Source organism: Sesamum indicum, linkage group LG11, assembly GCF_026168435.1.
Source record: "Sesamum indicum cultivar Baizhima isolate 11 linkage group LG11, ASM2616843v1, whole genome shotgun sequence".
NCBI classification, from domain to species: Eukaryota; Viridiplantae; Streptophyta; class Magnoliopsida; order Lamiales; family Pedaliaceae; genus Sesamum; species Sesamum indicum.
The window spans coordinates 3,189,267-3,260,567 of NC_142667.1; the positions used below are offsets into that span (position 1 = coordinate 3,189,267).

The 71,301-nt window shown below is 34.4% G+C and overlaps 5 protein-coding genes and 1 long non-coding RNA gene across 11 annotated transcripts; 4 read left to right on the plus strand and 2 right to left on the minus strand.

The window, feature by feature from the left end:
• Positions 1 to 1,986: 1,986 nt before the first annotated feature.
• Positions 1,987 to 6,536, plus strand: LOC105173283 (uncharacterized). Of its 6 annotated transcripts, XR_016062700.1 has the most exons (7): positions 1,987 to 3,381; positions 3,528 to 3,599; positions 3,683 to 3,780; positions 4,391 to 4,481; positions 4,559 to 4,714; positions 5,404 to 5,481; positions 5,784 to 6,536. XR_016062700.1 is itself a non-coding variant. In XM_011094978.3 (3 exons), the coding sequence occupies exons 1-3, from the start codon at positions 2,341 to 2,343 to the stop codon at positions 3,686 to 3,688; spliced, it is 1,119 nt and encodes a 372-aa protein (XP_011093280.2). In that variant the 5' UTR covers positions 1,987 to 2,340; the 3' UTR covers positions 3,689 to 3,964. The 6 variants fall into 6 exon arrangements, 1 of the variants encoding a protein (XP_011093280.2); XR_016062698.1 differs by having other exon boundaries at positions 5,404 to 6,536; XR_016062699.1 differs by lacking the exon at positions 4,391 to 4,481 and having other exon boundaries at positions 5,404 to 6,536.
• A 4,976-nt stretch (positions 6,537 to 11,512) lies between these two features.
• Positions 11,513 to 13,125, plus strand: LOC105173286 (StAR lipid transfer-like protein). The gene is made up of 2 exons (XM_011094979.3): positions 11,513 to 11,783; positions 12,779 to 13,125. Exons 1-2 carry the CDS (start codon positions 11,550 to 11,552, stop codon positions 12,851 to 12,853), a joined length of 309 nt encoding a protein of 102 aa, XP_011093281.1. The 5' UTR covers positions 11,513 to 11,549; the 3' UTR covers positions 12,854 to 13,125.
• A 602-nt stretch (positions 13,126 to 13,727) lies between these two features.
• Positions 13,728 to 18,637, minus strand: SD3 (import inner membrane translocase subunit). Its single transcript, XM_011094980.3, has 7 exons — positions 18,205 to 18,637; positions 17,305 to 17,323; positions 16,591 to 16,754; positions 15,344 to 15,522; positions 15,202 to 15,250; positions 14,413 to 14,532; positions 13,728 to 14,277 (listed from the first exon to the last, which is right to left on the minus strand). The coding sequence occupies exons 1-7, from the start codon at positions 18,376 to 18,378 to the stop codon at positions 14,119 to 14,121; spliced, it is 864 nt and encodes a 287-aa protein (XP_011093282.1). The 5' UTR covers positions 18,379 to 18,637; the 3' UTR covers positions 13,728 to 14,118.
• A 9,944-nt stretch (positions 18,638 to 28,581) lies between these two features.
• On the plus strand, positions 28,582 to 30,297 carry LOC148785012 (uncharacterized). Its single transcript, XR_016062915.1, has 3 exons — positions 28,582 to 28,716; positions 29,229 to 29,295; positions 30,059 to 30,297. It is a non-coding gene; the product is annotated as an uncharacterized LOC148785012 (long non-coding RNA).
• Positions 30,298 to 52,431: 22,134 nt separating this feature from the next.
• LOC105173323 (transcription factor DUO1) lies at positions 52,432 to 54,780 on the plus strand. The gene is made up of 3 exons (XM_011095023.3): positions 52,432 to 53,408; positions 53,848 to 54,097; positions 54,166 to 54,780. The coding sequence occupies exons 1-3, from the start codon at positions 53,176 to 53,178 to the stop codon at positions 54,631 to 54,633; spliced, it is 951 nt and encodes a 316-aa protein (XP_011093325.1). The 5' UTR covers positions 52,432 to 53,175; the 3' UTR covers positions 54,634 to 54,780.
• A 132-nt stretch (positions 54,781 to 54,912) lies between these two features.
• LOC105173288 (Phosphoglycerate mutase family protein) lies at positions 54,913 to 58,007 on the minus strand. The gene is made up of 4 exons (XM_011094982.3): positions 57,553 to 58,007; positions 55,857 to 56,015; positions 55,639 to 55,747; positions 54,913 to 55,400 (listed from the first exon to the last, which is right to left on the minus strand). The coding sequence occupies exons 1-4, from the start codon at positions 57,904 to 57,906 to the stop codon at positions 55,192 to 55,194; spliced, it is 831 nt and encodes a 276-aa protein (XP_011093284.1). The 5' UTR covers positions 57,907 to 58,007; the 3' UTR covers positions 54,913 to 55,191.
• Between the last annotated feature and the right edge of the window lie 13,294 nt (positions 58,008 to 71,301).

Here is a 71,301-nt window from a genome sequence, read left to right on the forward strand (position 1 = left end):
AATATTTATCGCAAACATCTAATTGTTGTTAGGGTTTTTGTCTTTTTTCTTCTTCTTCTTCTCCTTCTCCTTATTTATTTACTTTCTTCCATGACTTTGTAACAAATCCTACCCACCACATTTATGACTACAATTTTCATTTGAATATTTGACAATACAATAATTTGTTAAATTTAAATCAATTTAATTTAATTAATTTAGATATTAAATTTTTCTCGGGATAAAATTAAAATTATTTATTATCGAAGTTTGCATTATATTTGTCGATTTATTTCTTCTCATGTATATAGAGTAACAACAAATATGTTGTATTTTTGGTAAATTACGAAACGTGCATTATAATAATTTCGCCGTCAAAATTTTATAAAATGGAATAATTTTGAGAGATTACGGTATGTTTGCGTTAATATATCATGCTATAAGATAATTAGATTATGAAGTGAACGGCATTTAATGTTCGACATAAATAGTAAAACTCGAACGAATAAAATCATAATCCACCAAATCTTTCCGCAACCGAAATATGAACCTACACGTGGTGAACAGAATAAAAAAAATATTTAAGTGGACATCCGCACACGATTATACATAGCGACAAATATATCTTTTTAGATGATCTCCTTACATACGAAACTACAGTTGCTTGCGTCCAAAAACCGTTAGATGGTTGATTATATAACGACTTGATAGTTTCGTTATTGGTCGTGCAACCATGCACGTAGAATATGCGCTCAACGTACATCGAAAATTCTAATTTTACAGTATAATAGCTAATTTTGTATAATTATACTAAAATAAGAAAATATAACTCAACAAGAAACATAAAATTTAGAAGGTAAAATAACCAAAAAAAATGTGCAAAAAAATTCATTAATTTACCAAGCAATATTTAATAAATGATTTATTAATCACTTAAAATTTACATAAGTAGTATTTGTTCTCATAATCTTTTTACTATTGTTATTATTTATTTATTTATTTATTTTTATTATTATTATTATTACTATTATTACTATTATTATTATTATTATTATTATACGATTTAAACTCTTTGTTATCTATTATATACCAATTATTTTAATTTTCATCAAACCTAAGAAATGAATGAAAAATAATATCTTATTTTTTCCTACATATTTTTTTTAAAAAAAGTCCAATTACAAAATACTGGTTATTATATTTAAAATATATTATAAAAAAATATAATATATAAACTAATAAATCACATTTCAAAAAAAAATAAAAATAAAAACAAAACATAAATTTAAGGTATTATCCACACAATAAATGAATTAGCGTATCGATATTAAATTGCCAAAGAATTATTTTTTGTTAAAAAGAAGTAATTACAAATAATTTTCATCTAATTATAGATATGATCGACGTATTTAAAAATTAATGCGGCGGAAGCATCAGTTGTCGCCGTATTTAGTGTAGAGTGTCTTTAATTTTTATATTAACTAATCGTTATGGCATTTCGTCCCTGTGTGCATATAATAAATAATTTTTTTATATTTTAAAATATATTATACATAATAATAAAATATATAAACGAACATATCATATTTTAATAAATAAATAAATAATTTAACATAAATATATTATTGACACAAAAAAAATTAATTTCGCGTGTGTCACGAACTGTCGTTTGTGAATTAAAAAGATTTTTCTTTCATTATATTAGTATAGATATATAGATGAGAAGAAGAATTTAAGTAGCGATGGTTGAAAAATATATAAGGGATATTTTTGGTAAATTCTAAAAATTGGTGCGGCTGTGTAAGTAATCGTCATTTTTGAATAAAAATGATATTTTATTTTTTATATAGCATAGATATAAATTTTTAAGAAAATAATATAATATTACCCTAATTAGGGTACAATACTGAATACACACACCAAATCCCTCTTCTACGACTCAGTTTGTATACACACACACAAGTTTGCGTGCGTGTGTGTGTGTTTGTTTATATATTAGCAGTATTTTATTGGACTTCTTCTTCTCCACCTCACTTCCATTTCACCCTTTCTCTGCGCAGCAACCACATTGTATCTCTCTCTCTCTCTCTAAACTTCTTCACCTCTCTCTCTCTACAATCCGAAGTTCTTCTTTTCTGAAGCTTCGTTCAGTTTATATCCCATCAAAAGCCCTAGCCCAATATATACAGACAATCATTTACATGCACTTATTCGGATTTGGGATTGTGTGTTCTTGCGGATGGAACTTTGGCGCCGATCGGCCATCAAAAGGTGTTTATTCTGTGTTTTGATTTGTGAGAAGAACTGGTGATAGTTTTCGTTGAAATCAACCGTGCCGTTTTGAAGAGCATTGGCGCTGTTATGGCTTCTACTGTTCCTGCGAAATCTCAGCCGCTACACAATTTTACTCTGCCGCATCTCAAATGGAATAAGGACGGGCACTCGGGCGCCGCCCACCAACGCCGCCGCTCCATCAAATCGCCGTCCCGGAGACCTAGTATGTCATCCGCATCTCCTATCCGCCAGCCGCCGTTTCGTGATTCCGTTTCAGCGACGCCGCCTCGACGTCAGTCTCCGTTGCGCGACTCCGTGGTGGTGGTGGCGTCGCCGCGTGAGTCTCTGGCTAACGGGGAGCATCTGGGTAAACAGTCTCCGACACCTGGAGAATCATCCAAACTGTATCCAGCTCGCGAGTGGGTGAAACACTCGCCGATCGGTGGAGAGCCGGCGCGGCATTTGCCCAAGCGTGATTTGGCTTCCGAATCGGAGGCTTCGGGCAGAAGTAAAGGGGCTTTGGTTGAGTCCCGGAGAAATAATTCAAAGAGTTTGACGTCGAATAGTATAAAGAATGGGGTTTATTCAACAAATCCTGAACGAGCTACTCAGAAATTTGAGACGAAATCGAAGGGAAAAGAAGTCGATGTGGCTGGAACTAAGAGATCGAAAATCTTAATTAAAATTCCTTGCAAGAACAACAAAACGGAGGAGGAAAGTCCGCAAGAAGAGCCGCTGAAGATTCTGAATGCTGATGAAGATGATGAGAATAATGAAGTGCAAGAAGGGGCGAAGACTAGTAATAGTGTTGATGAAGAAACCAAGACATGGAATTTGAGACCTCGAAAGCCCATACGCAGGTCGCTAAATGTGACTGGAGGTACAGTGAAAAACAATGGTTTGGCGATGCCCGAAAAGAATAAAGCTCAGTCACCCATGAGTCTGAACAATAGATCAGGGGAAAATGAAGGGAACGGCGGGGGTGGTGAGAAGAAGGAGAAGAGGAAGCTGAGCATTTCTGTGGCGCTGTCGAAAGAGGAGATAGAGGAGGACATTTTCGCACTGACTGGATCAAAGCCAGCGAGGAGGCCTAAGAAGAGAGCAAAGAACATACAGAAACAAGTAGATGTAAGACAAGATCTGATATCTGATCTTCTTGGATTATTTCGGCATGGTTCTTATTTCGTGTTTCTAAAATACAATTGATTGATTCATCTGAATTTTTGTGAATTTATTTAATAAACGATTGACTTATCTAATTTTCTTGATTGCAGTCTGTGTTTCCTGGATTATGGCTAGTGTCAATAACAGCAGATTCATACAAGGTGTCTGAAAATTCTCTAAAGGTATTGTGAACACAGTTAGGTTTGATTTCAGTATCGTCGTCTTAGTTTGCTGATTACTGATAAAGTGTCTGTGCTATGTACAGGGTTAGATGCAATCAACTGACAGAAGATCATGGCTTTCAAGTGTGCTCAATGGAAGTTTAATGTTCTTGGCTTCCAAATTTTGTGATGGCACTTGCAGGTATAATCTGCAGGAACTTGTATTTGAAAGGAAGAATAAGTGGTCTTATAGGGTTTAGTTCCCAGTTCTTCTTTTCTTTCTTTTTGATCTCCTAACATAGGGAGATTCATGATAGTTCCTTTATTTATCAGTAGTGGCAGTTGTAAATATGGATTTCTTGATCTTTAAGATTTTCATTCCAGTACCCACTTCTTGTTGTTTTCTATGTTTTTTTCGATTTGCTGATTAATTTTTTTCTTCGTCTGCAATTATGATTTTCTGGGATTTTGCTCTACTGCTGAGAAATTGAGATTGGCTTTTCTGTTAATGATATACACATCCTGATACAACTCAAATATGCTTATACATGATCTCTTCATCATTTATATTTTCCGACATATGGCCCAATAAATTCTGAAGTACACTTACGAGTTTATGATGACATTTGACGTGAAGAACCCCCAGATTTGTGTGGTGATCTTTTGTATTTTCAGATTGTGCGTCTGTGCAGCATTGTGCTGTGGGTTTAAAGGTCCTAGAATCACAATATAATATATTTTTGAATTTCTATTCAGAATTTTTATATCTAATAACGGAAAAATAGGGTCTATAACATGCAATGAAACTCCAGGGCAAAGGTTTCGGACCCTCTGACTGGCAAACTGCTGCGACATATGTAGAGGAGAAGGAGCTTAATAGAACTGCTATTAGATATTCACAATGTAATACTGCTGGTCACAGTCAACTTGTTTCCATGATGAATCTCCTCAGAGAGCTGATCTTTCATTTGTTGATCCAGGACTTGTGGCCACAAAATAGTTGAATGCCGCACAAGGATGTTTCGTTGAGCCAGTTCTCTTTTAATTTCTCCTCTTTCTTCAATGGCTATGTTTTACACATTTGGGGCAGCAAAGGGACTGAAATACAAGTCAAAATCCTGTACTTCCATCCCTTGGTAGTTGTCTCAACCTTTTTTCTTAAACTATGCTTTAGTTCTCGTCAGTAAAACTCACACATTAGAGTTGGTCGTAGTTCGTTTCTCTGTTGTTCCCGAATCATCTTCACAATCAAGTTGGGATCAATCTTTTTATAATTCAGCTCCACAAGTTGATCTACACATCTTCTGATGTCCTTGGGATAGGCATTTTTATGTTGCATTTGTTCCTCTGCTATTGTCGCAGTGCATTCTTTTGCCTGCTTTATCCCTTTGCATTAATGAACTGAAAGCACTGTCATGCCTTTTCTTACTTACATATATGTATTGATGCTGGGGGCAGGTGTAGGGTGTGGAGTTTGAACTTTGAAGAGGACATTAGGATTTGGAAAGAATGTGTGGAGAAATGTAATGTATTACTTTATCTATTGAAGGGAACTATGGAAACACATATTGGTTGGCTTGACTTTAGATGAAGGAGATGAGACTTTCAAAGTTCACCTTCCAAACTTTTCGTTGAATACTACTCCATTGATTTGGTTGATTGTTATTCAAGATTGGGTCCTACATATTATCTAACTTATGGGTCATTTCATTGTTAAACTCAAGTGGCTTGTTATCTGCCCACAACTTATTATGATTACGACATTCATGTTGCTCTTTTTATGGTTTTTTAACTTGAATTATCTCATGTTCCAATCTTTGTATAGTTCAAGTTTCTTCATCTCCCTCATTGTGGAACTGATCCGAGTCAAAGAACCTTACGATCAGTCAGCAGGAAGAAAAGGGTTCGTATTGCACGATTCTACATACATCTGTAGCATATTGTACAATGCGATTTGCCATTTCTCACGAGCATAATTTTATACCGCCAATAAGAGCACAATACAAACTTATGAGAATTTTTTCTTTTTGTATAGTATAATGTTTTTCAAAAGGTGTTTGTGTAAGTTTTACTTTTGAATAGAAGATGAAGTTGTAATTACAACTACAATTTTAGAAAGTATAATTGTATTTCAACATAAGAGAATCTCAATATAATTTAGGCCTTATTTGTATTGTCTCCCTTGGTGCTGAAACCGTGTTTCAGTGGTTGACTGCCGCAACAGCTCACACAGGCGGGATTGTTGAAGAGGCACCAAGAGACTTGCGCGAAAAGTCCGGGGGATGGCTTCCTTTTTTTAAACGAATAACTTCAGAAACTTCTTGTTGCTTTTTTGTATGTAACGCATAGGTTTTTATATGTTTTTAGACTAGTTTACCTATACACACCCCTCCTTTATGAGTTGAAATACATCCAACTCTTAATAGGGCCAGGGTCCACTGAATTTGATACTTGTTTCGTTTACTACTTATAATATCTTGCCTTTAGCAAGATTTGAAATCCACCCCATCTCATTTCAAGTTCGGATTTAATTTTTTATTGTAAACTCTATTTCATCTTCTACTTCATCCACGTTACACAGCCCAGTCCAATCTTTATAGCCGTTTGCTTATAGTGAGTTCAGGGTCCGGGCTTAAACACTGTTACACCCCTACTGTGCAACCCACCTGTTGAGGTGGGTTAAGACTTTTGGAGGAGAAAGTAAATAAGGATAAGGGCTGGAATTGACCTTTGTATCCTACTAAGGAATATTGCCCATGGCAGAAAACTTGGAGATTGTGCCGAGATGCATCGAGGCCATTGCTAGCAACAAACTACAGAGGTGGAAATGAAGCTAACCGACGAAGGAAATTAGCAATGTGACGAGAGTAGGAGTTGCGGCTGCAAGTTCATGGTTTAGATGCATGAGCTCGAAATTTTGAGTTTGCCATTGTTTAGTCATTCAACATCATCAAACAATTCTCATTCTCCTTAACTGACTTTCAATTTAACAGATCAAATCATTCTTATTCTTCCTAATTTAATTTTAATTTAACAGACCTGCCTTTGTTGAATTGGAATCTTCTCCTTCTAAGGGGGTTTCCAACAAGGTTAGGCGGTGGTCTAGATGCGAGGCCTATTTCTAATTTTTAAATTGCTTCAAGGTAACATAGTAATAAGGTAATTACACTACTTGAAAGGAAAGAACGTGCCAGCGGAAGCGAGATTCGAAAATTAATAATTTAAAATTTAAACAAAAATTGTACTGAGGGGTGTATTTTTTGTGCTCCCGAGCGTTCGATGTAGTATGAAAATTAACAATAGTAAAGAAATAATCATACGAGGCTATGGTTGAAAATAAAAGGAAAAGCGTAAATGTAAAATCGAATTTTACCTCTCAAAGTTTCAAGCTTCCAATCGGACAACTTCGTCGAATTTGTCCACTCGAGATTCCGATGTAAGAATCCTCCAAAGATTATCCAAATCACACCAGAATAAACAACATTTTGATCCCTTTGCTAGAAGGAATCAAAACCAAAATTCTCACCTAGTGAGAAGGGGAGGGGCGGCCGAAACTAGGAGGAGAGGGAGAGAATTTTGTGTGATATATTGTGTTATGAATTATTATATAAATAATTATACACAATACTTATTTATATACCTTAAATAGATAAATAAAAATGTGTCTAGATACATTCTATAAGGCAACTCTTCAATCCATTCCAAATAGAGAAGAGTCTAATTATGACTAAGTTAGCACTTTCAAAAAATACAATTATTTGGTCAACTTTCTCTCCATTATTTTTGCTAGTTAGTGGGCCACAATGAGTGGGCCGATTTTCTCTAAAATAAATTCAAGGCCCAATGGATTTTAATTAAATCTAATTTAATAAAAATTCATTTACTGAGCTCACTAGGTATTTAGTCCAATTAAATACTCAAACCCAGATTGACTCTTATTAATTAATGAAATTCACATTAATTAATAAGAGCAAACACAATTTAAATTAATCCAATTAATTTAAACTTGGGTCATCCATCCAATGGGAGTAATTTAAATTAACCCCATATGTAAGTAATCCAATTACTCACATCTTATAAAATTAATTCCAAATTAATTTCTTGTTCTTTCTCGATGATTTACGTGTGACTCTTTAGGTTCACCTTTTAGCAGACTTGGGCAAGTGCCCAATGCTATGATTAATTAAATTTAATTTAATTTATAATTCGTAATCAACCCTTGATCAAGAGAACCCGCTACCATGATGGCCGAACGGTCCATGGGACTAGAGAGTAGGTGAATGTCCGTGTGAATATTTAGGCTTTCCAGTCCATATGGGTGCCGTCTACCGTCTCCCAGCCTTAGTCTAGGGCATGGAATTTGGTGTTGGTTTCCATTCTGGACTAGACTTCTATGCTTAATACTTGAGATCGCATTACGCCAAGTTTATCGACACAAAAATCTCCTTTTTCTATTCAATCAATCACTGTGACTACAGGTTCATAAAGCGCGAACGCATGTCCAAGTGCATAGGAGATATTTTTGTCAATAGGGGAAGAATCCTCTTCTTGGAACTCACCATCCTAGCTACATACTCCGACTACATTGGACAAGTCTTATGATGATCATGTCTGCGACACAATCACCTCTTGTCCAGATCCAAGATACAGTCATTTTATGCACGTGACTGCCGTGATTTCTCAAGTCTGAGGATTACTTCCATATTATTGGAGTCGGGGACTCAAGTTATACCGACCAAGCCTCCAAGACTTCCATATGACGTACCATGCGAGTCAGTTCAGTCAATTAACTACCGTAACAACTAACCCATTGAAATTACATAGACGTCCAACGTTTGTCGTCGATGAAACACGTCACTCATCCAATGAATGCAATACTCAGTGCAAGTCTCAGTATGACCCCCAATGCCCAGTCTCGAGATCCTCAACTTGGAACGTCTCAGACTAACCTTAGAAGTTGGTTTCGTTGCCGCCATCTAATGCGCAACCCAACTACATAGATTATTAAATGGTCTATGGGTATCTTTTGTGACGTCAAATCAATGCTTAACGTAATTGATAAGTATAACAGACATATTCACCAAAGACAAAAACTTACCATATTCGTCGGGACAATATTACTTTAATAAAGATTGCTTGAATCTCTCGAAATCGCCAATTTAATTGGCTATTTGGCCACTTATTCCAACACTCATCTCCTTTGAGGTTTGATATAATTACGCGTCAATCTCCTATAATTTAATTGGCTATTTGGCCACTTACTCTGATGTTTGCTTCTGTCTAACAAATAAGTCCTTCTATCAGTCAAAATTTACAGGATTCAATGATATAAGAAAAATTGATAAAAGTTAATATTTGTTCTGGATTAACTTATTATTGATTTATCGTAGGTCAAATAAATTTTTTTATGACCAGATTACCTTTATACATCACATCACATAATGCATGTGAGGATGTATATCTTCACTTTTATAAGGATAGTTTAATAAAAAAAAATTATTTAATTTATAATAAATCAATAATAAGTCAACTGTGAGTAAATATTAGTTTTCATTCAAATTTTTTGTTAATATCAATAAATTTAGTTAATTTTGATTAATAGATGGATCTATTTATTAGATGGAAGCAAATCTTAAAGATACTAGATGTGATTTTTTAAATCACAGAAAGTTTAAGTGTACTTACACCGAATTTCAAGGAAGGAAAATGTAAATTATCCTTATAGTAATTGCATCTTAATGATACTCTTATCATGCAAAATAAACAAAGAATACAATTTTATCCTATTACGATAATCAATCAAAGTAAATTTAGAATAATTAAAAGGGGAGTAATCTCAAGTACATTTTCTTATTTGGTACGAGAAAAATAGATTGAAAAGAAAATATTATTTTTTATAATTTTTACCAATTAACTATTTTTCTTCATTTTGTGTTAAAAAATAAATAATTTAATATTATATTAAAATAATTTTAGTATACAAAAAAAATTTAAAAAATCTTATTAGTAAAAATATTCATTAACCAAATAACAAAAATATATTTTATTAATAAAAATATTCATAAAAAATGAGTATTGAAACCATTTCAGTTTAAAAATAAAATAAAATTAGTACCAGTGACCTCAAATAAAGAATTCAAATTTAGAGAAAAATATGTACTATTTTATCTTTTTGGTCTTATACTTTCACTTTTTTCGTCCAATTTTGAATAAAAACAAAATTGGAGTTAAGAGTGATTTCATGTACATCAAGTTTTAGTTTTTCTCTAACTATTTTCCCTAACCAAATACCAATATTTTTCTTATTCATTTATTTCTACTTTCGCTTTTTTTTATATACCTACTTTTCATCCCAACCAAACAAACCCTTAAATTTAATTCTAGTTTATCTTCTCATCCAGTTATCCTATACACAAAGTAAACGAGCCTAAATGTATTAAATCTTTTCCTAAATAAAATATATGATGTCTTCTTTATACACATAATATATGTATGTTAAATGAGGTAGAAGATAGCATAGAAATTATAATAGAAAATTCAATCTGATTTCAAGCCCTCCTCCAGTAACCTGCCCGCTCATCATCTCAAGCTCCAGTCCAACCATCCTCCCCGATAATTAAATAAATTAATAGGATAATTACACTCTTTTTCCTTAAGATTTAGTGTAATTATATGTAAAATTTCTATAATTTAAAAAATTACATCTAGTACCCATGAGGTTTGTATTAATCTAACAAATAAGCCCCTCATCAGTCAATATTAACTGAATTTATTGATATTAAATAAGAAAAAACTGTATAAATACAGATTTATTACAGGCCAAATAAAATTTTCTAACTAGATTACCTTAATAACGGTAAAAATATACCTACTCATATGCATTAAAGTATGAAGATGTATAAGGATAATTTGATCATAAAAATTTATTGCAATAAATCAATAGTAAGTCAATCAGGGTTAAATATGAATTTCTATTCATTTTTTTGTTAATATTAATAAATTCGACGAATTTTGATTAACAAATAGACTTATTTGTTAGACGAAAGCAATTTTTAGGGTACTAGATATAAGTTTTTCAATTATAAAAAATTTAAGTGTAATTACAACAAATCGCGCTATGGAAGAATTTAATTATCCCTAATTTAATTACACTTGGACATATTATTTTGATAGGCTTAGGGTGAATCTGAGTTTTCAAATGTATATACACCTTTGATTTTTGCATTGTAACAAATCCAAAGGTACTCAAAATTAAATTCAAGTACATTTTTCTCTCTTTGGAGATACATCATCATAACTATGATGACTATGTATACGAGGATAATTCTCACTAAATCCAAAGAATTAGGAGAAATCACATCCATTCATTTTGAGGGTCCCATTTGGAGACTTGCATCCTCCTAGGAGGAGGACTCCTGGACCCAGAGCGGAATGAATTTTTTGTTGCAAAATTTATTTTATTTTTCACTTGATTTAATACACATACGTTATGGTTTTTTGTATAGTCATATGATTGAGTTTTTGGATTTTTGAAATAGTGTAAAAACAAGTGATTCGAATTATTGCTATTTGATTTGGGCCTGTTTTGAAAGAGTCGAAGTATTTCAAAATGTTTGTTGACACGAACAAAGTCAGGAAAAAGCTTTTAAAATTATTGTAGAAAGAAGATACTTTGTCTGATGGTAGCCTGCTATAAAATCTTTTCCAAAATATATTATTTTTATATTTATAAAGTGCGTATATTGAATGCCGTAGAAAATGAAATAGAATTTGCAACAGAAAAATACAAGTTGATCGGTGGATGGGATCAAACATCTCTTTGTTAATTATTGCCTATTAGATAAGTCCATAGATTAGAGCCCAATAAAGGAAAGCCCAATTTCATAAAAGGAAGCCCATGAGCCCACATAGGCTGGAGTTTGAAGAAAGGGCGAGTATCTTCAGGCGAGCGATGGTGAAAATGGGAGTGAAATGGAGGAGAAAGAGGAAGGTAGAGCGGTGAATGGGGTGGTGGTAGTAGACGAGTGCTGGTGGTGGGCCGCCGCGAGCGCCGCCCAATTGGGGTGGGGCATTTCGACCTTCAGAAAGGGGTATGCCGGCGACTCGCGCCTCATGCCCTTCAAAGCCTTCGCTGTCGCTTCTCTCTTCGTTGGCGCCGCCGCATCCGCCGCTGTAGCCTCCCTCCGAGCTTCTGGTCTCCGTTCTGTAAGTGTTTTGTATTTTGTCTGTTTGGTTTTGTTTGGGATCGAGACGCTTTTGTTTCCTCAAGGGAATCATTTTTTCGTAGAGGAAGATATGCATTATTGAATTGGGGTTTTGGGGTTCTGTGAGTTCAAGTATGATTGATTTAGACATAAATATTTGGCGACATGTGAATTTAATGGCACAAATTTGTTTTCAATTTCTGATTTTTTCCTGAGGTTTAGCACTTAGCTTATTTTTGGTCATTGTATGTGTATTTGTTGGTCAGTATTATGCATTTCGAATGTATATCTACGTACGTAGGGGATGAAGATCTTGGCACTAGTGACATCAGCAATTCTGTAGTTCCACATGTTAGATTGTCATGATCATCACTTTGGAAGCTAGATTAGCATAAGCAAATAAAAATATTGTTTTAGATTGTAGATGGTTTGATATGGGCCATGACCTATGTTGGTGGAAGGTGATCTAGGTAAGAGAACTGTTAATTTCTGTCTGGGTTGAGATCATTCAAGTGATGGTTGGAGAAGAGATAGTAGATAACTGAGATGATGAGATACTCAAAGCAGAACAATGAAGATCAAATGATAAATTATTGTGGTGTTTGGACATATTTATTCTTGACGACAGTATTGTTTTATAGGTTTTGTTAAAGTTCTAGGTGGCACAAATCAAGGCTAGTTGGTTGTTTTTCTTCCCCTTACCACAACCTGTTATCGTTTTCTTTTTAATTTAAGAAAATTGTTTAATGCATAAAGCGGAATGTAAAGATGTTCGCCCTCCTGATGCTTCACCATAATGTTTCTGTGAATAATCCATATACTCTCGTTCTTGTATGCATATGTTACTGCAGTTTAGATTCATCCTTGTTTCTCTATCAGGTTTTCCAAAATTTGACATAAATTGGCTGTCTTTGCAGTAACAAATGAATTATTTGATCTGCTCAAGAATTCGTCGATGTAGGTTCCTTACCACCACACCTTCCATGTTTCTTGTAGGTGGAAGACATGAAGGCCTTAGGTACAAATATACGGACTGAACTTGGATTACGTCCTAGGGCACGTGATAAGTAGATCGATTCCAACCCATCAATTTGTTTGAATGGGTTCGGCTTTCTCCTACGCCATTGTATTAAGAAGTTTTCTAGAGGAATTACAGGAAACTAGTGTGCCACTGAGTTCTATTATACTTTTCTTTTTGAGGCAGAATGTTACTCATATCCATCTGAAGAGGTTTTAAGTCTCTAATGTATTTATGTGATGTTCCTAATGCTTTACTTAAACTTATCTAAATGCTGACCCTTTTTCTCTATGAAAGAAGTTTAGTCTCTTGCTTGTGATACAAATGGACTCTTATGCGTCTGCATATTGAAAATAGCTTTCTTCTTTTTACCTGCATGTTGACCATCATTATTCAATCTACAGTTATTTTCCTTCATTTTCTTGCCTCTGACTACATCAATGACTTATGACATGCTTTCCCCAACATAAGATTTGAAATTATACATTCACTTTCTTTCAAAATTCTCCATATGCACCTTATTCTCTTTCATTAGAATTTGGACGATATTAGCAAAAATAAAATTACAATAATTTTTTAAAATTTTTCCTCTTATTTAATATTTTCATATATACTTTTGTACTATATATATTTTAAGTAAGATTAATATATTATTATATTTTTTTCCTTATAAGTAACAAGCTTATTACATGAAAACATTAATGAGGTGTAAAATTAAAATTTTATATATTTTTTTTTGCTAACGTCTCATTTTCCATTCAAATTCTAACAAAAAGAGATTAAATACAAACAATAATTTTTGTTAAAAAAGTGTAAGTGTAATATTTACAACTTTGGAAAAAGTATAATTTCACATTCTTAGAGAGATTTTAAAGTAATTTATACCCGTTAGTTTATAACTACAGAGCCAACTGCAACTCAGAGAGATTGAGGAAGCCTTTCAAGGCATCAAGAAAGTTCTAAAATTTAATAATCCGCAGTTCTTTGCATCTAAACAAAATTTTATGTTTCTCACACCTGTGAGTAATGCAACATAATGTTCCGGGAGAGATACAATTTCTAATAAAAAAAGAAAAGACCAATCGGCGGAGAGAAATGGAGAAAAACGTTCCGCAAATGGAAGAAGAGTAAAACTTAGTGAATAAAGCCTCAATTGATCAGATACTATTTAAGGATTATCCACTGAACAAGATCCACGCAGTAGTGATTTCAGCATCTCAGACAACATTAACATTTGAAATTATTGGTTAACGGGAATGGCTTCTAGTGTCCGATCATCTCGATGCAGCAGATCAAATTGTTCATACCGTATATGCTCTCAGGCAGGAACGTAAGACTCGAGCATCAATTGAGCTGGGGAAGGTGATGTGACTTCAACAATTAAGTACATGAACTTCCACTGCTTCTCCACCTTGTCTTTGAACATCTCTGAGTAAACTTTCCCAGCTCCATGTGGTCCCCGAATGTGGAAATTAACCTACATGTTGACCATTACTCTGCCATATCCTTGAGATATTTGAAAAATGGTTTGAATCCTATTGTTTTTCAGTTATTTAAGGTACCATTTCAAGATTACATACAGCGCTTTCAGAATAGGATAGATATTACTTACCACAACATGTTCGACGCCTTCTTCATCAGTCCACGTTTTATGGGGAATGCGTTGACGAGCAGCCCTATTCCTACTCTCTGATCCGTAGCCCGTGATGGGGGATCCGATTCTAACTCTAACCTGTTGGATAGTAATAAGTCCAAAGAGCAGAACTACTTGGAACAGAACTAATGATGCAGATCTAATATTATGGAGGCAGAGGAGTTTCTTGAACTATTCTAGGTTTTCAAGGCAACAGTAATTTTTTGTTTTCAGGTCAAAATGAACAAATGTTGTCCATGACAGGGAAAAACAATCTTCAACAAAGAGTTCAGAAATGTAAAATTTGAACCAAAATGGAAAGCTAATTTCACTAATCTTTCAAACTAAAGCTCTTTTGCTCTAGTTAATCGGATGCCTAACAATTTTGTTATTTCTAATGAAGATACTCATGTTCACTGAGTTTGACCAAAGTGAACCATATAAATATAAATTCTTTCATCCTGTCCTTTGATTGAGAGTTTCCAGTCTTGAAATTGAATAATGTTTGTGTTGATGGTCCTGTACTTCTATGTGATTATTGTACTAGTTTCTTCTTTAAGCATAACAAGTACAACAAACAGTGAACTTAACTCGACACCAGGTAAAAGTGGATAGTGTATTTCTGCTGGCCCAACTTATTTTCCATCTACAAAGGTTATATTTACATATTACAGTTCTATAGTTAATGAGGGGCATATATTGAGCTCATCTTCCACCTAAACACTACAAAAGGTTGATTCATGATAAAGAAAATTGAGAGCAACGTACTTGGCTGTCATTTTGAACCCTTTCCAAAGCCTTGTTGAAGATTTTGTACCTATAAAGAATCATCTTCAGTTATATCGTAGAGAACAAGAGGAAAACAATTTCTGAAAGGCTCACGTTCATGCAGCAAATTAATGTAGCTTACTCCTTTGGCTCAAATATAAGTTCTTTAAAAACACCATACGCTGCAGCGGCAGCAATGCCAAGGCCTGCAAGAATGACAAGACTATATGAAGCTCCTTCTGTAAATGTCACTGGCTTCTCTGGGATATTATATGTTGGAGCATCAAAGGGGTCCTCGACAGTGGATATCTCTTTTCGAGTCTGTCAAAGAAAGGTAAAAGGCAGTGCCCAATGTCAGTATGAAAATAGGATATATTAAAAAGTTACAAGCAGATATTAAAAAACAAATGAGCAATCGTACAAATAGATGAACTAAACTTAACAATGGGCTTCATAAATCTCGCATGTTTTTCGCATAGGGAAAAAGAAACAAAGAAGAGCGTAGCTGATGATAGAACATTCAAGAACCAAGTCTGCATCATCCCCAAGGGATGGCAGCCCGATGCGTTTGGGCACAAGACTTCCCTATGAGAGGTCTCTTATTCGAACCTTGAGTGTGTGTGTGAGTGTTAGGGGAAAAAAAATAAAAAAGGAAGAGCCGAGTCTTGCATTACAAGGGCCTCTAATCATGGTTATGGTTAACACAGAAAATTCGCCTTATCATTGGTTGGACTAATTCCCAAGAAAAGGCGCTATTCCTTAAGATGATCTTGTAGATCAAGTTTTGACAACTGAAACCAGATATCAGGATGCCAAACTGATCAAAGAGGTTATCATGTACCAATATGCCAGGACGTAAGTTCATGTTTATGTGAAAGCAACAGTATGTCGTCATTCACTTAACAAGATTGTTCTCAATGTGAGTGATAATCAGTTCAATCTTTGTTATGAGAAAAAGTTGAAAAGTTTTGCATGGGATTCTCTTCTTGCTGAGGAAATTCTCTTTTACCTGAACGACACACATGTCAGGGAAGCTTGCTGCGCAAGCATGGAGGTATGAAATTAAGCTATGATACACTCCATTTTGTAGATTGAGCAATCTTCTTCTACACAATCATACATTATGGCAATAGGTAAGTTATGCAACATAGTCTACTCCTGGGTATAAAAAATATCCATGCCATAATCTCGTCTTTGATTCCTAAAGTATACCCTGTATAAGAACTGAGAGTTAAAAAACTCTGTCTGAGATACTTTATTCTCTCTATCCAGAAGTAGCATGAATGCAATACAATTTTTTCCAACAATACGTTCACAGAAGAATATCAGATTTGCTTCTTCTAGAAAGTCACAAATCGGTATTATTAAATTTGGGGATACTTTACAAACCTCTGATTGTTTTTGTCTGCTTGACTCTGTAGTTTTGGATGCAAGGGTTCTAGTAAAGCAAGAACTTCCCATATTCTGCCCAGTGCTCATGGCAAGTTGAAATGCTGACTGAAAAATCACAGAGTGCCGTCTAGTCCACTGATCTCTGGGTAGGATACAGTTCTCTGCCAAAATAATCACCGGGTGATTTTAATTAACAGAAACTCCACTGTAAGCTACATGTTTATTGAACACCAATCCAAATCCACCTCCAAAACCCCAATAAAGTGGGAAAGAAGAGAACAAAAGAATGAGAATAATCGAACTCTCCTTCTATCAGAAAATAAGAAAAATAAGAATAAAACAAATAAAAATTTTATGCTAATCAGGAAACCAACATCCCAAGTATGTATTATAGTTATAGCAAACAGACAATGCAATATCCAACTCTCAGGAAATTCCAGAAATGGTCCCATCAGAATTGAGTATTCTTTGTGAGAGGCAAGTACGATAACAGCATGGTTATTTCTACCTTTCAATAAAGTTTCAATCAAGGATAGTAAGTAAAGTAGATAGACATGGTATTAACCAAATACAAAAGAGAAGGAAACCGGCCAAATATATGAGAAGAAATGAATTAAAAAATGTAATAGCCCCAAATTCGCGTCTAGCACTTTTCATATAGTGGCTTCAAAAGGGCACTTTTTCTTTAAGTAATAAAACACGTCTACTAACCACCAACTTGACGAGCAACCTGCAGAATAAAGAAAAAAAATCATCACTACTAGAACAGGCGAGAGACCAAGATTACACAAATATTAACCAAAAACTATAACTTGACTGATCATTTCTTGCAGGATATACCACATATATAATTTATTTTGATTATAAACCTAAGAGAAGATTCTCTTAAAAGAGAAAATATGGAAACGGAGGTTTCAAAATATTCTAACATACACCTACGATAAGTTTCTCTTAAAATTGGGAAAAAATCAGATACTCAATAACAACCAGAATCTCAGCACAGCCAGATTTATAAGGACCACAATGGCAAGCCAGCGGTAAAGGCGTGTGTTTGCTAATGTGATACCGTCTCGAGACGATAAAGTAGAATAAAGCAACTCTCGCTGTAAGTTGCAACAAAGCTGAAACAAGGACTAGCACTGGTAACAAGGTAAAATGCAGATGACTTAAGAAACATCAATTTGCACTCCTATCAATCTTGCAAATTCCTATGGCATATAGCAAAAGGAAACTGTCATCAAGAAAACTAAGGTGTAAGCCATACTAGTTACATGACAGTACAGTTATGCCGATGTCAAGTTTTTCTTGTTAACCAATACGAAACCAACAAGTTCAATAGCACAAGGTACTCAACATACAATTAGCAAGAACACCTAAACTACCTGATTCAGTTATATAAGCAAAATCACAAACCCTCTACACCCAAAAAGTCATTCCACTAGATGAACATACACCAAAAGATATACCTTCTCCAGCTAATGAACTACCATGAAATTGCACATGAGCAGCAAATACAAGGTAGCATTAATCTCACACACCATTCTTAAACAAGAATTTAGCAAACATATCAGCTGAAAACAAAACATCAACAAAAGCGAATCTCTGACACACCCTTCTGGAGAAATCATTCATCAGTGATCTCCCAGTTGCTAAAGATGAAAATTCCGCAAAACCCACATCAGATACAGCGTTTGACGGCTTATGCTCCAACCCCTTGCATGATGATCTCAAAACATTCAACCATTTACTCTTCATCGAAACCCCACCTCGTCTAATGTTGTGCATCCTCTCTGTACACTCTCCTTTTATTCAATGATTCTTTTTCAGATCTTCACAACTTTTTCCCCCCAATGCTTTCTATTTACGTGTTTGTTTCCCAAAGAACGCAGAATTAGAGCAGCAGCATCACCAAGAAACTAAGTGAGAAGGGCGCGTACAAAAATACGTACATCCCTCGTATAGATTCTACTTGTTTATTTTCCGAACAGTAAAATTGAAAAAGAAGAAATGAAAAAGATCGGAGAGGAGAGGAGACTAGGGCTGAGAAGACGGAATGCTGTGGGTTTTGGGTAAATGACACGTGCCAAGGGTGCTCGCACGTGACACTTCCCCAGTTCTTTTTCTTTTCCTTTTTTATTTTTCTGGTTTTTTAGAATGTGTTTGATTGAATTGAAAAATGGAAGTACAACACACGTGAAAGTAAAAGTCAATGTATAAAAGATAATTAGACGTCTTGTTAGGAGGAAAATATGAAAGTGAAGTAAAATTCGAAATATATTCCTCCGGAGTTTAATATTATTTTCGTCTGAAATTGGACGAAAAGTAGAAGTATAAGGCCAAAGACATAAAAAATACAGTTTTTATTTGGGATAATTACATTACACCCCTTAGTCTATGACCTATTTACAGAAACCACCCCTATTTACAGAAACCACCCCTTACTTTTTAAAAAAATTGCACACACCCCTTAAAATATTAACATCATTACACAAAGTATCCCTATTTTTGGCTGATAGGGGTAGTTTCTATAATTATGCAAAAGATATGGGTGGTTTGTACAAAAAGATCATAGGTCAGGGGATATAAGTATAATTTTTTTATTTTTATTTACTCTATTACTCATATTGCTGCATACCAAATTTTTTGTCATACTACAAGGTCGAATGGTCTTCAAAATAAATTCTAAAATCATCGGGACTAACCTTACAAAATAAATATAAGCATTACGATGCTTAAGTCAGTAACAGTTTATAAAAGAAATAAAAAGAGAACTTGAATTAAAGTAAGAATAATGATAAGAAATAATAATAAAATGTATATATTCATTTGGAGCGTAAAATATAGGCTCAAAATAGCCTAAAAACCGAGAGAGAAAGGAGAGACTAAGTGAGAGTTTGAGAGTAAATAATGATGTTACCAAATTACTGTATAAGAGCTTTATTTATAGGCATGTATAGAGCAGGATACGAGGGTTATTGTAGAGTGTAGTATGCTGTTGGAAAGCTCTTTAAGTTGGCTATTATCCAAATAAAAATTATTTTTTATTTGGACTAGATTTGACTGAGATACGTAAGGTGGACTAATCTTGTCATGTCTGCCTAAAAATTCAAGAATTGGTTACTTGTTGATTTCGCAGCTCATTTGTCGCCGATTTATTTGAAACCACTTGAAGATGTTTTAGGATGATGTGTCTTAATGTATTGAAAAACTTTATGATGTGTTCGCCTAGATGTATGATGATGTACCAGACTGGAATGAACTTATTTCTTGGGTGTGTCAGTTCAGTAAAGTAGGAGGTAAACCTATGGGTTTTTCCTCTCTACTGATGGGCCAGTTGGGCTCACACCCAACTGGGCTAATGTGTCTTGCTTGTGGGTTTGTTTCCTTAATGCTGGGCCAGCTGGGCTAAGAGCCAGTTGGGCTGACCTATTTTATTTGTGTGTTAGATTCAATATTTTTAAGGGGCATCACATACATATATATATATATATATATATCCTCCAAAGTTGTTTATTATAGTAACAAAGACACTAATGTTTGATAATAATTTTTATTTTATTTAAACTACACAGTTTAAAACAAATGAACAATACTCATTTTGATGTTTTATTAATAAAAAATATTCTTATTATTTGATAAATATTTTTTAATAAGATTTTAATTTTTTTAGATACTAAATTATTGGTATAATATTAATTTATTTATTTTCTAATACAAAATGAAGAGAAGGGTTATTTAGTAAAATTACAAAAATAATGTTTTCTCCTTAATCTGTTTTCCTTATACCAAACAGGGGAAGTATTTGAGATTTACTCTCCTTCCAATCATATGAAACAATTTGAAAGAAAATTATTATTCTTTTCCTCCCCCTCCCCCTTTTACTTTATCTCCCCCTTCCACTTTCTTCTTTCCTTTATTTGAATCAAACGAACTCTTATTATTTGGCGAAAAATCTTACCCTAATTAAGGGTTTATATAAAACTAAATTATTACCCTTTATAATCCAACAATGATTAGTTTCTCGAGAGCATGCACCTTAATCATCATAAAACAACCAAATAAACTAGCTATTGGAATATCGCTAGAGTGTGTGCAATTTAAATTTTTATTATTATTTTTTATTATATAAAATAGAAGAAAAATAAAATGAACAATTGATCATTATTGATAACTTATTCAATAACTTTTAAGTTTGTGAAAGATCGTTTACTACTTTATCCTTCATGCATTAAGCGACTCTGTTGTTGCACAATACTAGTCATACTTACGTATATGGTGGAGTCAATCACATACAAATAACCTCCAACCTACCTGTGAAATGACACTCAAGTGGAAACTGCACGATGAAATTTCAAACTAGTAGCCCAATGCTAACCGACGTGCCCTATGAACCATCTGGCGTCGAGTATGTTGACCGCTTATCAAGAACTACATGAACAAATCCATAAATTTGGATGAACAATCATTTAGAGAATAAATTATTTATAAAATTGCAAAATTGATCCTATATGTATGGGGGGTTGGCAAAATTAGTCCTGTAAGTACTAGACTAGCAATTTTGTCATGTACATTTTAATTTAGTGGCAATTTTGACCAACTTTTGATCTTTTCGGCCAAAATTACCTAAAAATTAGCCAGAAAATTGGGGCTTAGGGTTTCGGTTTCCAAATGGTCCCAACTTAAATACTTAGAATCTTACATGGTTGCTTACGTGGTGTGGAGCATGGATGTGTTGGGGAGGCTAGTAGAGTTAAGACCATGGCAAAAGTTGGTATCAAGAAGGAGTTGCAAGGGGGAGGAGTTGGCAACAAACAAAAGATACCCAAATATTGGAAAGTTGAAGAAAACTAAAATTATTCGGTGACTCTCTCCTTATCATTCAGAAAAGACAAAATATTTCCAGGGCCGAAGAAGCAATGTAACTCGATCATTATCAAACGGACTGCAATTTTTTTTTTGTCCGTGGGTCAATCAAATTTTTATTCAACCCTATAGAATTAAGAATTTCTTTGATTTGTTAGAAAAAGAATGATCAAGTTCCCCCTTTTTTTGTTCAATCAATACATAATGCAATGGAACCGTAACAGTCAAGTGAAATCCAATCCATGAAATAATTTGATCTATGGACAACATCATTGTGGTAAAGGTCATAATACCAGACTTTGCACTCGAGGGCCAATCTCCGCATGGCCCGAGGAAACCTTTGCACACCTCCGTTACCTTTTGGGAAGCCTGTTTGAAGAGCCGATGTTTAGGAAGAAGCGAACAATAAATCTACTCATCAAAATTTCCAGCCCGGGGCATCAACACTTTGAATATTTTTCTACTGAGTCTTATCTCTTAGAAAGAGAGAGAATTTCCTATTTTTTTCGCTCATATTCGAATAAACCTTGTAATCGCAAGAAAGTGGGTTTTTTTGTTATGAGCCTAGCAAAAGAAAAATTGGGATAGGATCCTATAGGATCTCCCCCCTTCAAAATCGAACGTGAAAGTTTCCTTTCATCCGGGAACGTTTTTATGTCAGCAACACAAGCCAAAGCTTATGGAATTGTTAATCTTGTAGTAGTTGAATGAAAATTGATTGCTGGACGATATGCTTTCTAATGGAGGCGTTCCGAAGGTGAGAGGATGCTGGACGACAAAGAGTTGATGGGGGCAAGTTTGAAAAATCACGACAGCGATGCAAAAATGGCGCTGGTGAGATGTTGCCGAAAAGTTGATGAAAAAAGATAGGAGACATTCTGTTAGGATTGTTATAGCGTGGCAAAACTTTTGGTGGAGGTTCGGTGTTGTGGGTTGAATAATAGGCCAGCAAATCTACGAAAAAGAAGTTTTGACAGACAAATTATTAAATAGACCAAATCTTCCACACGTGATTCACACATTTTTTTCTGCCTCCACTCCACATCAGCATCCAAGCTAACTGTGTAAGTGACTTCCAATTAGTAGCCGGAATCCTAAGCCTCAAGTTGTTCGGCTAAAATCTGGCAATTTTTTACTGAAAGTATTAAAATTGCCAGTCTAATACTTATAGGACTAATTTTTTCACCCCCTATACATACAAGATCAATTTTGCAATTTTGCCTAAACTAGTTAAGGATCACATGGATATACTGAATACTACGACAAACTGAACATTATCAAGATAAATGGAACATAGTGAGTACTCATATGGACTCTAAAGGTCGATCGCAACGCAAGTTCATAACGAATACCAAAATTCTACATGATCAAAATAATAATCACGTTGTATCACTTAACTCTATAAAGTTCCAAAGGCCTATCCAATCCAAATAGGTAATGGAATGTGGTATTCGTTTTTGTTTATCAATAAACAATTTAAAAAAAAAAACCAGTCTACTCAAGTTTGTTGCAAGAATAAATCACTTTTGACATGTATATATAACCATGTATGATAACATATATTATTTCTCCAATTTTATAAAAAATAATAAAATTTTAAATAACACTCACAATAAAATCCACAAGAGGACTGATCTCAATGGATCATAAGAAAACTGATTGGATAATTCTTCTGCAAATACATCCTATAATAATCCCAATTTCCTAAAACATATGAGCATGATAACCAGTTGTACCTTAATGTGGTTATATACAAGTTATGTACTAAATAGAATAGTGGCATTTTAAGCTTGAAATTACATCATTATCTATCATAGTTTCTTTATTTTTTAATTAATTAATTAAATATAATTAGCAAAGCTAGTTAAAAACTATATTCAATTAGCCAACTGGGCTTGGCCATAAGTAAATTTAGTATCCTCCACTCAATTTATAGTATCAATCCAATTGAACTTAGTCACCCTTAATCCAATTTGTAATGTATAATATCAATCCAATTGAACTTAGAAAGGATTTTCATCTCCAATTTTTATTTTCTTTTTCTTTTGACAATTAGAAATTCATAGTTTTTTTTTTTTAAATGAGAGCCTAAATGTAATCTTTTTACTGATCGATCATGACACGTTGTTCCTTTGTGCATATAATAAATATTTTTTCACATTTTAAAATATATTAAAGATTAATAAGAATAAAATATATATATAAAGCAACAAATCACATTTTCAAAAAAGAAAAGGGAAAAAATAACTTAAGGTATTATCGACACAATAAAAAGATTGGTGTAGTGATGTTAAAATAATATAGAGTCACTTTTATAAACGAAAAACAAAAGTAATTACAATGTCATAATGCAAATTGTGTGTTTATGAATTTATTAAAATAAGAAAATATCACAATCGAAATTTTGGATTTATTTATTTTGCGGGTACAAATTTCTACTTGAGTCCTTTGATTCTTTAATTCGAAAATACAATCTTGAATTTTGTCAATTTCGGAGGTGGAGTTTGAGGCTTTGATCTCCTCTGATGTAGATTTTGACTCTTTGATAACGTTAATTCGAGGGTCTTTTAACTTATTCTCGAATTAAACATTGTAAACTTGGAATGTTTGATTTGAATTTGGATGTTTCTTGATGGAGTTGGAGCTTTGATCTTCTGCCAATGTGGTTTTGTGCTTTAACAATGTTAATCCGCAGGTCTTTTGACTTGTTTCTGAATTAAACGCTGAATTTGGATTATCTCCACAATGAACGTCTTAATATTTGCCTTCAACGCCATATGTCTTCCTTAACAACTAATTAATTTTAGGGTAAATTTCACTTACCACCCGTGAAGCATGTCTTGCGCGCAAACATCCCCTTAATGTTAAAACGTACCAAAAAAGTCCATCATACTTAACGGGGTTAATAACTCTATTAAGCTATGGAGATGTGGCGTGACACAAATTTTATCTATTAACAAAAACAATCACTATGTTTGGTTTCATATTTTGTCATTTTTCGAAATAAGATAAAACACACTTAATATTTATTTTTGTGGTTTTTACACCTTATTTGTTTGTTTTACATTAGTACTGTGCATGCAAGAGGCCTAAAGTTGTGCATTGTAGAGAACCCTACTTAGTTCCAATTTCCAAGTCACCTATCTCTGCCAACACCTCTCTTCCTATACCCATATACCTTTCTCTGCCAATACCTTTTCTCCTACCACCAGCCATGCTTATACCACCCACCACTTTCTCCTCTGTCTCTAACACCAATTTCATTCAACTGAGATGACTGTGTAGGCACCGATGGTTGGTTCTCCAACGGAACCAAATTTCAGGTGCACTGGTACTTGCCGGCAATAGATTAACAAACTACTGTTTGCAAGTAAGATATACATTAGAAAGCCATATAGACTATATTACCTTGCTTGCTTTTATCGGGTTTTTAGTAGGATGTCTGAATTTTGGAGTTGTATTTATTTGTATTGGTAATAATGGTCATTGGAATTTTTTGGTGGTCAATTTTTGAAATAGTATTAGAAACAGTCAATTTTTTGTTTGGAACAGTCTCTTGTAACGGTTTTAGGAGTGGTCAATCTTATTTAGGAACACGTGTTTAGAATCGTTTTAGCATTAGTGTTAGGAATGGTTTTTTTGTTTAGATTTGTAACATTTTCTTTACAATTAATAAAATCGTTCTTAAATTTTTATTTTATAATAAAATATTTATTAATTATTTAAGTTATATATTTAATAATTTTTAAAAATTAATTAATTAATAAATTATAATAAATATAATAAATAAATAAATAATAAAATCTTAATTAATTATATTATTTAATTTAATTAATTGAATAAATATGAAATAATAAAATGTAATAAACATTATGAATAAACATGAATAATTAGAAAAAAAATATTATTTTAATATAAAATATTATTCGATTACAAAATTGAAAAAAAAATAAATCCTAATCTAAACCCTCCTTATCAGCCTCGTACATTTCGTCGTCGTTTGGCTTTGGGGGTTCGTCGGAGGCTGTGCTGGGGTGGTTAGTTGTGACAATCCGGCAGTCGAGGAGCTGGCCCGCATCTCCCTCATCATGGTCATGATGTCGACTATCATCCTTTAGCTGGTCGATGCGATCCTCCATGGCCGAATTTGATTGTAGCGGTGGTGATGGTGATATGTGGGTCCGGTTGGAGATGTGTGCCTCAGAACCAAGGTCGAATACACGACCCTTGTTCTTGCCCCCAACTGCAGCCAGCTGCAGCTGCTGCTCGATCGCCATCGAAACCTCCGATTCGGCCGTGGGTTGAGACTAATGATACTGCAAAATAAATAAAATTATTAGTACTTTACCCCAGAATTATTTTAAAAAATAAAATAAAATTACTAAGGTACACTGCCACTTCAACAACCCTCCGACCGCTCAAGCTGTCGTCCGCCTTCTTCTTATAGCATCTACCGAACAGTTCCATCTACTTGTGCAGCCGACCGAGCTCTGCCTCCTGTAGAAGAATAAACAGTTAGCATAATATGTATAAAATAATGATCAACCTTTAAAAATACTGTAATGTGCTTACCATCTTCCTCTTGTACATGCCGACAGAGGAGGATCCCCCACGTTACACTATAGAGGACGCCGAGGGGTTTTCCATCCGGTGCGCCTTATTCTTTGTGAACTTTTAGAAGTCTGCACTGGTCCAGTAGCTTGGAGCTGGAGCCATACCTCGTCAGCTAGCCAAAGTGGCTTAACCGGGCTCGTCTTGCAACGACAAACTTCTGGATCAGTTGCTGGTCTGGTGTGGCAGACGACTATCCGGCCTCCTCAGCTGCTGGAGTAACACCAAATGGTCCAACAATCATTTGGAGTCTGCGAGCGACTAACTGTCTAGCCGTGTCAGGTGGTGGGGGTGGTCGAAAGACTGCTTCCCAGGTTGGAAGCATCAAACGATAGGGATGGAAGTGGCGGGCCATAACCGCATGGTCCAGGAGGGCATACCACTAGACATAATCTATACAAATTATAGTAAATATTAATTTTTGTAATTATTGAACAATTACCTAATTATACAATTATTAATAAGAATATACTAATTCTTCTATATTGGAAATATTTTCATGAATTTATGATTATTGTACTCATTAATTATTTATAAATGTATATGTCTTTATGCACATATGCAAACGGGTCAAGCATTGTTTTAAGCTTTTTTAGCCTATCACATGAACGTTTTGTTATAGTACTACTCAGTTTATCCACTTTTTCTACAACATTGTCTTTTTTTGACAAATAAAAATGGATAAAACCTAACTAGTTCTATTAGCAAAAATTCTCTTGATGGGCTAAAAAAGTTTAAAGCAATACATGATCCGTTTGGACGTTGGCACAAAGGAACTATATATATTTTAAATAATTAATAATTATTAAAAATATTATCCTCATTTTGTGGTCATTGTACTGATTATGTAAATGTATTTTATTTTGAAATATTACCCTAATTTTGTTATTGTTGATATTATTACGTAAATAACAATATAATTGAAAATATTAGCCTTATAATATAATGCTTATTGACATTATTACACAAATAGTAATATTATTGAAAATATCAATTAGTCTAAGGTTGTGATCATTGATATTGTTATGTAAATAATATTATTATTGGAAATATTGATTAGTCTAAGGTTGTCATTATTTGTTATTATTATGTAAACAATATTATTCTTGAAAATATTAATTAGTCTAAGATTGTGATTATCGATATTGTTATGTAACTAATATTATTATAGGGAATATTAGCCTCATTTATGATTATTGACATTATAATGTTAATAATATTATTATTTATAATATTTGTCTAATTATGTGAGTATTGATTATTATGTAAATAATATTATTATTGGAATTCTTAACCTCATTTTTTCTATTGTTGTAATTGTTATGTTATTAATTTCCATTATCCTAAAATGTGTACTAAATTCATTAATTTCTTAAATAATTACACAAATTTCACAATAAATTACAAAAATTACACAATAATTGCAGAAATTACACAATGATACAATAATTACCAAAATTACACAATATGATCTAAACTGCACAATATTTTCAGAAATTACACAATTACACAATAATTACAAAAATTATAGATTACGATCTAAATTACACAATAATTGCAGAAATTACACAATTATACAATAACTACAAAACAATATTTTCAATAATTGCGTCAATTACATAATTATACCCTAATTACACAAAAATTATACAATATGCCTAAATTACACAATAATATACAAATGTAAGTTTCTGGAAAATATTTTAATTTTAGGAAAAAAAATATGCAAATTTTAGGAAAAATAATTTAATTTTATGAAAAATATTTCAATTTCAGGATAAATATATTTTAGTTTTCGATAAAAATTATTTTAATTTTTGAAAATTATTTATGAAAATATTTTCAGAAATAGTGAAAAAGAAAAAATGGGGGGAAAATATTTTAATTTTAAAAAAATATTTGAATTTTAGAATAATATTTTAATTTCTGAAATTTATTTTCATAAATAGTTTCTCAAAACATTTTCTCGAGTATTTTCTGAAAATATTTTCACAATTTTTTAGAAAATATTTATAAATTTTTAAAAATATTTCTGAAAAATATTTTCAAAAGTCGCCTTTTCATAAACATTTTAGAAAATATTTTTAGAAATGTTATTAAACACAAATTGGGGAAAGAAAATAAAAGAAGGAGAAAACTCACCTCTACCGAAGACGGACGATGGTCGGAGGTGGGAAGGCAAAAGGTCGCGGCCAAAGGTGGAGAGAGAGAGCGTGACGCCCCAAAAAATTATAATATATAATTGTGGGATTAATTGATAATTTTTTTTATAAAATTTAGTTAATTAGTAAATAAATTATGGGCCATAATTGGAATATAATAAAACTTGAACGGATTAAATTGGAGTTTGTTATAATATTTTGGGACAATTTATATTAATTAAAGAAAATTAAAAAGGACGTAATGGGTATTTTGAGAAAAGTTTAATTAAATATATAAAATAATAATAATATTATTATGTATATAATAATATAATATAATATATATATATATATATATATATATATAAAGTGAGGAGAGAGAGGGTTTGAAGTGAGGCGGTGGGGCTCTCCTTTTTACTCTTCATTTCATAACATACACACATATGCACATTAATACACACACTCATATGCACACAGCAACGCGCACACACATTTCGGAAAAATAGAGGTATGGATTTTGAACTTTAATTTTTATTAATTTATATAATTCTATTATTTAAGTACTCCATTTATTAAATGTTGATTATATTAAGCGATATACTATTTAATCGGAGTACTTTATGATTTTGATTATTTAAATTAGTGTCGTATTAAATATCTCATTTGATATAAAAATGATATAGTTGGGTAATTGAAATATTAGATTTGTGAGATTTAATTATCGTTATAGCTAATTTATATAATTCCATCGGAATTGCTAACCAAATACGCAATTATATGTATTATTGTTTAATTAAAGAGTATAATAGCGAGAAATTGATAGAAAATTTATAGAAATATTCTGAGAATTATATTTAATAAATGGTATGTTAATAAAGAGGAAAAATGAAGATGTGTATTTCGATAGAAATGGAATATTAAAGAATTATTAGAAATTGTACAAATGATATTCAATATTATATTTAAAAGAAATTACGATATTCTCGATATATTAATTGTGTATGATATAACTCATTATAGGATACGGGGGTGAAGTAAAAGGACTGACAATTAGTGACAGAGTAGAAAGAAACGTTGTAAGGTCGAGGTAAGTAAATAATTGGTATTATCTATATATGTTTTCTTGATTTGTGGTATTACTATTATATGAATTTGTGGTTCGTGCTGACATTGATTTATCTGAAGTATATGAGTGATGAATGATTTGATTTGATTGACGGTATTGTGTACGTGAAATGAGGAAATACGTTGAAATATTATGTTTATTGTTTGATGTGTTGTGGATGTTTGAAAATGAGAATATGTAATGATATATTGTTTTACGTTACTAGTTGCTTACAAGAATGGTGATATGTGGAAATGAGGGAGTGGTGGAAATTGAATATAATTGTGGCGTGAATACCCCTTGACGTGTTGAAAATGCTATGTGCGAAAAGAAAGTGCTATGTGCGAAAAGAAAATGCTATGTGCGCAATGAAAAGAGCTTTGATGCGATGCTATGTGCGAAAAGAAAATGCTATGTGCGAAATGAAACAGCTATGTGCGAGATTGATGAGCCGGCTGTCAAGGGGATTCACTTGAATTTATATAACGGTGAGACTGAGTTGGTGGAAAAAACACAATATCACCTTCTGGTAAGCAAACTAGGAAAAAAATGGAGTTTGGTTACTTGTCTTATTATGAGATAGTCATGTGGTGTAATAAAGTTTATGTTGGAATTAAATTGATTGTATTCCATTCGTGCTGCTTGTTTATCTTGTTTGGGCTATGGTTGACATGCATATATAGATAGGACTGGTTATTTGCTTACTGAGTGGCAGGCTCATTCCCCTGCTAACATTTTCTTTCAGGAATAGACTTTGAGGTGTCTGACTGTTGAAGAATAGGTCCACGCGCTATACCCAGGCAGGTCGGGCCAGTATGCAGTTTTCTCCTCTTTGTCAGTTAGAGTACAAACCACATTTTGTTTGTACAGAGAGAATATAAGCGTACGGATTACTTGTGACGAATCACCTTGTGGTGTGTGATATGTATATATATATAATGTTGTGGGTTGATAATACCTATTATGACGTTGGGGTTACGTATACACATGGATTAAATTATTATGTGCATTTATATATATAAACACAGGGATTACAATAAGTATGACGTTTAGGGTAGGTATAGCCCTTGTAGCAAAGGAGGTGCTACAGAGAGAGAGGAGGAGGAGGAGGAGAAAGGGAAAGAAAAATCTGCTAAGTGTTACTTATATATTAAAATTTTAGAACAGTTTAGGAACGATCAAATTTTTAAAAAAAATTATTCCGAAGACCATTCTTTAGTAAGCAAAATGACGTCGTTTTATTTGATGTGGATTAGTCAGAATCTTGATTCATTTAGACACGGTTGGGTATAGTGTTCCTAAATCCGTTCCTAATTACACAAAAAGATGTTGTTTAATCATAAAACGACGTCGTATTCAGAGGATAGTTAGATGACCGTTCCTATTTTTGAAACAACTGTTCCTAATATGGTGCCAAAAATATTTTCTGTTTTAAATAAAAAATAAAAAAATAAAAAAAAATGTTTGACAACACATGTTAATGATCAGAGAAAAGTACACCATAAATTAATTAAGACCATTGAAAACATATAATTTTTTGAATTAAATTAATACATGTTTGGAAGATCAAATATATTTGTATATATAAGATTGTTATTCTTACATAGATGTAAGTAGCATCTTATACTGTTATACTGGGTTGTTATTCTTACATAGATGTAAGTAGCATCTTATACTGTTATACTGGATCGCCTAATCAGACCGTTATAATTTTAATCAGACTGTTGGATATGATTAAATCGACAAAATACTACATTCCATGAAATTTTGAATATTTTTCTTATACGGATACTAAGATATTATATGTGATTCACAATCAACGAGGTTGAAAATAATGCAACTGTCCATTGAACCATGTGATTTCACATCAGACGGCTAGATATATTCACATATATATAGTATTTATATGCGTATAAATCTGGAATTAATCAGGCTCACGGATGTGGAGATATTATAATCTGGAAGTGAACTAGGAATAATTTGATATCATTAGGAACGAGTTTGCTATTCCTTTAGGCACGATTTTCTTTAAATTCCTCTTAGGAACAGTTAATTTATTCATTTAGGTATGATTTGATTTATATTCATCTAGGAACGATTAAATATTTAACAACTGTTCCTAGATGTGATTTTCCCTCCACTTTTCACTTAGCGCGAAATTTAATTTATTTGGAACGGATATAGGAACGGTCAATATCCCTAGTTTTCGAATTTCTCTCGTTTTTTCTGTAGAATATTGTAATATTTTTAGGCATGATTTGTATTTGTATGCTCGTTCTTAGTGAAAATTTAATATTATTCCAGTATATTGAGGAACGGTTAATGTATGGGACAATTTAATTTATGATCATTCGTGTTAGGAGCGGAGTTCCAAACGATCTGACTAATATTGATCGTTCCTAATTTAAATAATTTTTTAAAAAAATTATAAATATTCGTACAAAATAATTATAGAAATATTTGATGAGTAATTTTTACAAAAATGTTTACAAATATTTGACTACAGAAATAGTGAACTTTCAAATCATAATTATTATCTTCTTCAGTCTCGTAATCCTCATCAAAGCTATCTTCGTCAAATTCATCAAATTCACCATTCTCCGTTTGAGATGTACCTGTTCCTTGTTGATTTGCAACAGAAAGATCAACGACTAATTGTATACTATTTGGGTCATTTTCATGTCATAACTATAACTGACCGTCACAACTTGTGGAGTAGGTATTGTCTTCTCTTCTTGAAATATGACTTTGGTCCATCTCGAGTCATCAATGACTCTTCTGGCTTTTGTTTTCCATATAGCCCAATCCACTTTGTCTCTCTTCATGCTAGGGTACTCCTGTAGTATACTTGTACTGCTTGTTATGCCAAGATGAATGGTTCGTTCTTTGGGTATACCTTCTTGAAGTTCATATCAACGAGGTGGTAACGAGGATGTACCTTCATACCTCTCACGGGATCGACCCAATGGCATTTGAACAGAACGATCTGCATGTTTGAAATAAGTAGGTAATCTAATTGAATTATCTCTTCAAGAAATCCCATAAAAGTCACTGTCAGTGTCTATATATGACGAGCTTTTGACATACACCCAGATGTTCATAGTTGACTTGCCTACGCTATGACGTTCAATGTGAAAATTGTAATCATTCACAAAGTAACACGAGAATGTTGTGACCTCAACTGCAGAACTCCAATAATGCAACTTTAACAGCTCGTTGTCCGTATAGTTCAATACAAATTTCACCTACATTGCACATATTAGAGAAACTATATGCATTCGGATTCCATAAGTCACAATTTAAACGATATTTGAACCCTTGAATTGAGTAGCTACTAGCTCCTCAATATTAGGGTCCTCCAGATGGTAATGCTCGTAGAGTTCATTAAAAAAGGACCTGTATTGAAAAAAAAACTAGAATACATATCAATACGTAGGTTAAAAGTCTGAAAATAAGAATAATTTACAAACTATTGGTATCTTTACACTTATTCATAGTATGGCGTGACTAATGCACAATTGCACAAGATGTACATCTCAATTATGTGACACTCTGAGGTGAGCCACCTCTTCTTTGATGCACCACTTGCTCGGCCCGGGCAGTTGAAAATAGATCGTCATTTCTATAGGGCCTGTTCCGCTTGCAGAGAATCTGCGACTCAAAGTATTGAGAAGTGAATAGACTAATTTCTTCTACAAGATATATCTCTACAATGAACGCCTCGATGTGTACTATGTTTTTCACCTTCATATTCAAGTCTCGAAGAAATCTAATAAACGGATATTTATTAGAAAACATATATATGACACTAGAACTATTTAAAAAAACTATTATAACTTGTGTGCTTACCTCTCCAATGGGTACATCTGCCTACATTGCACGGGCCTTCTCACACGAGCTTCATAGGGCAGGTGAACAATTAGGTACTCCATTGAGTTGAAGAAAGCTGGCAAAAATATTTTTTCGAGGTTACACAAGATGGTTGCGACACTACCTTTCAATTCTTGTACCTTGTCCGCATCTAGCATCGTCGAACATAGAATTTGATATAGAAGGCTGACCTTTGTGAACGCACTCCACACAGGCTCAAGAAGGAAATCGGGATCAACTTCTGCATGAATACATCAGAATTATATCTCTTCATGCCGTGCATCTTCAACTTCTTCATGTAAACATAACGGTCCAAATTAGATGCGTAACCATCAGAAAACTTAAGATGACTAATCCATTCACATATCCCCCTTTTCTGTTTCTTGGTCAGGATATATATGGCTTTAGACATCACGTTCGGCCTTCTTTCATCCACCTCAAGCTCCGATCGATTATATATCTTCATGTCTTTCCATGCATTCAGATTGTCCTTCGATTTTTCCTTTATATCCATCACAGTGTTGAATATATTATCAGACACGTTCTTCTCAATGTGCATGACATCAAGATTGTGTCGTATCAGATAGGTCGAACAATACTCGAGCTCCCAAAAGATGCTTTTCTTTGTCCACTTATGCTTGCTACCATAGCTATCTAGGAGTGACAATGGAACTTCAACCACAAGACTGAACTCTTCAATCTAATTGCAGATTTGTTCTCCCGTCAACCTTGGACTTGCAACCTTCCTTTCTACTCGTTTCTTAATGAATGATTTCTTGATCCTACGGTACAAATGGTTTGAGGGTAGGAACTATTTGTAGTATTCAAAGTAGCACGCCTTACTACCGTTCTGCAAATAAAAAAAAATGCACGTTTGTCATCCATACAAACTGGATAACCCATAACACCAGAGGTACTCCATCCCGACGCTATCCTATAAGCGGTAGGTCGTTCATGGTCCACATCAACGCGGCGCGCATCATGAATTTCTCGTTCTCTGCATAGATGCGCGTCAGTACACCCTTATACCACAAATTTTGCAACTCCTCCATCACTGGCACCAGGTAAACATCGATGAGACGTTTCGGATTGGAAGGTCCAGGGATCAACAAATACTCAGAACTCATGCACATTCCCTATGGAAGATTGTATGGTGGAAGCATAATGAGCCAACATGAATACGTATGACCGTACTGCTTGTGCGGTGCGAACCCATCCGTGCACCAACCCAGACTAACGTTACAGGGCCCCACTGCAAATTCGGGATATGTCCAGTTAAAATTTCTCCATGCCTCTGTATCAGATAAATGGCACATGGATCCCTCCTCCGTGTGATGGTTGACATGCCACGTCATATGCTAGATAGTCGCTTCTGAAGCATACAACTTCAGTAGGTGTCTAAGAATGGCATAGGGGCTCTTCTTAAGGTTAGGATTTCGCTACCTAGTCAGTTTGTACGTAGCTTCTCCAGAAAACTTACAGTGTCCAGATCAATGTCGTCCTTTCAGTACAACATGCAACCATTCTTACACGCATCAATCTTTTAAACAGGTGAACCCGAGTCTCTTATCAACTCTTTGTAATATAGTAATCAAGAGGTAGGCAGTGGTCACGGGGCAATATCTTACCAGCCCACTATTAAATTTGATCAAATGTTCACTTAGAAAAATGAGCCGCGGCCTTGATATCAACCAACTCAGCATAGATGCCAATTGAGATTGGATGCAATCGATCCACAAAGGCTGCTCGGCAACATGCATTACATCGTAAAATCAATTAATCCAATTAACTTAAAGGTATTAATCCCATAACTATTTAATAAAATTAATTAATTCTTGGGCCATCCATCCAATGGACTTCCCCAAATAAATGATCTAATCAGTTATATCCTTAAATTCATTTAATCCAATTAAATTAATTTGATTCTTCTAGAATTAATTTTAAATTAATTCTACTGATTCCATAGTGATTTATGTGTAACTCTTTAGGTTCACACTCAGCTAGACTTGGACATTGTATCTAACATAAATAATTAATTAATCTAATTTAATTAATTATTCTCAATTAACCATTAATAAAAAACGTCCATTACTATGGGTGGCCATCTAGCAACGGTCCATAACACTGTTGGCCTGAACATTTAGGCTCCTGAATTGCATACAGGTATGGTCGTTCCATTGATAGTCTCCGATCTTAGTCTAGGGCATGAAATTGAGTGTCTGTTCCCATTTTGGACCAGGAAAGTATGTTGAATACTTGAAATGCGTTTATTCTATTGATCGACAAAGGAAATAATTTTCCATTCGACCAATCGCTATGGCCATATACTTAGAGAGTCTAAATCATCTCAGAGCGCATAGGAGATATATCCATCATATACTGATATGGGATGGATTCTATCTTGGAATCCACCGTTGTCACTACATACTCCGATTACACTAGACAAGGCTTATGACGACCACATCAAAGACACAATTATCTCTTGCCAGATCCAAGATATAGCCATCATATGCATGCAACTTCCATGATTCCTCAAGTCCAAGGACTAATCCTACATTATCGGAGTCGAGAATTCAAGTCATACCGACCAAGCCTCCAAGGCTTCCATATTACTCCTGTGAGTCAGTTTAATCAGTTAACAACCTTGTCAATTAATCCACTAAAAATGCATAGACGTCCCACATCTGTCACTGATGAAACATGGCATTTATTCTGTGTGACGTCTGTAGAATTTTTCACGTAATTGGGAGACTAATTGGTAATTATTAGAAATTTAAATTTAATTAGTAAATAAATTATAGATTAAATTTGGGATATAATAAAACTTGAACGGATTAAATTGAAGTTCGTTATAATATTTGGAGGCAAATCATATTAATTAAGAGGACGTAATGAATATTTTGAGAAAAGTCTAATTGAATAAATAAAATAATAATAATATCATATATATAACATATATTACTAAATAATATATATATGTAAATAATTTATATATATATTAGTAAATAATATGTAAATAATATATATATATATTAGTAAATAATATATCTACTTATATATATATATATGTAAGAGAGAAAGAGACAAGAAAAGAAAAAGAGAGTAATGAATTGGGGAAGGGGTGGGCCTTACCCACCGCCCTAATCCCCCCATAAATAAACATACTTATATATATGTTTATATGTACAAACCATCAACACAACTGCAATTTCCTTTCTTCCTTCAGTTGACGCGCAGCGAGGTAAGAAATTTTATTTTAATTTTCATTAATTTATATAATTATATTATTTAATTAGTCTTTTTATTAAATATAGTTTATATTGAGTGATATACTATTTAATCGGAGTATTTTTATAATTTTAGCTATTTAAATTAGTGTCGAATTAAATATCACATATGCTATAAAAATGATATAGTTGGGTAATTAAAATATTAGATTTATTAGATTTAATTATTATTATAGCTAATTTATACAATTCCATCGGAATGATTAACCAAATATGTAATTCTATGTATTATTTCTTAATTAAATTGTATAGCAACGATAAATTGACAGAAAATTCATAGAAATATTTCGGAAGTTCTATTTTAGGAATATTATGTTATTAATGAGGAAAAGGAGGTTTCAGGGGTAATATAATTTACGAATGTTATTAAAAATGATAGTTATAAATATATAAGGGGTTTGATTAAGTTAATTCTTATGAATTATTTGGTAAATTAAATATATTGATTATACGTATAACATTCTATTATAGGACGTGACGACAAAGTAGAGGGTTGAGCAGTCCCTCATGAATCGAAGTATTTTTGGGATTTACAATAAGTATAGCTAATTGGATTTATATATATATCTATATGTGTAGTATTGTATATATTATATATATTGGTTTCTTGGATGAGAACGTGGACTTGGCTTTATATTATTATGCATGGCTTTTGTATATTGATTGTTTATATAATTAGTTGTGGATTATTTGTTAGATTACCATAATATTGGTGAAATTATTACTATGTGATATGTGATGGTAATGTAGAGATATGCGGGATATGATTATGTGATAATCATATAATTGATTGTTGATGAAATCAAATTGGGAGTTGTTATTGAGAAAGTGATTATTATAAAGAATAGAATGACGATTGTGAGTTGAAATAAAAGATGATGCTTACCTAGTTTGAAACACAGTTAATGGTTTATGAAAATGTGATTGATGATAATGTGATATGAAAAATATATGATTTAAGCTAGGTATCATGGCGCGTAGGGTAACGGGGTATTTCGGACAGCGGGGAATATCCTGTGCTGTTAGCTACACACTAGGGTGGTGTGGGGGTACCATGTTTGTAGTGATGTCCTGTACTGATATTGCTACACAGCTGAAGTAAAAGAGTATGGGGATATCACACAACGGGTATCCTGTGTTGTATATGATATGATGATGGCCAGCGAAACCATTGACTGATGTACACCAATTAGAGTAAGTGAGGCCCTTAACTAATAAACGATAATGTCGAATATTATGTCATGGATTGATTTATAGTTGTGAGTATGTATTACTGCTTATATCTGGGGTTGCTATATGATAAATGACTATTGCCGATGTGACTGTATGTACGCGAATCATTGCCTGTATATATACATATATATAGGTTGATTAGCTCTATTTATTAAGTAGGCAACTCATTCCTTGCCACATACTTTTCAGGAGATAGGTCACACTGATTAGCCACATTGGACTTTGAGCGGTGCCGTCATCTTTATTAGGTGGGTCAGCTATGACATCTGAAGCCAGAGTTTTTGATTGTTGGGTTGTTAAATATTCTGGTTTTTTATCAGAATTTGTGTTTTAAGTTGTAGTATGATTTTCCTTGAGGTTATGTACATGAGAACATCTAGTGAGGGTGAATATAAACTTTCGGAGGTATCTATTACCTTTTGTGGTATATATATATATATATATATATATATATTAATAAATTAGAATTTATTTTACGAGTTGAAAGAGAATTACTTATAGAATGAGTTCTGATTAAAAAAATGATGAAATAGTAATAATTAGATGTAGCGAGTAGGGGGTGCTACATTTTGTCACTGATGAAACATGGCATTTATTCAATGAATGCAATATTTAGTGCAAGTCTCTATAGGAATCTCGACGCCCAATTTCGAGATCCTTGACTTGGAACGTTTCAAATCGACCCTTAGAAGTTGGTTTCGTAGCTGATATCCAATGCGCAACCCAACTACATGGGTTGTTCAATTGGCATGTGGGCATTTGTTATGATCTTAAAACACCGTTAAATAGTAAGCACAACAAACACATGGTGCCACAGATGAATGGTTACTATATTGCTCAAGATAATATCACATTCATAAAGATTGCCAAATGATTTTCAAAACCGTCAATCCAATTTACTTTCTGGTCACCTATTATAACAATATCCATCTCCTGAACTATCTTATATGAATTTCATCACTTCTGTTTTTGTGATGCGAGCGAGTGGCTCAGCCTCCACCCATTTGTAACGTAGTCGATAGCTACTAGCAGAAACTTCCTTTGACTGGGTGCTAGAAGGAATGGTCCCACAATATCTATCCCCATTGTGCAAAGGGACAGGGGGAAAGCATGGCTGTGAGGGGCTCTGCAGGTTAATGTATAAGCGAAGAATGTTTTTGACATTTCACATTTGATCACCAGTTGCTTTGACTCTTTCTTCATGGAGGGCCATATGTACCCAGCCCACAGCGCTTTATTGGCAAGCATCCAGGTGCCTGCATGTACTGCGCAACAACCACTATGTATTTCTTTCAGGACATGGATCCCTTCTAATTGAGATAGATATCTAAGCAAAGGATGTGTGAATGACTTTTTGTAGAGGATCCCCCCTGCAACAGAAAATGAGAGGCTCGGGCATTGAGCCTGACAGCCTCCCACCTATCACCTAGAAGGAGTCCCTCTTCTAACAATCGGATGATAGGGGCCCTCCAATCATCCGAAGAGGATACAACTTGTATGCAGATTGGATCCCTTAGTTGAGGGAGGTATTGTATGGTGATCCGCCTCGTTCTACAAATCCTCTAGAGCGCTGGTTAACTTAGAGATGCAGTCGGCTTTTATGCTCTCTTCTCTTGGAATCTGAATGATTTCAAAGCTATCGAACTCTATCTTGAGTTCTGCTATCTGTTGGAGATATTGGATCATGTTCTCCTCCTTGGCTTCATAGGAGCCTTCTATTTGCTTTACGATCAATTGGGAGTCCAAATAGGCCATCATATGTCTGGATCCTACGTCCCGTACCATTTTGAAGCCTATCACAAGTGCATCATATCTAGCCTCGTTGTTGGAGACTTTGAATCCAAATTTGACAGTGAACTCCAAGTCTTCCCCTTGAGGTGAGGTGAGGACTACGCCTATGCCGCTGCCTTGAAAGGTGGATGACCTATCCACGTGTAACAACTATCTCTCGGTTTGGGGGTATCCTTTTCAGATGTTCCTGTAGTCTCAGAGGCAAAAATGGCCAAAGCCTGAGCCTTCATGGCGGCTTTGGGTAGGTACGAGATGTCATATTCGCTTAATTCATCGCCAATTTCACCAATCGATTTGAGGTATCCGATTTGCCTAGTGTTTGCTTTACGGGTAAGTTGGTTTTCACTCCAATAGGATATGAGAGAAAATACGAGTGTATAGCAGTGTGACCAATGCGAACGCTTCTCTATGGGAGTGTATCGTCCTTCTGCGCCATTGAGGACTTTGCTGACATAATAAATAGGCATTTGTCTTTCTCCCTCTTCGCGAATCAGCACGGAGCTGATTGCTTGAGAGGTGGTTGATAGATAAACGTAAAGGATATCCCCTAGGGAAGGTTTTACCAACAGGGGGACCCCTGCTAAGTGTTGCTTAAGGTTTTCAAAAGCTTGTTGGCAGGAGTTATCCCACTCGAAATCTTTTGTCTTCCAGAGGACTTTGAAGAAGGGCAGGCTCTTTTCACTAATTTAGAGATGAATCAGCTTAAGCAGCTATCCTTCCCGTCCGCCTTTGTACTTCGTTGATGTTGGAGGGTGCCCTCATGTCTAGAAACGCCTTGATTTTGCGAGGGTTGGCTTCGATTCCTCTCGGGTAACCATGAATCCTAAGAAACTCCCTCCCTTCACTCCAAATGCATATTTTTCAGGATTGAGTTTCAATCGATATTTTCTTAAGACAACGAATGCTTCCTCCAGATCCGCCACGTGGTCTTGTGTTTCTTTGCTTTTTACAAGCATGTCGTCTATGTATACCTCCATGTTTCTTCTGAGTTGTGGGTGGAATATTTTATCCACTAGGCGTTGATAGGTGGCTACAACATTCTTCAAGCTAAATGGCATGGCTATGCAGCAAAATGTTCTAACAGATGTAATGAAGCTGACTCTCTTGCGGTCTTCTGGGGCCAGCATTATTTGACGGTACCCTTGTGAGGTGTCCATCATGCTTAGGAGTCCACATCCAGACGTGGAATCTACCAATTGGTCAATTCGAGGAAGAGGATAAAAATTCTTAGAGCAAAGTCTTGTTGAGATCTCTGAAATCGATGCACATTCGCCACTTCTGTCCAGGCTTGGGTACTAACACCACGTTGGATAGCCATTCGGAGAAATGTATTTTTTCAATGTGGCTAGCTACTAGTAGTTTGTCCACCTCTACCTGAATAATCTTGTCCCTCTTAAGCCCGAAATGTCTTTTCTTTTGTTTTATTGATTTATATGCAAGGGTTGATGTTAAGGTGGTGGGTTATGGCATTAGGGTCAATCCCTTCCCAGTCTTGAGGAGTCCATGCAAAAATGTCCGTGTTGCGATGTAGACATTTAATTACTTCTTCACGCACTGTCTCTTCTAGTTGAGAACCAACACGTGTAAATTTTTCTGGATCTCCTCGTACAATCTCAATATTCATCAATGCCTCCATCGGCTGGACCTTGGAAGGTGTCTTCCCGTCCTCACTTTTTTCGTCGCTACTTTTTTCGCATTTACTGGGAGGTACTTCCCTGCCATGTCGATTGGAGGGTGACTTCTCATTAAGTTTGTTGGGAGGTCTCTCCTTGGGGTCCTTATCCCTGCTCCTCTTTTGTTTTTGCGTACAACTTCCACATAGCATTTGCGAGATTAAGGAGGGTCCCCTTATACTTTTCCTACTCCTCCTGACGTAGAAAATTTGATTTTCATGTGGTAGGTGGATATCACAACTTGGAAGGCGTTGAGGGTGGGCCTTCCTAGAATCACATTATAGGCCGAAGGGGTATCTACCACCAAGAATTTTAACAGGCATGTTCTTCGAGTAGTCCCGCTGCCCAAAGTGAGAGGGAGGGAGACCATACCTTTAGGATGGACTACCTATCCTGCAAATTCGTAAAAAGAGGTATTCACTATTTCTAGAGGGGTATCCCCTAGGTACATTTGATTGTATGCTTCTCCAAACAATATGTCCGCGGAACTCTCTAAATCTATGAAGATGCGTCCCACTTTGTAATTGGCTAATAGCGCGATGATGGCAAGAGCATTGTTGTGGGGGCTTTTAGGACCCGAACGTTCAGCCCTCCCGAATTGGATGGGGGGGCGTCCTCCATGGTACCAACATCCCAAACTTCTTTTATGATCATGTTGTGCGCTTCTCCGATTTCTGTCTTTCTAGCATGGTGGGAATCAGCTCCCTGCGATCCTCCTACTATCATTCGTATGACCCCCTTCTTGGAGGGTCATTGGCTTCAAGTCTTTTTTCAATGATGTTTTTGCGTTCTTCGTTGAGTGAAGGTTCCGGAGGGGAGACCTTCATTTCTTTTCCTCTGTTTGCTTCTTTCGTGATGTAGAGTCCCGTTCCCTGGCTTTTTCCCTGCAGACGTACTCTAAGAGGTACCCATTTTGGATGAGCGTTTCGATCTCATTTTTTAAATGTTGGCATTCTTCAGTAGTATGGTCGTAATCATTGTGGAACCAGCAAAACTTATCGGACTTGAGATGTTGAGGCAGCTCTCTCCACGATCGGGGGCGAGTGAGCAGACCTTTTCCTTCGACCGCTATGAGGGCCTGTGTGATAGGCACCGTAAGAGGGGTATAAACAGCTTGAATCATGTGGAAGGGTGCATTCTTGTCCCTGAACTCTGTGCATTGTTGTTTTTAAAGGGGCTTCTTTCCTCTTTTCTCCCCGACTCTCCGTCTGGACCAATTGGACGTCTTCCATGCCAATAAACTTGGCTGAGCGAGCCAACAAGGTATCGAATTTCGACACAGGGTTCTTAGCTAGCGATTTGAAGAAGTCTCCATCCAAGAGGCCTTGCAAGAAGGCACTGGCCTTTACTTCCTGCATTGCCGAAGGTACCTACAAGGCTGCAACATTGAATCTCTACAGATACTCCCTCAATGGTTCGTTGTCCTTTTGTCTTAAGGCGAAGAGGCTAAGCTCCATCTTTAGCAGCTTTCGGCTACTAGCAAACTGGTTTGGAACAAGGACATAAACTCCTAGAAGTTTCCTATCGCTCCAAAGGGTAGTTGGTTAAACCATTGCTGTGCGGCCCTGGTGAAGGTAATCACGAATACTCGACAGTTGATCCCGTCCGTGTGTCTGTGCAGCAAAGCTGCATTCTCAAAACTCAAAAGGTGTTCCAGGGGGTCAGTCGATCCATCGTACTCAGCGATAGCAAGAGTACGACAATTAACCGGTAGCTTGTCCGCCATCACAACGTTTGTGAAAGGAATACCCTACAATTCTTCTCCTAGAATTTCCGCTATCCGGTGTTGCACATCCTGGAGGCCTTTCTAAAGATACTCCAAATGGACAAGCCATTGTTTGCTAGAGGGAGCCCCTGTACCCTGTAGGGGGGCTCCTGCCAAGCAACTTCTCTCGGGGGAGTTCCTTCCATTCATCCTTGAAAGGTACCTGCTTCCAGCATGGGGGTTGGACAAGCAGGGACTAGTATTGCCATCTGCTTTAGTATAGTTGCTGCAACAATTTGTTGGATCGCACACAGCTAGGCCAGGGAAAGTTCGCCCGATGTGGTGTTAGAGGAAGTACTCCATTTTGGAGGATCAACCAACGATTCCCTCACTCTAGGAGGCAGCATAGGAGCTTGGATGGATGGGATGGATCCTCCTACTAGCGCCAGGGAGGCAACAACCTGCAGAGGCTGAGTGTTGTCAGGCATGTCCACGGTCTTCTGTTTGTTGGCAGGATTGTTGGGGACTTCTTTGATATCTCACGCCTTGAACTCAAGTTTCATACAGACGATGCTAATTGATGCTTTTCATTTCAGCATGAGCCCAAGTTCTTTAATCTTAATGTTGAATTCGGACTAATGGAGCGAAATCTTTTGAGAAAGAGAACCTGCAAAATAAAGTGTTAGCAGTCCGACACCCAAGTTACTATTGGATCTGAAGAACAATAATTTAAAGTAATAAAAAGTGTTAAAAGAATGAAACATAATATTGGAAAATAGGAATAAATTATGTTTGTCAATGTAGTAGAAACACAACAGAATAATAGCCAAAATTTCGTCTCTTGGAGGTATCCTCCCCCCCCCCGGAATGGGGATAAGATCCCTATTTATAGAGGAGTGTCCTCCTCCATCAAGGAACTGATCGTGCTTCCTATTCCTGCGATGAATGGATAGGTTTAGTTGAGATAAGGTATGACCAGTCCTATTTTTTAGGGCTTGTACTGTTGGAGTCATTATTTGGGTGAGGGAGAGAGTCCGAGATGGAGAGGGACTTCTAGCCTGCAAGGAGACTGCTAGGTGTTAGAGTCCGAGTTCTTGAGGGAGGCCTTCCTGCCACGCGCATCCCTTGTCAGCAGAGGGGGGCCTACGTGGAGAGCCCATGTGAGTGCCACACAAGCTTCAAGAATCGAATTATGTAGGAGGATTGGGTCGGCTACAAGTGTTTAGGCTTAGCGTGTCGGGTTGTGCGCAGTGAGCTTCTTCCATTGTTGTGGCCATGTACAGGTGGTGGAGTGTTTGGGCTTTTTAACTTGCTCTTGAGCTGAGACACGCTGGGCCATACCCATCACTCAATAAAACCAAAGTTCCAAGAGATGTACCCTTGGAGTTCCCAGGCGTTCGATGTAGTTAATAAAACTAAACGACAATGAAATTAACGGGCTAATGGTTGAATATAAAACGAAAGGTGCATAAATCATAAATTAAGAATTACCTTTGATTTGATTTATTTCAAGCCTCCTACGTTTGATTCGTTCATGCAAGGATTCAACATGGAAACCCTTGGCCAAGTAGACTGATTGGAGAGAAGAAAATTATTTTCTTGCTTTGTTATGTATTCATTGGTTATTCCAAGTAACTAATATACATATATATACCTTGTATGGATGTATTAAAATATGTTTAGGTTCATTTAACCATCCATAAGGTAATAAAATCCTTTATTCCAAATAAAGGATCACTAAAATGGCATTTTTCAAAACTGAATTTGTTAGTAATTAATTTCCTTTTCTAATCATTTTCACCAACTTAATTAATGGGTTTGGGCCGATTTTAATTAATTAAAAAACAAGGCTCAATAAATCTTAATTGAATCCAATTTAATTAAAGCCCACTTAATTAAGTCCATCATATATTTAATGCAATTAAATATATAAACTCAATAACCATTTATTAAATAATAAGTCCAACTTATTAAATAATTAAGGGCAAGCCAAAATAAATTAATCCAACTAATTTATCCTTGAGCTTATCCATCCAATTGATCCTATCATATGTAAGTAATCCAATTACTTATGAAATTAGTTCTCAATTAATTTCTCGTCCCTTCTCGGTGATTTATGTGTGACTCTTTAGGTTCACCTTTCAGCTAGACTTGGACTACTGTCCAACACTATTATTAATTAAATCCAATTTATTTAATAATTCTTGATCAATCCATAATCAAGAAAGCCAGTCACCGTAGGTGGCCGTCTAGCAACGGTCCATAGCACTAGAGACTAGGCGAAATCCATGTGAACTTTTAGGCTCCCCAGTCCATACGGGTACGGTCCTTCCGTCTATCGTCTCCCGACCTTAGTCTAGGGCATGGAATTGGGTATTGGTTTTCATCCTAGACTAGCCGTTTATGCTTAATACTTGAGATCGCATTATGCCAAATTGCTCGACCTACGAACCTCTTTTTTCATCGATCAATGATTGTGGCCACAGGTTTATAGTGCGTCAACGCATCTCCAAGTGCATAGGAAGTGCCTTTGTCACGTTTTGATAGGTGACGGATCCTCTTCTTGCAACTTACCATCCTTACTACATATTTTGAATGCACTAGACAAGGTTTATGATGATCATTTCTGACACACGATCACCTCTCGCATAAATGTAAGATACAGTCATCGCATGCACGTGATTGTCGTGATTCCTCAAGTCTAAGGACTACTCCCGTACTATCAGAGCCAAGGACTCAAGCCATACTGACCAAGCCTCCAAAACTTCTATATGATGATCCCCGCGAATCAGTTCAGTTGATTCGACACCTAGTCAATCGACCTATTAAGAACGCATAGACGTCCCATGTCTGTTGTCGATGAAACACGGCACTCATCAAATGAATGTGACTCTTAATGCAAGTCTCCATATGACACTTCGATGCCCATTCTCGAGGTCTTCAATTTTATATATTTCAGACCCAACCCTAAACAGTTGTTTTATGACCGCCATCTAATGCGCAGTCCAACTGTTGCACTGTTGTTCAAAGTGGTCTATGGGCTTTGTTGTGATGTTTGAAAAAAATGCAAACATAAATGTAATGAGCACAACAAATAAAATGCCAATAGCGAATACTCATTTTATTCACTGAATAATATAAAATCGAGTTATTGTTAAAATAGATTAAAAGCATGCTAATCCAATTGATTTCAGATCACATATTCTAACAATCTCCCACTTGACCTAAAGCCAATCGCCCATCAACCTCAAACCCATCTTATCTAGATGCCGAGCATGGGCGATTTGCGACATCGGCTTAGTAAGTGGATCCGCTATGTTTTCTACTGAGCTTACTCAATCCATCTTGACGTCACCTCTGCTGACCATCTCTCTAAGCAGATGGTAGCATCTAAGAATATATTTGGAACAAGAATGAGATCTCGATTCTTTTGCTTGTGCTATCGGCCCGTTGTTATCGCTGAAGATAACTACGAGCTCAGTTATGCTAGGTAGCACACCCAACTCTTAGATGTAGTTTTTCATCCAAACTACTTCCGAAGCCGCTATGTATTCAACTTCCATGGTGGAATCGGCTGTGGTATCATACTTGGAACTTTTCCAGGCAACCACACCACCATTCAACTTGAATATAAAACCCGATTGAGACTTGGCATCATCATCGTCTGATTAGAAGCTAGCGTTGGTATCGCCTTCCAATATCAATTCTCCACTACCGTAAATCAAGAACATATCTATAGTCCTTTTCAGGTACTTAAGTATTGTCTTAACTATGCTTCAGTGCACCTTCCCGGTGCATGCCTGATATCTGCTCATCACACTCAAAGCATATTGAATGCTTTCTACGGCTGAAGCATAGGGGATGTCTTACATCCTTTTAAGTTCCTCATCAGTCTTGGGAGACTGCTCTCTTGGACATCTTAATCCCATGCCTCATGGGAATGAATCCTTGTTTTGAGTTCTCCATATTGAATCTCTTCAAGGCTTTCTCATACGAAGATTAGATCAACCCTAACATCCTTCTAGTTCTATCCCTATAGATCTTGATGCCAAGGATGTAAAAGGCCTCACCCATATTCTTCATGAAAAATTTTATGGACAACCATGTTTTAATGTCGCCCAACATCTTAACATCATTCCCAATGAGTAAGATGTTGTCTACATAAAGTATAAGGTACGCAACCACGCTCCAACTAATTGTATACAAAAGGATCAAATTCGTTTTGATGAAATTATATCCCCATATAACTTTAGTCAAAATGTGTGTTCCAGCTTCGAGAAGCTTGTTTGGGGCCATAGATAGACCTTTGAAGATGACAGACCTTCTATTCTTCTCCAACTAAAGTGAAACCCTCGGGCTGATCATGTATATCTCTTTCTCAATGAAATCGTCGAGAAATATCATTTTCACGTCCATCTATCATATTTCATAATCATACCATGCTGTTGTGGCAAGCAGAATCTGAATGGACTTGGCCACGGCTACAGGCAAATAGGTTTTCTTGAGATTGACCCCAGGTCGTTGAGTGTATCCTTCTGCCACGAGCCTAACCTTGAAGGTTGTAGCCTTCCCGTCAGCTCCAAACTTACATTTGTAGACCCATTTACACCCAACGACTTAACACCTTTAGGTGGGTCTACGAGTTTCCAAACTTGATTTGAGCCCATCAAGTCCATTTCGGACCTCATGGCCTCAAGCCGCTTATTCGAATCAATATTCGATATCGCTTCTCCATATATTTTTGGATCATTCTCCAATTGACTAGTCAGTCCCAGAAATTCAAACCTATCAGGTGGTTGTGATTCTCTGGTCGACCTACGGAGGGCTGGAGCACTATCATTGGGCAATATAGGCTCAAATAATGTCCCTTCGTTCTGCCGAGATGTCTTACTTGTTTCTTCAAGTAACACCTCATTGCGTCGGCTATCCGCAGAAAAACCCTTTTCCAAGAACACTCTTGAGATAAAAACCTTTTGCTCAAATGGATCATAGAATTAGTATCCCGCAGTTTCTTTTGGATATCCGACAAACCTGCACAAACTAGACCTCGAGTCTAGTTTGTCTCCCACTAGCCTCTTGACGTATCCGGGGCTACCCCACACTCTCAAGTACTTGTAGGACGCAGGTTACCATGCCATATCTCATATAGCGTTTGGGGCATCATCTTAGATGGTGCCATGTTACGTAATTTGGCAGCCGTCTCAAGTGCATGACCCTAGAAGGAAAGGGTGATTTTGTAAAACTCATCATGAATCGAAACATTTCTAACAGGGTTCGATTCCTCCTTTCAGCCACGCTATTCAGTTGTGGCATTCCAGGAGGAGTCAACACGTGATCCCGCATGAGTTTACTGAACATTATACTCTCTGCACATAAACAAAGAAAATCAGTACTTCAAGAAAGCATAAAGAAGGAGATGCAATAACAGACAAAAACAAAATAATACCCAAAGTACACCCTAAAAGCTCCTTTTTAGAGGCCAGTTCGAAGTGGCCTAGCAGCCTTTCATCAATTAAAGATCGCAATCATAGGGGAATGCATTCAACTTAGCCAGCAAGGAGGACAAGGTTATTGTCCTTAGTCCTACATGCATAAAAGGAGAGAGGTCTCATAGATCCATTGTCTAGGGAAAGGCCAAACATGAGGAGGGAAGACGTAAAAATTGTTATTCTTCCATTGCTTGGGAGGATTTGGAGACGACAAAAAGAACACCCCCTTTGGGGGAACAAAATAGAAAAAGCCCTTTCTCGGCCTTCTTAAGGTAATAACACTTAGCAAAGATATGCGCAGTTATAGCATGACCATTAAAGTGAAAGACTATAAAATATCTAGCCAAAATTGTGAAGGAATTTGGAGCCAACTAGTTCAAGGGAACTTGAAAAAGCTTCACGACTTCGAAATAAAAAAGGGGGACAAGAAAACGCAAACCAAATTGTAATTGTGCAGCGAAAAAACATAAACAATTAAGAGGGGGATGAAAAGAGCGACTCATTGGGGAAGGAGTATATACAACAAAGGCGGGAGGAACGTCACATTCTTGCAGCAACTAGTCTATGGAGGAGGTTTTTAGAGTGGAGACCCCCTAGTCTATTGGCGACTGAGGAGCTTTCTCCTCCTCTTCCTCCTCTTCCTGGGGAACCCTTGGAGGAGACCCAGACGTCTTGTACTCCTTAGAGGAAGACCCAGGCGTCCCTGCCTCCTCTACTAGGGACCTCACCTCCCTCTCCTCTTTGGGGGAAGAACCCTGACCTTCGTTCTCCCCTGTCTCCTCATCAATGTCCTCATCTATTAGACATCGGACGACAGTGGTGGCTTGTCTCAGGTTCCTCCTCTGGCCCCTACTGAAACAAGGCAAAACAGGGTCTGTTCTCTTGGAAGTAGCTTCAGAGGGATCATCACTTAAAAAGGTTTCTTTAAGGAAACACACTGATTCACTAGAGGAAGACATTTTGAAGAAAATATGAACTCTAAGAAAAAAGGAGGAGAATACTTACAAAGAGTATGAAAGCTGGAGATCCTTGTGCTTCAGAGGAAAACTTTTGAAAGAGGAGGAGAGAGGAAACTAAAGTTGATGGCTGAAGGAGTTTTGACCCACGTTCCTCACCACGCAGGTGGGAGGAGGGTTGCCAAACGTGGATGCAGCAATTACCAAAGAGACACCCTCTCTTGCCATAGTTGTAGTCATCAAATCAACCTAACAAAAGCTGAAGATATACTTTTCCCAACAAATTGCAGAAGGCGATAAAAAGAAGTGGATACCAGACTAATAAAGATGGGTTCCTTTTTCCTGTGATACAAGGGCTCCTACTCTAAGGAGTTGTGGGCATCCTTCCTCCTTAGAGTGGGTGGGATGGAATGATGGGTATGGCCCAAAAACATTTGACCTAAGAAGAAAATCAAGGTCCAAATCAGGCCCGTTAGCCCATGATGAGGGTAGCCTATGGAAAAACATCAGGCTCATCCCAAGAAAGAAATCCACTGCACCAAGCTCAATCCAAGAGGGAGGCCCAGTACATCTAGCGAGCCCAGTACACCAAGTAAGTCTAGTCAGCCCAAGAAGGAGGCCTAGTACAAAGGTCTGTTGAAACCCAAACCTTCCCTCCAAGCCCAGCCCAGGAGGAGGGAGGCGCTCTCAAGAGGCCGGACTCCTTGACCTAAAAGGACTCCTTGTGGAACAAAAGTCCTCGTACAGAGGGCGTCCTCCTCCAATTAAGGATGTGTTGCTCAAGTCAAGGAAGAGATAAGATAACACCTTATCCCCAGATTTTCGCCTTCTTTCTCTGACACACAGCTCCCCATAGAGTTCTTACGAAGAGGGGCTCTTTTTATAAATATAGACAGCACCCCTCTACGGGAGGCCCCTTCAACAATCTGAAAATTCTCTTGCTATTTCGCTGCAACTCTTGACTCGTGCTTTCACTATATTTTACTTACGAAATTCTTACTTTTACCTTAATTTCTCATTACTATTTATTTACTCTTAAATCCGTAACTAACTTAAGCATCGGGTGCTAACATATTGTTTTGTAGGTCCTTTTGCTCAGTTAGCCTAAATCCAAGATCAAGATTCATGGACCTTTGACCCGTGATAAAATCGCGCGCATCAAGTACAATTTATGTTATTAGTTTTTTTTAAAATAATCATAAATAGTTGCAAATTATAGGTTGGAGAATGATGGGACCGGATTATGGTTCAAGCATTCGATCAACTCAGGTTTTGCACATTTATTTTTCAAGTTAAAGTTACTAAATATAACACTATGCAAAGAAGCAAAAAGTCTCAAGAAAGTAATCACCTTGTTATATTCTAATATACAGCTAACTCACTATATTATTTTTGTGAAAATTAAAGATTTTTCCCAGCTGCATTTGGCAAGTATTTGTAGCTACACTACACCTATGATTGCATCAGAACATTTACCAAGTGCAACCATTAGTTCAAGCTCAAGTGAGGATGCTTTAATTAAGAATGGCCCTTTTGATGAAGAATCTCCAACAAAAAAAATATGCGTCCAAATAAATTTCTTTATGAAATATACAAATGATAGTATTTAATCTATTTAATATTAACATCTTCCTGATTTGTTGCTTTAGTTATATACTTTCAGCATAATAATTAAATAATCGAGAATTTAGGAGGATAGAAATCTAAAAGCGTATGGTTATGTATGTTTTTGTTACTTATGAAGCTCATGTAGTTATTTCATTTTGTGTAAATATATTAATGGGAAAAGTATTATTTTAGTCCGCTAAGTATGCCTAATTTTAATTTTAGTCCGATAACTATGTTCATTTTTGTTTAGGTCCAATAACTTATGAAATTGCTTACTTTTAGTCCTCTGACAGATTTTCGGACAATTTTACCCCTATGCAACTTTTGAAAGACAGTTTTAGTTCATATGCACTCATAGGGATATAATTTATATGCAACCTTATAAATATATATTTTTTATCAAAATTAAAAATATTCCTCGTGTCTTAGCACTAGTTTTGTACTAGTAAATAAATAAATGAATCGTCGTAATACTTTTTTATAATATAATAGTGAATAATTGTTGAAAAAATTAGAAGGGCTTTTAGGACATTTATAATATATTCTTTTTTCCATAAAGAAATAAATCTCCAATCAAATTCCCAAACATTCAACTTCTGAAAATAAAATGATAAATTACCGATATGTTTAAGTATATTTTATTATTTGAACTGAATTCAAAAGCTTATACAGTAAAATCTCTATAAATTAATAAATTCTTTAAAATAATAAAATCTTCTGGTCCCGACTTGGGCCTTTGTAAAAAATCATCAAATTCGATAAGATAATAAGATAATAATTTTTCAGAAACTTTCCTTTATAAATATTAGGTCCTATTAAAACTCTAAATTAATAATTCATGAATATTACAAGTATAAATATTATGGTAATTTGCTAAAATATAAAGTCAGTAATGCTTTACGCATTTGATCATGATTGGATGATTTTGCGATGCCTTTTAGATGAGAAGACATGGTTAGGTGTTATGAATTATTTATTTTCATATTGAGATTTATATAGTATATGTTTCATTCATCATGCATGAATATATTTAATTGATTATAATAGTTATTTAAGTCATTAAGTGCAACGAATTAATGTAAACATGTATATTAAATTAATTCCAATGAATTGATACATGTGTCTATGAATATAATAGTTAATTGTATACAATGAATTGATATTATACATGAATATATTTAATTAGTTGCAAAGAATTGATTGATGCATGAATATAATCAATGAAACATATATGAATTCATTTATTTTCAATACATTTGTATTAAATTTGCTGAATTTAAAAAGTCTCTCTTTTAATTAATAAAATATTAATTTATCGATAAATTAATATCTCTCTAAATTAATAAAATTTCATGGTCCCAAGATTATTAATTTATAGTGATTTTACTGTAAATTATATTTAAATTTGATTTGTTAAATTTAATAAATTTAATTCAAATGAACTTTTATTGATTGATTTCAAATGAGTTATTTGATGTATTTTTCAGTGATGTCTGTACCAAGTCGTCACTTAAAATTTGGTTTACCAAACCAAATAGAGTAAATTACAATAGGCTCAATTGACGTTTTCATACTTACAAATACCCCTTGTTGTATGAATAATTATAAGTACCCCTAAAATTAATGATTATCTGACAAAACTCCCCGTAACAGCCTATTATAGAGAGGTATTTGTTAGACAGTCATTACTTCCAGAAAGATATTTCTAATTTTTTAAAAATATTTATAATTATGATAAATCTGCAAGAGCTCATTGTAATTTATCCAACAAAATAAATACATCATGTTTTTACATTTAAGATTGATTTTTTCTTTTTTGTTTCCCTCGTTGTTGGGCAGAGAAATGGGCTAAACCCAAATACTGATTCTTGAGCCCATCATTTCGGCGCAGTTCAAAAGAGCATAAAAATGGAATTTACTGAACTTGTGGGACTAAATTTGAATTTAGAGGAAAAGTTGGGGAATGAGGGGTAATTAGTGGGCAGATAGTGGGGGTAACCGTCTTAACCGTCACTATCCACACAGCACACACACAAAAGAGAAATAAAAATAAAAAATAATAATTAAAAAAAAGGACAAAATCCCACTTCAAATCTGCAAGCAAAGAACCGCGCAAAAAGTTCTGGAATTGGATTACAAAGTTCTTGCATGCAAAAATCAGAATTGGAAATTCAACCTTTTTCTCTCAGCCATTTTTGGCCTAAATTTGTTGGATTGTGTGTGGTTAAGAGTTGAAGGGAGTGAATTGGTATGAGTGGAGTGGTGAGAGCGATGGAAGGGAAGAGGAGAATGGTGCTGTATGATGAAGTGGGAGAGATCAAGAAAGGGCCATGGAAGGCAGAGGAGGATGAAGTGCTGATAAACCATGTGAAGAAATATGGGCCGAGAGACTGGAGCTCCATTCGATCCAAAGGACTTCTGCATAGGACCGGCAAGTCGTGCCGCCTCCGTTGGGTTAATAAACTCCGGCCCGACTTGAAGACGTATGCGATAAGCATTGCATCACTCACTTGTGTGTGTGGGTGATGAGTCCGGTAGAAGCTTAGTTTATCTGATGTTGGGCTTTAATGTGTGTGTGCGCGCACGCGTGTTTTTGAGTTTGATATGTATTTGATTAAATGAGGAAGCATGGGCCGGTTGGGGAACAATGGTTTATCTTCTTTCTTTTGCTTGTGTTTTGTGAAGTGCTGATTTTCCCCTTTATTGATGATGGATGTGTTTATGGGTGAAAAATGCTTTCTTGATTCCCCTCTTTCATGAAATTGCAGTTTCATTCCTGTTTGTATGCTCTATTTCTTCTTTGATGTGTGTGTGTGTGTGAATTTGATGATTTTTGGATCTGGATCATGTCATATCTGTACCAGACTCTACCCAGAAAGTTCCTGTAAATTCCCCCCATAAGAGTCTTGCTTTTGTGTGTAGTGGGGTGAAGTTTTCAGCGGAGGAGGAGAGAACAGTGATTGATCTGCAGGCACAATTTGGAAACAAATGGGCCAGAATTGCGACGTATTTGCCCGGACGGACCGACAATGATGTCAAGAATTTCTGGAGCAGCAGGCAGAAAAGGCTGGCAAGAATTCTGCAGACTTCTTCCGCATCATCATCCACCAACTCACACAAGAGCACTGTGCAAGTCCAAGCGCCTGCCTTTCTTGATATTTCACCTGTAGAAGTAAGCAGCTCATATTTCACTCTCTTGACCGACATGATCAATTGACTAACTTCTTGTCTTATTCTTAGGCACCAAAGTTCAGCTCATCGACAGATGAAGAATCAGTAGCAAAATCACAGACCTGCTCGTCGTCCCATATAGATGACAACGACACAATAAAAATGGTGCTGTTTCAGGACCTGGTTTATCCAAGCACGCTTACGCACGAACAAAACACCCTTCAACTCGACTACAATACTTCTCAGAAGAAGCAGTTCCCTGAGCAAGAATCACATCTTTCCTTCCCTCAAATTCCACAACTTCAACCGGACTTTTCTCTGGCACTGGAAAGCCAAGACTTTGTTAATAGACTTGGTGATCCAAATTTTCTAGATGAGTTTGAGCCACCGTGTTTTGTACCAGATAGAAGCTGTCAAATTCCGGGAAGGGCAGAAAGTAATGACACAGTGGACCTCGACACATTCATTAGTGACTTCCCACCAATCGACCTGTTTGATGATATTGAACCACTTCCTAGCCCATCAGAATGGCCATGAGTGGATTGATCTTTCAAACGTTCAGTAGTTTGTGTTTTAGTGTAATGAGTAGTAGTTTATGCTACGGTGTCTGTAGTAGTTTCTGATTCTTTTCTACTCACCTTAAACATTCTAATTGGCATTCTGAAGGGATTGGCTCTCTTTTCAGTTGCTACATCTTCAAATGATCTTCTCTTTTCTGTTACTTCTATCTGACATGACAGTTCTTATTGCATGGTAGAATATTTTAGCTACCTTAAACCTGTACTAAAACATGATTTTGAGAAAATGCAACAAGACTAACAGAGCCTTAATTGTACGTTCTCTACCGTTTTGGGAGAAGATAAACTCAATATTTATTTTTGGTACATAATACACTTTCACATTATCTGGATTTAAGATGTAATGTCCTCACAAAGCCATCGTTCGTGTAACATGTCAAGAAGACAGTTCTGCCAACCATGTAAATCGGTGTTTCACAACCGTGCTTTGTCAGAACAGAAGTAGCATTACAAATGGCGAAGTGATATCTGGTACAATGAATAAGTACCAGAAAGAATGATGGGCAGAACGCCAATTTTATGTTGAGTTTTGAGCAGGACCATCAGGTACATTGACTAATGAAATACCAACTAAACCATTGGATGACCCAACAAAGTCACCAGCAGTGAATGAATGATTTTCACCGGAAACTATGGGTCTGCTTGCGACTGCATACCCGCAATACTCAACTTCACTTACCATAACATCCTTCAAGCATCTGGCAACAGTAGATCCAACTCCTTCTCCTGAAAGTAAGTATGATGCATCGTAAGCAACAGTTGCTGAGGCACCGTTTCACACCATAAGATTTCAAGAAATGCAACTGTACTGACTAGCGGTAAGAAAAATATGATGACAATTAATTGAGTCTGGGAATCCTAATTAGTAGTTAAATGCTGTAGTTAAACAAGAATTTGCTCAAGAATACAGAAACAGATAATATAAATATTCTCCCTCTTTGACCACTTGCACCCAGCAAATTACCATGCGTCACTAGCAACAAGTTCTCTGAAGGATATTTGTCAGCGAGAATCTTCATCACCTCAATGTATCTGGCCCTAGCATCTGCTACGGTCTCTTGCCATTTCGGCAGCTACAATGACAAGCAAACACCACTTTCAGCACAGAAGAAACTTAAACTAGCACAAATACATGATCAAGACAAGCAAATGATAAAGGTGAAACCAAGAGTTAAAGAAAACCTGCTTATAAACCATTTCAACAGTATTATCAACAGTTCCAGCTGGGAAGACAGCTTCGCACTGGTTGATATCAAAACTAAAAATCCCATCTTTAGGAGCCACGTTATCTCGAATAGCTAGGGAATTCAACATCTCAGACAAACCAAATTCGATTGAGACCTGAAAAATATGTAAATGAGTTCAAGTTGAGATGATAGATCATGCAAGATAGTGTCTTACTATTAGATCACTATGTTCCTAAACATATCTATTGGGATATTAGTCGGTAGAACTAAACAAATCTATTACAGAATGCTGAAAGAATCCTAAATAAATCTGTAAATTACAAAAACTGATGAATAGCACAAATTGATTCTTATTAGTACATAGTAAAAGCTTCTATTTAATCAAACAGTAATACGCTTATGATCGGTGATAAGAGGTATGAAACCATGTTTTCAGACAATGGGGTGAGGAAATAGCATTATGAAAAAACATGTAATACCTAAAGAAAAAAAACAATGTATAATTTCTGATAGAATGTTATTTCTGGTAATCATATATCGTCAGGTGTTATAGCTGACACATGTAAACTGGGATAATAACAGACACCATTGAAGTTTCTCAAATTGATGAAGACTGATCTTGATATGTCTTAGCCAATATTATTGGTATAATATATCAATTGATTGAACTGGCAGAGTGACTTCTTTCCAGGAAGTTATTTCCAAGCCAATGTCGCTTTTATTTAAAAGTTCCTACTATAAAAACAAAGGAAATTTGGTTCGTAACTAGAAGTCAGAAATTTAAACCACGACATATTACAGATAAAAGAACAAAAACCTACTAACAATCTACTTATGTTTATTGCCTATTGGCCAAATTTTGTTAATAGCCCACATGGAAAGTTCATGATTAGTAGTTATCTGCAGTCCCAACAATTTTGCTCTTGTTATCATCATCAAGTGTTTTGACCTAGAAGTGCTCATCAGTCTTAATCTCCGCATAGCTATATTCAACCAAACGTTTTACTTACTCTCGCTCACACACTCAACTCATCTTAATGGGAGGAGCAAGTTTTGCGGTTTGATACCTCAGATAAACATACAGATGGGACGCAGATGTAAACCAAGTTCCATAGAATAGGACTCCTCCAAGTGAGAGATAAGATAATGCTATATGAACACAGTGGCAGTAAATGCGACTACTAAGCCTCCCTACAACCATTCATAATGAATTGAATGTCAATCTCTGGTCATCGATCTCTCTCAAAATCTCCAACAAGAGATAAGTGAAAGTCAAATATATCTTCCCAATTATAATTCAACTAGATTGCTCAAATTAGTCAACTGATTTCACACAAGTTTGATTACTTTCTTTACTATATATATACGTCTCTCAATCATAAAGGAGTCTGCTTTCTTGTAAATACACATCTCAAGAACATCCCACAACTACAATTGATGAAACAAGAACTATAAAGAAAAAGGATTGAAAATAACAGTTCGCAGACCAGATTACTTACATACCTTCAACAATATAATAAAATCAAACTCAATCCACATGAGAATCAAAAAACACACACACAAAAAGAAAAAGAAAGAAAGAAAGAAAGAAAGGAAGAAAGAAATAGTAACATGATTGCTGACATGCCACAAACTATTTTTCCATACATAAACACAATGTCCTGCAAATAAACTTGCTCAGAACTACTGACCTTGATATTGGAAGGATCAACAATCACGCCGTTGGAGGTCAAGTCATTGGGATCATCGGAAGTATTAGCAACAGCGCACAAGGCGGAGACGACCTCCGCGGCAGTCTGGAGGCATCTGAGGAACGGGGAGACAAATACCCGATGGATCGGGAACCCAAGATGCTTCCTGAACTTCTCTCCGGTACTGAAGGCGCGAACCTTGCCGTCCTCCACAAGCGGCGGGTCCCACGGACGAGGCGCCGACGCCGCCCAGAGCGGCACGAAGTTGTCTAACCTGTCACCGTGGCGCATTACCACGACGTTTTGGTAGAGTTGAGGGGTGGCGGATGCGGCGTCGCAATCGGAGGAACCCATGATTGGGATGCTTTCTTCGGAGCTGTATTAGAAAAGGAGTTGCTTTCGTGTGTTGTGTCGATACGGGGAGTAATGCGGCGGTGGTGCGGGCGGGCTGCTTCCATTTTATAGTGGAGTGGCGTGGGCGTCTATCATTGGTTAGGAAGAACAAGAGGAAATATCGCCTGTGCTATCAAGGGGGCTGCATCACCAACCACTTTTACCTTTGACTTTTATGCTTTCGGGTCAAACTCAAAAGTAATAGTCTATCTATATACATATAAAAGAGTAAATTATAATGATTTTAAATCCTCCCTTAATATTTAAAAAATTATAAATATCTCTTAAAATTAAGGGTGTGATTGATATGTCGAAAGAGAGTGAGAATAGAATGAGTATTCCCAAGTCCATTCTTAAATCTTGGTTGGTATGATTTAAATTTTGGAATGTTGATTTCCATGGGAATTCTTAGAGCTTGTTTGGTTGTGTTTTCAATGAGATTTTTTTCACTTTTCACTATTTGGGTAAGTGAGAATTTATTTGGTCAAGCCATTTCTAGTGAGAATGCATTCCCATTTTAACTCTCAATTTCAAATTTATATAGGTCACATGGGCTTGTCATTGTTGTCTTTCTGTCACATCAAAAATACATATACCTATATTCAACATTCTCACACCTATATACCTATATTTGAAAACAACTAATCCAAATATATTCTCAATTTTCGCACAAAAACCAATAAAGCATTTCTACACATTTCTAATTGTTGGAAACTGAAAATGAAAATGAAAACACAACCAGACGGGCTCTTATTCTCTTAGATAAGGGATTAGCCATTTCCTTCCCCAACCATGGTATTAGCTATTCAGATGCGATTCCTTTCCTTTCTTCTTTGTTCTATTCCTAAATCTATTCCATTTTCACTTAATTTCATTCCTACACACCAATCATGCCCTAATTTTCATATAACAAATACCCATTCGTGACAGTCCATTGTAGGGGTATATTTGTTAAACGATTGTTAATTTTCGAGAAGTATTTGATTTTAAACAGCAAAGGGTATTTGTAATTATAACTAATTTTAAGGAAACTATTGGTGATTCACCCTATATATATAAATATTTTTTTAATATTTTAAAATATATAATAAATAAAATAGTATATATAAATTAAGACATCATATTTTTTTTTAAAAAAAAAGAAAGAATGAAAGAAATATGATTTTTGAGGGGTATTTGTTAAACGATAATTAATTTTATAAGGTATTTATAATTTTTTAAATAATAAAGATATATATATATAACAAATTTTTTAAAATAATCATTATAATATTTTTACTATTTTTTGGATGTACTATTTTGGGAATTTTCTCTTTTTCATTTTAGTTGGATTAATGTGAGAATGGGGTGGGGGAAGCATATGGTAGTGTTCGGAGAAGCAACATTATGGTGGGCGGCGCATTGAGCCCGAAGTGCACGACGTGGTGGCGGACGTAGGATTCATGCACCTGTGGAGGTCAAATCATTGGGCCTACGGCTGTAGTGGAAGAATCTCTCTGTGGTATATGGATAAATACTCACAAGCATAAACACAGCATTTGCGATCAAAAATGCTATAATTTTTTATTTATAAAATTAAATATATTAAAAATTTTATCTTATAAAACTAAAAGTATTATAATATTTTATCTTTCGAGATCAAATGTGCTACAATTTTTTATCCTATAGGACGAAAAAAGTTACAATTTTTTATTTTATGGGACCAAATACACTAAGTCTGTGAGCTACAGGACCAGAAGCGCAACACTTTCTATCGTGTAGGACCAAAATTGCAGTTTTTTTTTTTGTTGGAAAAATTTTACTTTTGATCCCATGCAATAGGGGGTTTTGTACTTTTGGTTCCACAGTTTACAGACACAGTACATTTGATCTTATACGACCAAATGTGTTATTATTTTTATCTTATTGGATCAAAAAAGGGTATAATTTTTTATTGGAAAAAATACAAGCAACCCCCTTGTGATATCGCAAATGAGCAAATTACCCCCTTATAACAAAATAAATAGCGATTTACCTCCCTATATTTTTTAAAATGCAACAGTTTACCTTCCTATATTTTTCAAAATGAAGTTATTTACCTCCATGTATAAAGAGGTAAATTGCTTCATTTTAAAAAGTATAGGGGGACAAATTGCTATATTTTTTCCATAGGAAAAGAATATGTTCATTTTCAATATCACATAAAGGTAAATTGCTATTCACCTATTTTTTATTGTGTAGGGCTAAATATTCCAGATTTATAAATTATATGATAAAAATCATAACACCTAGTGCTTATCCTCCAAATAAAGCGACGTTACAATTTTCCAGGTATTATACTGCCGAGGTGAGTCCAGACGAAGCTTCCAACAAAGATGGAGATAACAGATATGGACAACCTTAAATCCAAGTGGGCCCATGCTGTCTAGATTTGGCCCGAATTACACGTTCTTGAGGGGCTTCTTCGTCATTTCATCTTATCATCTCCACAGGTGCTTGCGTGGAATTGTATTTTTTAGGGATAACTATATTTGGCTTATTTATATAATTTATATATACACTATTTTTTTTAAAAAAAAAATATTTTTTCTCACAAATAATGATTAATTACACCACGATATCAATTTATTAAATTACAAAAATATCCTTATATATTTTCAATCATTCCTACTCATATTCGTCTTCTCTCTATATGATCTATATTATCTCTATACTAATATGAAAATTTTACTCGTACCAAATTTTTTTTATATCGATAATATACCTAATTAATTTTATTTTATTTTATTTATTTTAAATATAATTTAAATTTATATATTTTATTTTTATTTATAATATATTTTAAAATATAAATAATTATTTATTATTATATGTACACATAAATAACGTGACATAACGAATAATTATAAAAGAAAATTACAAGTCTACCCCCATAAAAGAAAATACCATGAATCGTTAGCTCAGCCCACCTTTTCTTTAAAATTTGTTTTTTTTTCTTTATTTTTTCATGTTGCTTAAAATTTTATGATCAAAATTATGATTTGATAATATATCAATTATTTTTAATAAATAAAATTATTAGTTTTTATTAATTGTGTAGTGCTAATTATAAATTTTAATAATAATTGTCAGTCCCACAAATGTGCCACTGACATTGGGGTTTAGGTCTTGTTTTTTAGAGCACGGGATAACGAGATTCCAACGGTGCACTTATAAGATTGACTGAAATTATTAAAATTTATAATTATTATTAATTTTATTATTATTATTTATTCTTTCTTGTTTTTTGATTAATTTTTAATTATGATATAATAAATAGTTTATTTTTTAATTAATAAAAATACTTATTAATTATTAAAAATTAGTTAAAAATTTTAAAATATAGTTGTTAATTATAGTTTCAAAATTAAATAAGCCAATAGAACTAACAGATAAGAAAAGAAAAATAAATCAACATCAACGCCTTTTAATATATGGGTTGTTCACATAAATATTTTTTCGATTTGGATAATTAATCACAGTGGTATATTGTCCCTTCGTGCATATAATAAATATTATTTTTTTAAAATTTATTATAAATAAAAATAAAATATATAAACTAACAAAAAATCAAATTTAAAAAAAAAAGAAACAAAAGAAAATTAGCTTAAGATATTGTCAACACAACGAAAAAATTGGTGTGATGTTGTTCAAACGACGTGGATTCGCTTTTGTTAAAAATAAAATTAATTTTTAAAATTATCTAATTAGGGGTATAATTATCATATTTAAATATTTGTGTGACGGTGTCATTAATCGTCATTTGTGAGTGTAGATGGCCTTTTGATTTCTTTTTATTAGTATTAAACATTAAACATACATCCACCAGAAACGTCAACACACTTACACAAATCACCCCTACTTTTTGAAAAATTACAAATACACTCAAAAAAATTCAAAATCATTACACAAACTACTGCTGTTTTTTGATTGTTAGGAATGATTTTTGTAATTATATAAAAGATATATGTGGATTTTTATAGACAAACCATAATTCATGGGTTGTAAAAATGTTGAATTTAATTAACTTTTTTAAATAATAATTATTAAAAATTAATTCAAAATAGGCACCCTTGGAGGAAACCTCGGGGAATGCTGCTTCTGATTTTGTGACTAAAAAGAAAATTCAATACTCGAACAATAGAGACATTGATTTCGAGATATTAATTGGTTAGAATTACATGGAAAATAGAGAGATTTAGATAGAACTTGAATTTGTAAAGGGAGTAAGTACTCCTCGTTTATTTCCTTTAGATATGTACATGAACTATTTTTGAATATCAATAAATTCCCGTCTTGATGATGTTTGCTTAAAAAAAAAAAAAACCCAATACTCGTTTTTAACTGTAGGTTTTTCGATACCCTAGAGAAGTAATTTGGCTTGTAGGGTAATTTTTGAAACATTAGAAGTATTGGAGGATTGTCTTTAAGGGTATTTTGGTCAAATTATTATAAAAGATGGTCCGAAAATTGACGAAAACTAACGGATTGGACTAATTGAAAGACCACCGTCTGAATTATAGAGTTATGTTAAACTTTAGAAGATTTTATTATAATTTATCCTATATAAATAAAAAAATAAAAATAAAATTATGATTTATGACCACTTCATCAAAATTTCATAAACTTTTTCTATGAAAATTTAAACTCTAACATTAGCAAACTTTTCCATTATATTTGCACAAATGTTAGATCATCCAAACATTTGAACTTTTACAACCATCTCCGCAAGTTTGGCAGAATTATAAATATCTACTCGTTGTTTGAAAATTTATAAATGCTTTTTATTTTTAATATACGTCTAACAATGAGTCTATTCCTATTCCATTAGGTTCTCATCTAAATTTTATGGTTAACTAAATAAAATGCCCTTCTAAATTAAAAATTATAATTTCGTGTATATTTTAAAATTTTCTAAAAACCCTCAGACTTTGTTCATAATTTTTTCAAATGTTTTTTTTTAAATAAAAAAAGGAACAAGGGTAAAGTAGTAATTTTTTTAATTCACTGTCTAAGAGCTACGTAATTATTTTTTATTTGAGGGGGTATTTATAATTTCTCAAACAATAATGAGGTATTCATAATTATGACAAACATTATTGAAAGTAATTGTAATTTACTCTTAGTATTAAATGATTATCTTTTTTAACAATTTAAATTTTTACAAGAAATAATTGTTTAAAATAATATCATAACCAAACCAAATAAGGAGTTTTTTATTCAAATCTCATTGCTGCTCTTTTTTTTTTTTTTTAAAAAAAAAAGGTTCTACATGTAGAATTTTTAGATGAAGTGTTTGTTTAACAAAAGAGGAGGATTGTTCGAAAATCTTGCGTAATGTTTGCATTTGTACTTTGAGTGTTTTATTTTGTATTTTAGAGATAGAGAGAAAAAAACAGAGATAAGTAAGTGTGTGTTGAAAATAGATGGTATGTTTGAATTTGTATTTTGAGATAATTTAAAACATTTTAAAATAAGTAGTGTAGGTTTGATGTTGGGATTTGGGAGACAAAAATCACTATTCATTATCAAATCATATCTCTTTTATATATATTTTATATAAAATATGTATATATATAAATATTGTATTTTGGAAGACAAAACTCACTGTTTATTGTCAAATTATATTTCTTTTATATTATATACATATGTATATATATATATTATATAGAAAGTTGAAAAATAAAAAAATAGATAAATAAAGTGTAAAAACTCAAAAACGAACATTGGATATATTTTATTTTATCGCGAAAAATACGAAAACATGAATCCAAACATAACGTTGATTTTTCAAAGAAATGACAAGAGTCCATTAGGATTAATTGTTCCCATGTGATGCACGGGTTTAAGTAATTCATGAAGTGTAGGGATGGGATGGCTTTGGACCGGGAATTTTGGTGCACCTAACACACTGCATCTAAATAGATAATTGAGTTAAAAAAAAAAACACGTGCATTCCACGTTTTGATTTTCAATGAGAATATCTTGAAATTTGTGGATAGAGGTTTCTATATTTTGGATTAATTACATGTGGGTCCTTTAAAAAATACAAAATTATATTTTTTTTAAATATTATGAAATTACAGTTACTTTTGAAAATTATCGGTTTACACTTGACTCCCTTTTGTTAGAATTTGGATGAAAAATACTGACGTTAGTAAACGAAACTATATACATTTTAAATTTGTTCATCGTTTAATATTTTCATGTATGTTTATGTATTTATGAAAGGATAATGTAATATCTGTATATGGAGTGAGTTTGACATCATTATATTTTTTCCTTATGAGTATAAATTATTACACGAGAATTCAAATGAGGGTAGTATTGAAAATTTATATAATTATTTTGTTGAAATCGATAATTTTCGTTCAAACCTAACGAAAGAAAGTCAGGTAGAATAGTGAATTTTCGAAGGGGTGTAAGTGTTATTTTTAAATTCTTTTAAAAAAATATATAATTTCATATTTTTGATAAACATCTAATTAAGTGTAATTAACTCAATATTTGTATACTTTATTTGTTTTTAATTTTTCTAACAAGCCTCCATCCACACGATCCATATATATGCACATGGAAAGTCTGTGAATAGAATAGCGATTGAAAAATAACCAATTGAAATTGTTGTTCTATAAAATCAAAATTATATGTGTGGTTTATGGCAGTTTTTACAATTTATAAATAATTTTAACATAAAATAAAGGGTTAATTATACATTCAGACTCCTTTAAAAATATAAAATTATACTTTGCCCCAAAAAAAATTTAAAATTACACATACATTCCTTTCAAAAATTCATTGTTTACACCTGACCTGCTTTGTTATGTCTCGAATAAAAAATGCTAAACAATAGCAAAATAACTATATAAATTTTTTATTTTACCCCTCATTTAATATTCTTGTATAATAATTTTATACTTACAAGAAAAAAAATGTAATGATGTCAATGATGTAATTTTGGAGGGGGTGTGAGTGTAATTTTAAAAAATCGTTAGGAGAAAGTATAATTTTATATTTTTAGAGGGTATCTGTGTAACTAACCCCTAAAATAAAAATTGCTAGGGTTGAGGGTATTGCCACATTTAGAGTTTGTTTGGTTAGGGTGAAAAGTGAATATTTAAGAAATAGAAGTAAAAATTGATGTATAAACATAAATTTGGTGTCTGGTTAAGGAGAATAAATGGAGGAGAAATAAAACTAGATGTAAGTAAAACCCCTCCGGAGTTCAGTTTCGTTTCCATCTAAAATTGGGCGTAAAAATGAGTGTATAAGGTAAAAAAGATAAATAAAAAAAATCTCTATTGTCATATGCATAATTATTCTCCAATTCTTTTCTCATTTCTGCTCATAATGCTTATACATAATCTTTTAAATAAATGACTAAATCACCAACAAAAATATTGATATTTGAATTTAATTTCTTTATTTGAGGGCATTGATAGTAATTTTTATTTTATCTAAATTGAATAGTTTAGAAAAAGTGACTTACTATACCAAATTTGATGAATATTTATTTTTATTGATAAAAAATATTCTTGTTCTTGTTTGATGAATATTTCTATTAATAAGTTTTTTAATTTTTTTATATACTAAAAATTAGTTTAGTATAATATTAACTTATTTATTTTCTAATACAAAATAAAGAGAAAGAGTTAATCAGTAAAATTGCAAAAATTAAACTTTTCTTCTCAATCTATTTTTCTCATACCAAACAAATTATATTTAAGATTTACGCCCTTTTAATCATACCAAATAACTTGAAGAAAAATTATTATTCTCCGCCTCTCACTTACCCTTTCCTCTCACAACCAAACAAACCCTTAGTCATGTATCTTTAGTAATTATAAATTTAGTCTAGTAGTTTATAACCCATCACACAATTGATCTAGACCTTGCACATTTGGTATTGGGTTGACAAATTTGGTTCTTTATAAATTTTTTCCAACTAGTATGTGTTGTTGGAGAAAGACATGTTGTTAGACAAGTTGACTATAAATTTAATCAATAAAAGTTCTTTTATTTGATGAGAAATCTACTGAGTTATAAATTGTCATACTCTATGTCATAATTAGATTATGTGCGCTCAAAACAAATGACTTTATGGATAATCAAGAATCAAAACTTAAAGAAAATGGCATGCATAAGCTAGGACATATTCCTCTAGTTATGATAAGTAGGTTGGTAGATTAAAGGAGTACAGAAATAGACGACTTGAGTTTACTAGTTTACAGATCTTTCATAAGAAAGAAGAAGTCGTTAAAGCACTTTTTGGGACAAAGTATGCTTTACAAGAGATCTGTTGGATTGGATTCAAACAGACATCTGTAGATCGCTAAATACACAAAGACTAGTGGAGGGTTCACAAGTCTAAGGATTTCTGAAAAGTTGGGGGATTTAGACTTGAAGTGGAGAACCAAATTGGTTGCGAAGTCAAGCCCTTAGATTGGACCGAAATGGTGTGTATTTAGTTGGAGTTCTTGAAGTATCTTAATGAGAATGGAATTCTCACTCCTTGAAATTCTTCCTGGAAGAGACGACATTGAACTATCTCTGATGAGGAAGAAATGGAACCTTGATTGGACATGGTTTGATTGGTGTTCCACTGAATTACCTGGCCCATTTAGATATAGACTTTAGAAAAATTACCAATTGAAAAGCATGGCGTTTTGAAGTCATGATCTACACACCATATTTGATATGAATTGGCAAGGCGTGCATACATCAAGGGACTACTGTGAAGCAAATTATACTTCGAGTCTGGTTTGTGCAGGTTCATTACAGAATAATGCAAACATCATTTGTAATCAAAATTTTCACCGACCATATTCCAATTGTCCGAAGGAGACGACCAGAAACGTCAGTTACCTGAATGGTATGAGTTTCTAAGTCTGACCGAACAAGAGGAAGCGATGTGGGACATCGATCCAGAAATAGCTTGAAGCCATAAGATCTGCTATGGAGTTCAAACTCGATTTGAACGTCTTGTATCTAGAATATTTATTTTGACAAGTTCACGAGGTACATGACTTGGTCAAGAACAAGGTGGAAGATCAATCGGAGCTTAATTATATTGCTAGCGTTTTAGATGTTAAAACTTCTTGATCATTTAGAATGATAGAAAGATGTTGTGGAACACTAAAACACGAATATTGCTCATCTAATCCTCCATATAAAAATTAAATTCCTGTTTAGGGATAAGCTGTCCAAGATTCAAATGTGGTAGACTGATGAGGAGTTTAGATATTTTACATCCCCTACATGTCTGCTGTAAGCATGAGAGTGCTGTTCAATGCACTAAGCCTAATGTTAATATACTTTAAGCATAACAATGGTTTTGGGTGTGCCCCGACGAGGCTGAAGACAGCTGTTGAAGAGCTATCTTTAATACCTGAATAAGGATCAAGGAAGAGCTCTAGACGCACATTAATGGACAGTTGATTTTAGAAGGCTATAATGATAATAGCTTTCAGCCTCATATGAATAATGTTTAGTCTCAAAATGAATGTATAGTCAAACTTTATGATGATATGGTGACTCAGGAAGGTTCCAAGTAGAATACTACAAGAAGTTTCATTATGAAAATTGAATGTGTAGAAACTTTAGAAGTTGTTTTAGAAGGTGGTTTGGATTGAAAAACTACACCCAATTGTTGGGTGTACTACCTAGCATGGGCACACTAGTAGTCACCTTGGAGGATGACAACTAGATTATGGCACAAGCTAAAACGCTTGAGGTATCATCACAGGTCCATGTGACCTAGCCGGTATGGAAGAAGTGATGGTAGGATGATGTGATGGTAGGAAGATGTGATGTGCAGTTGGACCGCAAACATCGACAGAAATTGGGTAGACCCATAAGACCTAGCCGGTATCCCAGATTGCCCATGATCAGGTTAGTTTGAAAAACATGGGTAATTGGTTTTAAAGTCAAGTGGAAGATTGTTGGAATAGGTGACTAAAAAACCAATTGTATTAACGGTTTTGGGAACTATTCAAGCAATCTTTATTCAAGTAATATTGCTCCAATGAGTATGTAAGTATTCATCTTTGGTATATCTACGTTTAAAACGTAGCTTTAACGTCACAACAGATGCCCACAAGCCATTTTAAATAACCATGTAGTTAGGCTGCACATTGGATGGCGGCTATGAAACCAACTTTTGGGAGTTGGTTTGAAATGTTCCAAGTCGAGGACTTTGAAACTTGGCATCGAGATCCTATTGAGACTTGCATTGAGTATTGCATTCATTAGATGAGTGTCGTGTTTCATCGACGACAGATGTTGGACGTCTATGCAATTTTAATTGGTTAGTTGACTAGGTGAACAACTACCTGAACTGACTCACAGGGATCGTCATATGGAAGCCTTGGAGGCTTGGTCTGTATAACTTGAGTCCCTAACTCTGATAGTATGGGAGTAGTCCTTAGACTTGAGGAACCATGACAGTCACATGCACACGACGACTCTATCTTGGATCTGTGCAAGAGGTAATTGTCTCATTTACATAATTATTCTAAGCCTTGTTCAGTGTAGCCAGAATGTGTAGCAAGGACGGTGGGTTCCAAGAAGAGGATTTGTCCCTTGTCAATATATGATAGAGGTATCTCCTATGCACTCGAAAACGCGTTGACGCCTTATGAACCTGTGGCCATAGTGGTTGATCGAATAGGAAAGAGAGGTTCCTATATTGAATAATTAAGCATAACACGGTGTCAAGTATTAAAGCATAGCTGCCTAGTACAGGATGGGAACTGACATCAAATTTCATGCCCTAGACTAAGGCCGAAAGACGGTAGATAGAAGGACCGTACCCGTATGGAATCGAAAGCCTAAATATTTGTACGGATATTCACCTAGTCTCTAGTGCTATGGACCGCTACTAGACGGTAATCCATGGTAGCTGGCTTTCTTGATCAATGATTGATCAAGAATGATTAATTAGATTGAATTTAATTAATCGATAGTGTTGGACACTAGCTCAAGTATAGCTGATAGGTGAACCTAAAGAGTTACACACAAATCAACGAGGAAAAACAAGGAATTAATTTTGAAAGGTGTAAATAATTGAATTATTTACACGTGGGTGATCCATTTAAATGGATTAATTTAACTGGGCTCGTCTTAATTGATTGATAAATTGGATTTATGAATTAATTAAAATGTTTAGGCTTATGTATTTAATTGGATTAAATGCATATTGGGATCAATTTAATTGAATTTTATTAAATAAGATTTAATTAAACTTCATTGGGCTTTAAATTTATTTTATATAAATTCGGCCCACTATTTGAAGCGCATTAGCCAATTGATGGAAGAGGAGTTGACCAAGATATTGGACTTTTGGAAAGTGAAAGTTTGGTCATAATTAGTGGAATGTATCTAAACACATTTCTACTTATCTACATAAGGTATATATATATGTTTTATGTATAATTATTTAAGAAATAATTACACAATATACAACAACACATAGTGAGTGGTGTAGAGAACACATACTCCTCTCTTTTTCTCTCTTCAATTCGACCACCCCCTTTTACTCTCTTGGTAAGAGTGCTTTGATCTCTTCTAGCAAAGGGATCAAGGTCTCTTCGTACCGGTATGGTGTAGACTTTGCCTTATTCCTATGTTAGGATCTTGGAGTGAATGATTCTCGGTTCGAAACTTGAATTGAAAGAGATATCCTTGTTTTAAGCTTATGCATCACTTTTGTTATATTACCATAGCCTCGTACGAATGCTTTATTCTCCTTTTCATACTACACTGAATGCTCGGGAGCACCAAGGATATACCCTTTTGGTTGGATCGCTTTAGTTGTTTTATGTATGACTGTTTAATTTTTATGCTATTATTTCGTCTCTCGCTTTTGCTAGTGTGTTCTCGAGCTGATCCACTTGTCCTTTTAGGACCAAATTGTACTGTTTTAAAATATTAAGAGGGTTAAATGTTATGATTTCACATATTCATACTTAAATATAATATTTTCTTTTTTTGCTAAACTAGCCATTTTTGTCCATTAAATATTGCTTGTATTATCTTATATTTTAGGATGAATTACATTCACACTCCTTGAGATTTAGTATAATTATAAATGCATTCTTGTTATATAGAAAATTGTATTTACCCTCCTAATGAAGTTTTATTTAAGGAATATTTAGTCTTTTTCAAAATTAATTTTTTCTTTTTCTTTTTGCTATCTAACAAAGGTGTATTTGTTATTATACTAAACGTCTGGGAGTGTGGATGTAATTCACTCTAATATAGAAGATTATCCCCGAAATATTTAATGGGAAAAACGACTAATTTAGAAAAAAAAATTACATTTAAATACAAAATATGTGAGATCATAACATTTAATCCCCTTAGTATTTTAAAACATTACAATTTGGTCCAAAGGACATTTTCGTTTGAAAAGTTAATCGCTAAAAATTTATTGCGTCGAAGTCAATGATGAATATTCTTACTAATAAAAAATATTCTTGTTCTTGTTTGATAAACTAAAATTATATTAGTACAATATCAATTTATTTATTTTCTAATATAAAAAATGAAGATATGTGTTATTCAATAAAATTACAAAAAAATGATTTTTTTTCTTCTCAATCTATTTTTCTTGTACCAAATAAGTGGGAATATTTAAAATTTACTCCCTTTTAATCATACCAAATAATTTAAAAAAAATAATTATTTTCTCCTTCCCCTTTCACTTTCCCTCCTCCTAATTTTGTTCTCTCATTTGAACTGAACGAATTCTTAAAAAAAAAAAAAAAAAAGGAGGTTCCTAACTTATTTTTAATATCTCAATGATCTCTTCAAAATTAATTACATATTTACTATAACTAACACCTTATAATCTAGCTCCATTATCTAATTTAAAAAATCTTGTTACATCTAAACATTTCAAAAGTTTATTTTAAAATAAAGTTTGACATTTTATAAGTTATAAGTTCTAAAAATATTTTATAAAATATATGAACTTCAATTTTTTAAAAATAATTTTACCTTGAGTTCGACGGACATTGTATTTATAGAAAAATAATAATTATTGTAACACACAATACGTATGCATATACAGTCGGATGAATATGACATAAGTTCTAAAAATTAAAAAGAAAAAAGCTAATACATTATTAAAAGTGAAGTGATAAAAATGAACAAAACTGGGGAATAAATATAATAGTAAATTAGCAGTTAAAAACCATCATTTGTGAGCGAAATGTATTACTATGAATATATAGGTTATAATTGGTATTTGAAAATTCGGTATCCCCCATTAATTTTTTTTAATATATATATAGGTGTTAGAAATCGTCACTTGTGACACGTTCTGTATGCATATAA

Bases quoted from the DNA above. Each gene is read 5' to 3' on its own strand.
- LOC105173283 (XM_011094978.3), top strand. From the start codon at position 2,341: ATGGCTTCTACTGTTCCTGCGAAATCTCAGCCGCTACACAATTTTACT. The intron at 3,382-3,527 runs GTAAGACAAGAT...TCTTGATTGCAG, and splicing joins ACATACAGAAACAAGTAGAT to TCTGTGTTTCCTGGATTATG.
- LOC105173286 (XM_011094979.3), top strand. From the start codon at position 11,550: ATGGAGGAGAAAGAGGAAGGTAGAGCGGTGAATGGGGTGGTGGTAGTA. The intron at 11,784-12,778 runs GTAAGTGTTTTG...TGTTTCTTGTAG, and splicing joins GAGCTTCTGGTCTCCGTTCT to GTGGAAGACATGAAGGCCTT.
- SD3 (XM_011094980.3), bottom strand. From the start codon at position 18,378: ATGCACAACATTAGACGAGGTGGGGTTTCGATGAAGAGTAAATGGTTG. The intron at 14,533-15,201 runs GTACGTTGCTCT...ACTATCCAACAG, and splicing joins GGGTTCAAAATGACAGCCAA to GTTAGAGTTAGAATCGGATC. The intron at 14,278-14,412 runs GTAAGTAATATC...GTCAACATGTAG, and splicing joins AAGGCGTCGAACATGTTGTG to GTTAATTTCCACATTCGGGG.
- LOC105173323 (XM_011095023.3), top strand. From the start codon at position 53,176: ATGAGTGGAGTGGTGAGAGCGATGGAAGGGAAGAGGAGAATGGTGCTG. The intron at 53,409-53,847 runs GTATGCGATAAG...TTTTGTGTGTAG, and splicing joins CTCCGGCCCGACTTGAAGAC to TGGGGTGAAGTTTTCAGCGG. The intron at 54,098-54,165 runs GTAAGCAGCTCA...TCTTATTCTTAG, and splicing joins TTGATATTTCACCTGTAGAA to GCACCAAAGTTCAGCTCATC.
- LOC105173288 (XM_011094982.3), bottom strand. From the start codon at position 57,906: ATGGGTTCCTCCGATTGCGACGCCGCATCCGCCACCCCTCAACTCTAC. The intron at 55,748-55,856 runs GTTTTCTTTAAC...TTGTCATTGTAG, and splicing joins TTGAAATGGTTTATAAGCAG to CTGCCGAAATGGCAAGAGAC. The intron at 55,401-55,638 runs GTAATTTGCTGG...ACTTACTTTCAG, and splicing joins CTTGTTGCTAGTGACGCATG to GAGAAGGAGTTGGATCTACT.